This window comes from Dromaius novaehollandiae, chromosome 31 (assembly GCF_036370855.1).
Source record: "Dromaius novaehollandiae isolate bDroNov1 chromosome 31, bDroNov1.hap1, whole genome shotgun sequence".
Taxonomy (NCBI): domain Eukaryota; kingdom Metazoa; phylum Chordata; class Aves; order Casuariiformes; family Dromaiidae; genus Dromaius; species Dromaius novaehollandiae.
In genome coordinates this window covers 751399-816465 of record NC_088129.1, presented here as the reverse complement: position 1 = coordinate 816465, position 65067 = coordinate 751399, and the positions used below count along the sequence as shown (strand labels likewise).

Sequence of the window (65067 nt, the reverse complement as noted above, 5' to 3'; positions counted from 1 at the left end):
CTAATGCCTTTCTCAGCCAAGAAATACCTGCATTTCCCTGTCTACCTGTGGTGCCTGGGCACTGTGCAACACATTTGCGTGCGGAGCAGCTGCTGTCAGAAACACCAGCACATCCTTTCAGCAGTCGTGTCCATCAGCCAGGGATCCTGGAACTGCTTTGCTTGCTGCAGGCTTTGTCCTGTTGCCTTCTCCCAAACTAGCTGCACAAAGAAAACGCTGAGCAGCAGCGATATCTACCACCACACAGGTTGCCCCATGCCTTTGCACAGTGTTTTAAAGGTTCCTGTTGCATGAGTCGTTTTTGGCACAGCAAATACAGCAACTGTATTTTGGCTGGCAGCCAGACTTGAGACGCAAGAAAGTCAAGGGCAGGAATGAGAGGCAGTAGCAGAGAGTGAACATGAAGCTTTTGGGGCGCTGAATTCAACTCTTGTGATTATTTGTCCTGTTGTAATCGGGGTCAAGGCATAAACTGGGAGAGCCAGGGCTCAGCCATTCTTTCCCCAAGTGCTGCAGTATCACCCCCATGGTGCCCATGGCTAAGGCGTGCTGTCAGGAGATCATTCCACAGCCCTCATCCCTGTGTCTGCAGCACACTAAGCACAACTCTCAGCGATAGCGCTGCCTTCTGAAATGATTCCCCAAACTAACCACTTACATGCCTGGAGCATCTAACAGGGAGCACTAAACATGGAGCATATCTGTAACAACGGATCAGGATGGTGTTCTCCCGCCTGCCTCATCTCGTTTTGGTGAGAAACAGGATTGCTGGGCTGATGAAGAGAAGTCCTTTGCAGTCCTGAAGCTACAGGAGTTGAGGAATTTCTGAAAACCTTGGCACCCCTGAGGCCACAGGGCGCTGTGCCCAGCCAGTTTGCATGAGCTCCTGGCGTGAGCATGACCTGGGACATTTCCCAGGGGGAAACCTCTGGAAGAGATACAGCTCAGGGTTAAACTGGACACCAGCCCAGAGTGAGGTGTCGCAGACTGGCTTCTATTTTCTCCATCCCTACGTAGGCTCTTCCTCCACTGCAGTTCAGGATGGTTGCCCAGCTCTTCAGCACCTTCATGCTCGACATGCTGGGGCAGAAAGAGCAATCTTGCAGCAGACCATGCTATGACAACATGGCTCGTGCTGGCTATAATTGCTGCCATCCCAGCACAGGCCGCACAGACAAGCCTGGGCCCAATTTAGCAGAAGAAAATGGCTTTGTGGCATAGCGTGTGAGCTCTTGGGTTGACTGTGTGCGCTGCAGCCATGGTGGGATGTGGTGGCAGGGCAGGGCTCCAGCAGCGTAAATGCAAGCCCGTGCCTTGGCTGAGGGGAGCTGGCTTCTCTGCTTCTGGCAAGAGTAAGGTGAAGGTAAGAGCCAGTGCATGAAAATCCCAGCACAGTCCAGCTCGGCCTCGATATGGTCAGAAAGCAGCAAACGTAACAGCTGAGGTTCAGAAAGCAAAAAAACAGCGTGGATAGAGCTGCTGCAGAAAGGAGTCTCCCTCTTCCAGGTTTGCACTTCTACAGTATGTCCTGCCAGGACCAGACAGTGAATTTACACTGTGTTCAGGTTTCGTTCTGGAAGAGGGTTTTTTTTCCTTTTTCCTAGAGCAGGCATTTAGGCGCCACCCCTTCTGCACCCCACAAAACCCAAGACAATATCAGTGATAAGAATATTGCACACTGGAGTGTTCTGCATGGCAAGGAAAAGGTAGAAGAGAGGTGTCTCTCTCATCCATTCAGTGCTCTGGGGGCCTGGTCTAGCAGCAGGCAGAAGGCACATCTTGCATTTGGCTCAGCTGAGGGCAGACATCTGTGATGAAGACAGCTCCATGTGTGATCCCTACATACCTCTGCAGTTCCCTGTCAGCTACTTAATCCCATTCCTCAAGTGATGTGTAAGGAAATTAGACAGAGATGCAAGCCGCCATAAAACTTCCGACATGTTTATTCTTCATTTAAGCAAACAAAATGTCATTATTGTGCAAATATACACACAAACACACACAGACTCACCCCTATGTCTATATACCTGTGTAAACCTACATGCATCTGTGTGGGTAGAGAGAAGACCACATGGACAGATCTATCATGCACTTCATGTCTACATATTATACGCACAGGAAGATGCAGATATCATCACTTGAGGTACTCTAAAATATATATTTCCAAAACCATATGAATACTCACATATTTCCTTTTGGTAAAAGTCGTTCAGAATACATGTCGTGTATGTGTGGAAAGGGCTGGGCATGGGGGAGATGCTGTGCGTGGCTGCATGTGGATATGTTTGCATGGACAGGGTCTGCGGTCAGGCAATGTCCCCCACAGCTGAGCGTGAGCGATTCCCTGGCAAGAAGCAGAAAGCATGCCCGAGGAGTGGCCCACGGTAGGTTTTTGCAATGGGAAGAAACATGCTGGAGTCTGTGCGGATGTCTGTAAAGCCCAGTATGGCTGGGGAGTGGAAATGAGCTTGGAAAGGGAAAGGTGGAGAACATTGTCAGATGGGGAGCTGGGAGCATCAATAAGGAACTGCCGCCTGGCTACTGACAGACAGCCCTTCCCTGAAACAGCAAACCCCAGATAAGCCTGGACTGGACATGCCAGCCCCCTTTCACCACCACGGGGACTCTCGCAGTGAGGGAGAAAATGCAAGCAGCAGCCACCCTCGCCGCGCATTTTCCATGCTGGAACGCTACACAGCCTGCATGCGGGAGTAATTCACGATGGCATACGTTGAGGTGTTGTCCCTCTGTAGCGGGTGAGGCTTTAAAGGGGAAAAGAAAATTGTCTTATTGCATCTGCTGGCTCTGAGTGTAATATGTGATTTCTGGCACGGCGTTGTTTCTTGATGAGCCCTTGCTTCTTCCTTGTTGTTCTTTTCCCAAGAACCTTTTTCTTTTGTCTCCTTCCCCCCACCATGATAACCTTGTTTTCCAGGTCCCCAACATCTCACAACAGACAGCCCTGGAGTTTTAGAGGGAATGCCCCACAATGTGCACAGCAGCAACAAAGAATTGCCATTGTTCCTGACAAGAAGAAGCATGTGCAGAAGATGCGGAGGAAGGAAAATAATGTCTTTGTGAGAAAAACATCTTTTGGCTAGAGAAGCATCACCTGTTTGCTACACAGGGGAACATGAGGCAAGGTCAGATGTGGGTAGGTGGCTACCCAAAAGGTCTTTTGGTCCAAGTACCTCCATTGGGTATGTGGTAGGAAGAGCCATTTGGGACTCCCCAACCGGAACGTGTCACAGGGCGCTGCTCCCAGGCATTACTGTGTCAATTCAGACCTGCTCACCCCTTGAAAGCGGGACCAACCCTGGCCAGCACATGCCCTCCCTCGGGCCCTCATACCTTGGTGTAGGCCCAAAGGCATGCCAAGACTCACCCTGCCACCTCCAAAGTGGGCGATGGTGGAATCTGGGTGGGGGGGGAAAGAAAGCCACAATAAGTCCTTGCTTCCCCCTGCAAAAACCACACTCCCTTGATGAACACCAAACCCCGTGGGGTGCCGGAGGACTGGAAGGAAACCGCTCTCCCTCCAGTCTGCCAAAAGGGCAGGAAAGAGCACCCAGGGAACTCCAGGCCAGTCAGCCTCACCTCGACCCTGAGGAAGATGATGGAGCAGCTGATCCTGGATACCATATCAGCACACATGGAGGACAGGTAGGTGATGGAGAGTAGTCAGCATGCATTCACAAAGGGGAGGAGGGTTGACAGCAGGTGGAGGGAGGTGATCCTTCCCCTCTGCTAAAAACTAGTGAGGCCACACCTGCAGTGCTGGGTCCACTCCTGCGCTCCCCAGTACATGAGAGAGATGGAGCCAATGGAGCAAGTCCAGCAAAGGGCTACTAAGGTGATGAAGGGACTGGAGCATCTCTCATAGGAGGAAAGGCTGAGAGAGCTGGGACGGTTCAGCCCGGAGGAGAGAAGGCTCCAGGGGGATCTTATCAATGTGTAGAAATATCTGCAGGGAGGATGTAGAGAAGACAGAGCCAGGCTCTTCTCAGTGGTGCCCACAGGGCAAGCGGCAACAGGCACAAACTGAAACACTATAGGAATCTAAGGAAATTGGATCTGAAGCTAAGCAAAAGCTTTTTTCCTGGGAGGGAGGCCTCTACTCCCTGTCCCCTTCTACCGCTGTCAGGGGCAGGCAAGGCCAGCTTTGCAGAGCCAGCACATATCTACCTACTGCTCTGCCTCTGCATGCATGTGTGTGTGCAGAAACCAAGTCAGCCTGCAAAGAGACCTGAGCTCACACACTGCACAGATACAATTTCCTTCCCTCTCCACAACACGCCCTGCTTGCTGCTGCCTGTGGTTTCAGTCTCTGCTCTCAAACTTAACAGTAAGACATTTCCCAGCCAGACCTGACTGCACCCTGAAGTGGACTCACCCCCTCAGTTCCTGCATCTGGCTTTGGCTCAAGCTCAAAACAGAAACTATGGTGAGGTGAAAACAAAGAGCAACCACACACAGAGCTGGGGGCTGTGTGAGAGCCAGGGGCTGGAACAGGTGGGGAAAGAGCCCACTGGCCCAGTGGGGTTTGTCACATCTAACATTAATGAACTGCTGGCCAGGGAGGACATGTGGGGTGGCAGAAGGTGCCACATGGCTGGACAGGCCCGAAACGAGGGATGGGGTGGAGAGCACAGGAGGAGGGTTTTGGTCCCTGCTCCTCTGTGCCACTGCTGAGATCCCAGCATGGCAGGTCCCTGGGCTCAGGGTCACTGGCGGTGCTGGGGCTAACCCAGGCCAGGAGAAGGGGGTTTCCCCATGGACAGAGGGGTCTCTGCCTTCCTCGGAGAGAGGAGCCGACACTTACAGTGCATCTGGCCATAGTCGGTCGTGTCCTCCGCGTGGCTGGGCACATCTTGTTGCCTGGAGAGAGCAAGCAGAAGAGGCATTCAGGATCTGCAGTCCTGCTGCCCTCCTGCAGTGACGGGGCAGGCGGGTCCCTCCTGAGGAGGGCTCTTCCTTGCCCCAGCTCAGGGCCTTGGCCAACCCCAGGGCAAACCCAGGTCATCGCTTCCTCTGCCATAAGGTCAAGCCATTCCAAAGACATGGACAATACTGCTCCTGGCAAAGGGACCACCCCAGGGCACCGGGCACATGGGATCACCCCTTTCTGCCTCATCGCCTCAGCCAGCAAGGATTTCTGCTCACCTTTGGTTTCTCTCTTTACAGGCAACTGCAAGAAAAAGAGAGGGAGAGAGAAAGAGAGAGGCAGTGAAAAACCGCCTTGGGAGGCTGGGGGGGTTTTAGATGAGCCTACACAATCTACACAATCTCCCACATTCCCTTCTCCCAAAGTCCTCAGCAGCCGTGAACACCCCAAGTGGCAAGCAGCCACGCTGGCTCCACTGAGATCAGCTCAGGGCTTCCCCTTTGGTGCCCTGCAGGCAGCCCAGAGAGCTGAGGGCCAACTTCTGCATCGGGCACGGATGCCTTCAGTCTTTCCTTCCTGCCTTTGGCATCCCAGGGGAAACACAGCACGTGCACTGTCTTTCCCATCATGGCACCTTGGCTCACTGCAGGTGCCAAAGCAAAGACCTGAGAGGCTCTGCTTCTCATGAAAGAGGAGGCAAGAGCAGGCCATCCCAAACCAATGCAGTTCACTCTGAGCTGCCTCCAGGTTCTGCACACTTCAGGTCTGGCTCGTCCCAGGGCATTTCTCCAGCAGGCTGCCTGGGAAGCTGCATCTAAGCTGGCAGCCTGATGCCTCAGCAAAGCTTTGAGCTCACTTTCTGCGCCTTTCACTAAAACATCAGGCCCACATCACGACGCAACTGGTACTTCTGGGTTTATCACGGACTTCCCCGGATCACTTACATTTCTTCACGGTGAAATACGTTGCTGGAGGCAGGAGCAGGAGGAGGGAGGCAGCCACCACGCCCAGTGCGATGCCTGTTGTGGGTGCTGGGGGGAGAGAGGGGCACCGGAAGGGCCGGGTTGGCCGAGAGCACTTGACGCTGTGCCCCCTTGCAGCCCCTGGTCACTGTGGGATCACTGGGGTGCCTCTGTGCCTCCCCCATCAGGAAGGGGGCAAGGACCAGATGGGGACGGGACAAGCATGGGGTCAGCATGGCAGGAGCTGGAGGGTGTTTTCAAGGCAGCAGAAACTGGGAGGGAGTCAAGTGAAGGAAGAGACCCCACGAGAGACCAAAGCCAAAGGTTCAGGGTCAGGGGAGCATGAGGAGGAGCAAAATGGGGGAGTGGAGAGTATTAGGGCAGAGGAAATGTCATGGCACCGTTGGGGACAAGCGGAGAGCAGCACATCCCCACAGAGCCCAGAGACCTCAGGCAGCATAGCCTGGGTGCTGACCTCCATTTTACAGTACCAGGAGGCCAGCACCCCACGCTCCAAAGCCCCGGAGAACTGTGGGTGCAGGGAGGGAATGGTTCACCTCCGGGCGATGGCTTTTCCTGGGGGCTGGTGCTGGGAGTGGTGGCAGTGCCTGGGCAAGAAACACAAAGACGCTGTCTCTGCCAGTCCCCTTTCCCTCACCCTCCAAAAGCTGGGTGAGGCTGGCCAGCACAGGGCAGAGCCCTGCAGGCCCATTCCTGCCTGGGACAGGGAGGGCATTCCTTCAGGCCTGTGAGGGAAGTAACCCCAGGCGGCAAAGCCAAGGCTGAAAGCCGAGCAGAGCAGCAGCCTGACCCTGAGTATCCCAAACTCCTGGGGACTGCTACGATTCCACAGGGAAACCTTGGGACTGGCTGCCAGGAGCCAGAGGGTCCCCTCCCTCCTTCAGTGTCCACTCAGGCTCTGGACCACCTGCCCTTGCCTGTGTGCCATATCTCACCTGCGACTGCCAGGTCCCGGGGAGCACTGAGGGAAGAGCTTCTCACCCGGTTGCTCCCATCCTTGTGCTGGTACCCACACGTGTACCTCCCCGTGCTCTCCTGGGAGGCCTTCAGGGCAATGGAGTAACTCAGTTGTCCCCGTACGGCTTTCAGGCTGTACACCTCCATCCCATCCTTGCAGAAAATGATTTGGGTAGCGGGAAACTCCCCACCCATGGAGCAGTGAGCCAAAACCAGTTCTCCCTCCTGAGCGCTGATCACATTCAGGAACAGCTCAGGAGCTGGGAGGTCACCTGGAGAGATGACACAGGGAAGCCTCAGGCCAGTGTCAGTACCCAAGGGGCTGGAAAACACTTTGCCTCCTCAATGGAAGAGTCTCTTCTCCAAGGGTTTGCACCAGGGGAACACAACTCCTTTCCCTTCCCATGCCCACCTCCCTACACACCTCCCTTATCCAGGCCCATCCCTGTGCTCACACTCACCTGGCGAGCTGCAGAAGTCCTGGACAGTCATGCCAGCACCTGCATTGTGAGCACAGGGGTGAGTGGTTTTGGACGCAATGGCCAGGCTCACCTGCAAGCACCCACCCGGGTCAGCACATGGTACCACCGGCATGTCCTTGCTAGGCAGGCACCTTCCCTCCCGCCTTTCTCCATCCTGCACCTCCTCAGACTGGTCTCACCACTTGGAACTTCCCAGGCCAGTTTTGGTGGGCTCATTGGTCAGGGTGTTTGTCCCTGGCTCCATTAAGCATTCAAGAATCTGACAAGTCTCACACCAATCCCTCAGGTCCTTTCTGGAGTTTTGTGCCCCATACACTGACTCCCCATCTTCCTCCCTGCACAGGATGTGCCCTATCCTGCACCCAGGATGTTAGAGCAGAGGAAATATCATGGCACAGCTGGCGAAAGGCAGAGCGCACATCCCCACAGAGCCCAGAGCATCAGACCCGGTTGCTGAACCCCATGTCCTTATGCCAAGAGCCCAGAATCCCTTGGCCCAACGCTCTGGGGAACTGTGTGTGCAGGGAGGGAATCACTCACCTCTGGCTGAAGGCTTCTCCTGGGACCTGGACCCACTTCCTGGGAAGAAAAGTAGGCAATGTTAGCGTCTCCAGCCCTGCCCAGCTACTTGCACAGACCAGGCCCTCCCTCGAGAACATGTCCTGCAAACCATGCTGAGCAAATATTTGTGGGAAAGGGAGCACAAATCGATGGCCAGATCCCCATGAGGGAAAACCAAGAAAATCCATGCAACTGTGTTGCAGTCATGGGGCTCTGCTTACTGTCACTCTAACAAATGTCATTATAAATAAAAAAATGCATCATACAGATTAAAGTCCTACTTAGCTCCGGCCCCACAACCCTCCTGCTTCCATCATGCTGGGCACAGGAGAGGGGCAGGATGCTCTTCCTGGGAAGGGAAGAATATCTGTGGGGCTCACAGAGGCTCAAGAGACTCCTTGGCATGGCTCTGTCCCTTCCAGCACCCCTTCCCCTCACCCTCTGAGAGCCACAACACAGATGGTTTCACACAGGCCGGAGCCCCGGATCCCCATCCCCAGCAGGGTCAGTGAGGGCATCACTGGGATGGTGCTGGGGGAACTTTCCCCGGGTGGCAAAGCCAGGGCTGAAATATGAGCAGAGCAGCAGCCTGACCCCAAGCGTCCCCACCTCCTGGGGACATAGCAGGGTCCCACAGGGAAAATTGGACACAGGCCACCGGGCACATGGAATCCTCTCCTTCCTCCATGGACTCTTGGGGCCCTGGAGTGCCTGCCCACACCTCAGCACCATGTCTCACCCACGATTTCCAGATCCTGGGGAGTCTGAGGCAGAGTTGCCTCAGGACCAGAGTCCTCAGCCAGTTGCTCCCACCTCTATGCTAGTACCCACACACGTACCTCCCTGTGCTCCCCTGGCAGAGCTTCAGGAGAACAGAGTAACTCACCTGTCCCAGTTCAACATTCAGGCTGTGAACCTCCATCCTGTCCTTACAGAGAAAAGTTTTGGTTTATACGTGACTCTGGAAAGGCAAAAGAGTGGATGAGAACTGTGTCGCCAGCCTGAGCAGAAGGTATGTGGAGGTTCAGCTGAGGAGCCAAGAGGTCACCTGGAGAAGAGGCAGTGATGGAGGATGTCAGGGGCTAGCATCAGTGACTGCAGGGCTGCAAAACAGCTTGCCTCCAGGATGATCACTCCTCCAAGGGGTCAATCCTGGGGAACAAAACCCTTTTCCCTTCCTTTCTCCACTCCCCTCATGCTTCCCTTGTCTGGGAACATCCCCGTGTTCAGACTCACCTGGGGAGCTGCCAAAGTCCTGTGTGGTCACACCGGCACCTGCATCGCAGAGCAGATGGGTGAGTATTCAGAGAAGCAGCAACTAGCCTCACCTGCTAGCACCTGCCCAGGACCCTATATGGAGTGACCAGTGTGTCACTAGGCTCATTGTTCAAGGCTGGTGTCCCTGGAAGTGTTAAAATTCTCAGTAAATCTCAGAAATTGATCCAAAGACGATTACAAGGTCATGGCTGAAGAAGAAAAAAGCATGCTAAAGCTTGCAAATCAGTCAGTTCTCTATCCTTTACAATATATCACCTCCTGAGATCGCTTTCTTTTCTCTTCTTCACAGCTCCCCCAAAAGGCTGTGGGATCCTGCGTCATGTCTGAGGATGGGGCTGCACTCTGTCAGACTGAGACCGACTGAGTGTCACAGGAGAACAAAGGCTCTGAGGCTAGTGATGAAAAAAAACAAGAGCGCTGTGATGTGGGGCTAGGAGGTGGTGAGGAGAGCTGTGAGTGGAGCCACAGCTCAGGAACTGGTTTGTGTCAGCATCCCTGCCCACCAATGTTGCACCTCCAGCAGTGCAGGAGCATTGCATGAGCCCGCTTGCAAGCCCCAGCCCGTCTTTGCACTATTTACAGGAGGCAGGCAAGCTCTGGTCTTTCTTGGTCTGTTTTCTGGTTTTCTAATTTCCGTTGCAGGAGGAAACAAGTCATCACTTAGCAATTCAGAATTTGACCTGAGAGGGCTGCTCTGGCCTGTGTGAAACACTCTCTCAAACTGCTTTAGGTGCATTTCAGTTGGGCATGATATGACCCAGAACACCTGGGAAAACTAGCTCCAAAAGCTTCTGGGTGATTCTTGTTCGTATTTTTCTTTAAAACAGCAATGATTTCCAAACACTCCCAAAATTTCCAAAGTCTTCTGTGCTCTGGGAAGAAGGACTGTGACTGTTTTCTATTGAAAAAGCCTGGAAAGGTGTGACAGGCCTTGCAAAAGCTGTGGGAAAGTCCCGGGTCCTCACTCCATCTTCAGCCCCATCTCCCCACACACACACATACCTCCCTGGGAAATTTTGAAATCTCCCCCTCAGAACTTCTGTTTCCCATCTAAGTGTCATGTTTATCTTTCTTCCCTTTCAGCAATCAGCAGGGTCTTCTCTTCTCTTTTTTATACCCTGCTCTCAGGAAACACAATTGAATACACTCAGATTTAGATATCCAGGTTTTTTTACCTCCCCTCTGCTGCAAAGTGGCACTTTCATTCACATGCACAAAATCACTCAGCAGGGACACACAAGAAAGCATCCTCTCCTTCTCAACAGCCAAACTCCTTTCTACATTTTGGAAGTCCACGCAGGCAGCTGGGGGACTCGGAGGAGAGTAATGCTGCCCATGAAAAAAGCCAAGATGGCGATGTCTGGCCAAACACCTTTCATTGAGGAACTGGCAGTTCGCTATGTCTAGGGGAGAGAAGCACAAGGGGAGACCTCTTCCACATATCTAAATCCCCAGGGAACATGAGTCTTAGCAGAGCTATTGTGTGCAAAACTTTGGCAAGAGTCCCAAGGAGTACTGGCAAAGGGCAGAGAGGTTTTCAGGCACAAGAAATCCTGCCGAGGCCTCTCTCACTGGCCCAAAGGCACCAGGGAATGGTATGGGTCAGAGATGCAGCTACCTTCAGCTGGGATGTTCACAGGTGCTGGGTGGTTGAGCTACACTAGTTTGGGAATTGACACTCCAAATCCCTCCAAGCTGTGCTGAAAATCCCTCCCTACCTAAGGAGGGTGAGAAGCTTCAGCATGCCTTCCTCATCATTCAGTCCAGAGCACAGAAAGCTGGGGTCATGATCATGTGAGGAGCTGGTAGCAGTTCCAGCTGTCCAACCCTCTGCTCTCACCTTTTTTAGCCTCAGGCCTCTGTATTCACAGCTGCTACTTTTAAACTCTGTTTCAAGCCCAGCTCAAACTGAGCAAAGCGCTGTGAGGAAATGTGTCCTTTTTGAAGCATCAGTATGGCTGAGGTCAGAAAAAGCATCTCATGGCCAAATAGAAGAGCCATTGCTCTTATTTTGGGGAGTGTCCAGAACAGATACCCTGCCTGGCACAGCATGGATGTGGAATGGTATCCTGGGCAGGTGCTCACAGGTGAGCCTGGTTGCTGACTCACTAAATGTTTATCCTCTCTGCCCCACAGTGCAGGTGCTGGTGTGACTGCCCAAGACTTCTGCAGCTCACCAGGTAAGTGTGAGCATGAGGATGGGCCCAGACAAGGCAGGTGCGTGGCAAATGGAGATCAGATGAGAAAGGGGTTTTGGTTCCAGGTGTGAACTCTTGGCGAAGAGAACGTCCATCCTGAACACAGGGCATTTCTCAGCCTCAAAGACACTAATGATGGCCCTTCTCATCGCTCCATCACTGCCTCTTCTCCAGGTGATCTTCCCACTCGTCAGCTGAACCTCGACATACCTTCTGCTCAGCCTGGTGACCTAGTTATTATCCACTGTTCTCTCTCATCTTAGATGCAGCTTCCCAGGCAGCCTGCTGGAGAAATGCCCTGGGACGAGCCAGACCTGAAGTGTGCAGAACCTGGAGGCAGCTCAGAGTGAACTGCATTGGTTTGGGATGGCCTGCTCTTGCCTCCTCTTTCATGAGAAGCAGAGCCTCTCAGGTCTTTGCTTTGGCACCTGCAGTGAGCCAAGGTGCCATGATGGGAAAGACAGTGCACGTGCTGTGTTTCCCCTGGGATGCCAAAGGCAGGAAGGAAAGACTGAAGGCATCCCTGCCTGATGCAGAAGTTGGCCCTCAGCTCTCTGGGCTGCCTGCAGGGCACCAAAGGGGAAGCCCTGAGCTGATCTCAGTGGAGCCAGCGTGGCTGCTTGCCACTTGGGGTGTTCACGGCTGCTGAGGACTTTGGGAGAAGGGAATGTGGGCAATGGGACTGCAGATTGTGTAGGCTCTTCTGAAACCACCCCCCACCTCCCAAGGCTGTTTTTTACTGCCTCTCTCTCTCTCCCTCTCTTTTTCTTGCAGTTGCCTATAAAGAGAGAAACCTGCCATGCCGGGATCTCAGCAGCGGCACAGAGGAGCAGGGAGCAAAACCCTCCTCCTGTGCTCTCCACCCCATCCCTCGTTTCTGGCCTTTTCAGCCATGTGGCACCTTCTGCCACCCCACACATCCTCCCTGGCCAGCAGTTCATTTCACAGGCATGGGATGAGCAAGAAATCTGCCCCTCGGAGAAGGGCCGAGCTCTCCTATGTCTGCTGGCCCGTGCTCTCCCCTGTGTGCACAGCCCAGCTGAGGCCCCCAGAAGAAAGGCATCCTAATGTTAGATGTGATAAACCCCATTGGGCCAGTGGGCTCTTTCCCCACCTGTTCCAGCCCCTGGCTCTCACACAGCCCCCAGCTCTGTGTGTGGTTGCTCTTTGTTTTCACCTCACCGCACTTTCTGTTTTGAGCTTGAGCCAAAGCCAGATGCAGGAACTGAGGGGGTGAGTCCACTTCAGGGTGCAGTCAGGTCTGGCTGGGAAATGTCTTACTGTTAAGTTTGAGAGCAGAGACTGAAACCACAGGCAGCAGCAAGCAGGGCGTGTTGTGGAGAGGGAAGGAAATTGTATCTGTGCAGTGTGTGAGCTCAGGTCTCTTTGCAGGCTGACTTGGTTTCTGCACACACACATGCATGCAGAGGCAGAGCAGTAGGTAGATATGTGCTGGCTCTGCAAAGCTGGCCTTGCCTGCCCCTGACAGCGGTAGAAGGGGACAGGGAGTAGAGGCCTCCCTCCCAGGAAAAAAGCTTTTGCTTAGCTTCAGATCCAATTTCCTTAGATTCCTATAGTGTTTCAGTTTGTGCCTGTTGCCGCTTGCCCTGTGGACACCACTGAGAAGAGCCTGGCTCTGTCTTCTCTACATCCTCCCTGCAGATATTTCTACACATTGATAAGATCCCCCTGGAGCCTTCTCTCCTCCGGGCTGAACCGTCCCAGCTCTCTCAGCCTTTCCTCCTATGAGAGATGCTCCAGTCCCTTCATCACCTTAGTAGCCCTTTGCTGGACTTGCTCCAGCGGCTCCATCTCTCTCATGTACTGGGGAGCGCAGGAGTGGACCCAGCACTGCAGGTGTGGCCTCACTAGTTTTTAGCAGAGGGGAAGGATCACCTCCCTCCACCTGCTGTCAACCCTCCTCCCCTTTGTGAATGCATGCTGACTACTCTCCATCACCTACCTGTCCTCCATGTGTGCTGATATGGTATCCAGGATCAGCTGCTCCATCATCTTCCTCAGGGTCAAGGTGAGGCTGACTGGCCTGGAGTTCCCTGGGTGCTCTTTCCTGCCCTTTTGGCAGACTGGAGGGAGAGCGGTTTCCTTCCAGTCCTCCGGCACCCCACGGGGTTTGGTGTTCATCAAGGGAGTGTGGTTTTTGCAGGGGGAAGCAAGGACTTATTGTGGCTTTCTTTCCCCCCCACCCAGATTCCACCATCGCCCACTTTGGAGGTGGCAGGGTGAGTCTTGGCATGCCTTTGGGCCTACACCAAGGTATGAGGGCCCGAGGGAGGGGATGTGCTGGCCAGGGTTGGTCCCGCTTTCAAGGGGTGAGCAGGTCTGAACTGACACAGTAATGCCTGGGAGCAGCGCCCTGTGACACGTTCCGGTTGGGGAGTCCCAAACGACTCTTCCTACCACATACCCAATGGAGGTACTTGGACCAAAAGACCTTTTGGGTAGCCACCTACCCACATCTGACCTTGCCTCATGTTCCCCTGTGTAGCAAACAGGTGATGCTTCTCTAGCCAAAAAGATGCTTTTTTCACAAAGACATTATTTTCCTTCCTCCGCATCTTCTGCACATGCTTCTTCTTGTCAGGAACAATGGCAATTCTTTGTTGCTGCTGTGCACATTGTGGGGTATTCCCTCTAAAATTCCAGGGCTGTCTGTTGTGAGATGTTGGGGACCTGGAAAACAAGGTTATCATGGTGGGGGGAAGGAGACAAAAGAAAAAGGTTCTTGGGAAAAGAACAACAAGGAAGAAGCAAGGGCTCATCAAGAAACAATGCCATGCCAGAAATCACGTATCACACTCAGAGCCAGCAGATGCAATAAGACAATTTTCTTTTCCCCTTTAAAGCCTCGCCCGCTACAGAGGGACAACACCTCAACGTATGCCATCGTGAATTACTCCCGCATGCAGGCTGCGTAGCGTTCCAGCATGGAAAAATGAGCGGCGAGGGTGGCTGCTGCTTGCTTTTTCTCCCTCACTGCGAGAGTCCCTGTGGTGGTGAAAGGGGGCTGGCATGTCCAGTCCAGGCTTATCTGGGGTTTGCTGTTTCAGGGAAGGGCTGTCTGTCGGTAGCCAGGCGGCAGTTCCTTATTGATGCTCCCAGCTCCCCATCTGACAATGTTCTCCACCTTTCCCTTTCCAAGCTCATTTCCACTCCCCAGCCATACTGGGCTTTACAGACATCTGCATAGACTCCAGCATGTTTCCTCCCATTGCAAAAACCTACCGTGGGCCACTCCTCGGGCATGCTTTCTGCTTCTTGCCAGGGAATGGCTCATGCTCAGCTGTGGGGGACATTGCCTGACCGCAGACCCTGTCCATGCAAACATATCCACATGCAGCCACGCACAGCATCTCCCCCATGCCCAGCCCTTTCCACACATATACGACATGTATTCTGAATGACTTATATGAAAAAGAAATATGTGACTATTCATATGTTTTTGTAATTTCCATTCCCAGATGAGCTGTGTGGATGCCACCCCTGCCTGCACAACTTGCTCTTCACAAAGCTGGGAGCAGGCTCATTTTGTGGAGAGAGGTCTCTGGATCTTCTGGCGGCTCCCTAAGTGCACATCCCCCAGGAGAGCCAAAGCCCAGAGTCACTGGAGGACAGGAGAATCGCCAGCTGGGAATGAGGCATCCTGAGCCCCTCTGGAAATGTCCAGCCCCTTGTCCCAGGATCCTGCCCCCCAAATACAAATCCTCGCAGGGGAGAGGCAGCTCAAGCAATCCATGCGAATGCCATCTCATGTGCTGCATAACTCAGAATCTGGCTGAGTCATCTCTCACTTTCCCTCTATTGGCGTACAATGACTCTTCCTCACAGCTTGATCTGTCCACCTTTCAAAGAGAAAGCACAGTAGCCTGAGCCTTTTGGTGCGGGTCGTGGAAACAGACCCTGAGGCTGGGCCGGGAGCACTCAAGGAGGGGACCGAGAGCCACAGCAATGCCAAGGGAGAGTCCCAGCCTCATGGGAAATGTTGGCTTTGAGGTGGTTTGAGTTGGTATTTCCTTCCTCAGACGTGTGCTGTGTTTGAGCAAAGAAGGGATTGCACAGCCTGAAAGCCTCTGTAAGGGTTGAACTCACCTTAACTCTGCCCAGTTCATCAATATTGACATCTGGCAGGGAGAGAATCAGAGTTAGGGCTTAACTGTCAGCAGGAGGTAGAGCCCCCTCTCTCCGCCCCTCCCAGCAAAATTACCCCCACGCACCCAGGCTTGTAATGCCAAAGCTCCTCACCCACTGAGCACACGCAGCGTGGGTATTTGCAGTGCCCTGCTCCTGCCTGCTCCAGGCAGGCAGACCCCAGCAGCCACCGCTCACAGCCCGGAGTATCCTTGACCTGAGAAAACCACACATCCCGCTTCCATTGCTGGGGACAAATGCTCAGTGGGGCCTCTCAGCTCACATCCAGACAGGAGGCCTTTCCCTCCTGCCCCCTGTTCCATCACCTTTTCTGCCTCCCTAACAGGAGTCCTGAGACCTTGTTGCAGCTGCAGCTGATTCTTTGTGTTCATAACGACTCCCTTGCCTTCCTTTTCCCACTACAGGAGACTGACCTTGTGGTTGGGGCATCCATTCTGCTGGTGAGAAACTTCCCGCCCCCCCGCCTGAAAAGTGCTTTGCACAGCCACATGGCTCCCAGGGAGTACATCTGCTCGGAGCTGAGCTTTGAATGGAAAGCATAGCATCAAGGGAAGAAAAAAAAAAAAAAAAAGCAGCTGTGTGGGAGGGAGGAGCCACAGGTTTATACAGTAGGAATCAGGATGGGATTGGGACTAGCTATGAGGAAAGAACACTGCATATGGCACAACCTTTGCCTTGCAAGCAAAGACCCCACCCCTAGGAGAGCAGAGCAGGACACATGGGGACTCACACAAATCCTCAGGCAAGTCTTTAGCACTGCCGGTAAGAGCGAGTGGTCTGGAGAAAAGGAAGAAGGAGGAAAAGCCATTGAGGATCTGGGGTCGCACGGACTTCCTTCAGGGACAGGTTGCTCCCTCCTGCAGATGGCCCTTTGTTTTCTTCGATCAGGCCCTGAGCCAACCCAAGGGCAACTGGAGCTTTCCCCATCTCCACCAAAGATGAAGACCATCCCACATTATGAACAACACAGTCCCTGGGTAGGAAAAACGTGGGGAGGGGGGCCACAATGGGGGCTTGGGATCACCCTTTCCCCCTCTACCACACAGCCCTTCAGTTAGGAGGGATTTCTGCTCACCTCTGGTTTCTCCCTTCACAGGCAACTGCAAGAAAGAGAGAGGGAGAGGCAGGAAAACAGCATTATTGCAAAGAGCCCCAGACAGCCATGCTCTGGGCTGGATGATGCAGGTGGGCTGAACATTGGCACCTCATTTCAGGAGGGGTTTTTCACACCAGCCTACACAATCTGCAGTCCCATTGCCCACATTCCCTTCTCCCAAAGTCCTCAGCAGCCGTGAACACCCCAAGTGGCAAGCAGCCACGCTGGCTCCACTGAGATCAGCTCAGGGCTTCCCCTTTGGTGCCCTGCAGGCAGCCCAGAGAGCTGAGGGCAAACTTCTGCATCGGGCACGGATGCCTTCAGTCTTTCCTTCCTGCCTTTGGCATCCCAGGGGAAACACAGCACGTGCACTGTCTTTCCCATCATGGCACCTTGGCTCACTGCAGGTGACAAGGAAAAGACCTGAGAGGCTCTGCTTCTCATGAAAGAGGAGGCAAGAGCAGGCCATCCCAAACCAATGCAGTTCACTCTGAGCTGCCTCCAGGTTCTGCACACTTCAGGTCTGGCTCGTCCCAGGGCATTTCTCCAGCAGGCTGCCTGGGAAGCTGCATCTAAGCTGGCAGCCTGATGCCTCAGCAAAGCTTTGAGCTCACTTTCTGCACCTTTCACTAAAACATCAGGCCCACATCACGACGCAACCGGTACCTCTGGGTTTATCACGGACTTCCCCGGATCACTTACATTTCTTCACGGTGAAATACGTTGCTGGAGGCAGGAGCAGGAGGAGGGAGGCAGCCACCACGCCCAGTGCGATGCCTGTTGTGGGTGCTGGGGGGAGAGAGGGGCACCGGAAGGGCCGGGTTGGCCGAGAGCACTTGACGCTGTGCCCCCTTGCAGCCCCTGGTCACTGTGGGATCACCGGGGTGCCTCTGTGCCTCCCCCATCAGGAAGGGGGCAAGGACCAGATGGGGACGGGACAAGCGTGGGGTCAGCATGGCAGGAGCTGGAGGGTGTTTTCAAGGCAGCAGAAACTGGGAGGGAGTCAAGTGAAGGAAGAGACCCCACGAGAGACCAAAGCCAAAGGTTCAGGGTCAGGGGAGCATGAGGAGGAGCAAAATGGGGGAGTGGAGAGTATTAGGGCAGAGGAAAAGTCATGGCACCGTTGGGGACAAGCGGAGAGCAGCACATCCCCACAGAGCCCAGAGACCCCAGGCAGCAGAGCCTGGGTGCTGACCTCCGTTTTACAGTACCAGGAGGCCAGCACCCCATGATCCAAAGCCCCAGGGAACTGTGGGTGCGGGGAGGGAATGTCTTACCTCCGGGCGATGGCTTTTCCTGGGGGCTGGTGCTGGGAGTGGTGGCAGTGCCTGGGCAAGAAACACAAAGGCGCTGTCTCTGCCAGTCCCCTTTCCCTCACCCTCCAAAAGCTGGGTGAGGCTGGCCAGCACAGAGCAGAGCCCTGCAGGCCTGTTCCTGGCTTGGACAGTGAAGGCGGTGATCGAGAGCCACTGCAATGCCAAGGGAGAATCCCAGCCTCATGGGAAATGTTGGCTTTGAGGTGGTTTGGGCTGGTATTTCCTTCCTCAGACGTGTGCTGTGTTTGAGCAAAGAAGTGATTGCACAGCCTGACAGCCTCTGCAAGGGATCCTGCATTGTTTCTGAGAAAGGGTCCTGTGTGACCCCTATGCAGGGCGGAGCAGGGCTTGCTCTGCCATGCCACAACACCGAGCTTCATAGTGCAAACCCTCGGGAAGGGGTAGGGGATGGAGCTAGGAAATGCCCCTGTGCCAAGGCCATAGCTCCACGCAGCTGTTGTGATACTGCAAGAACGTTTGTGATTAGCGTGGCCAGAAAGTCCATCAGGTCACCCAAGCCCCATCCCAGAGTCCCTCTCCTGAGGGCAGTGCCTGCTGCTTGGGGGCAGAGATTGGCTTATTCTCCTCTTTCGAGTTGAATCATTTTTCCTGAGGGAAAAATCATACCTCCCACTGGAAATGCAGCTTGCTGGGAGTTAATCAGTGAGTTAACCTAAGGCTGTGTACGTGGCGGGGCGGGGGGGGGGGGGGGGTGTGAGTCTCAAAATAAGCACGTTCAGAGCTTGCAGAGAGACGAGGAGGGGAGGAGGTTCACTTTCCACTCAGAAGCGAGGGCCACGCTGCCCACAGACATGCATCAGCCTTGTCCTCAGACATGATGCAGGATCCCGCAGCCCTCGGCACTGAGCAGAAAGCAGGGCCTCGGGGCAGATGATCGCAGGAGACATCTTCCCACAGAGGCTGAAGCTGATTTGGGAAAATATGTGGTGTCGTAGCCCCCGTCCTGACCTCCCCACCATCCTGTTGTGGATGCTTGGTGAGTCTGCGGTGGGGGCTGCTTGCTTCAGGCTTTGAGATGGGGCTAATGGGCTTTGGGGACTGTGGAGAAGAGAGGAGCCACAGCCACTGATACCCAGGTCCAGATGTGCAGTAGGGAGATGGGGTGTGTGGGGGCAAACTGTCACCATTCCGGCAGCAGAGATGTGCAGACACAAAGAGTGCAGGGGGAAAAGATGGTCGGGGACTCCACGTGGAGAGAGGAGGAGTGATCCTCCTGTTCAAGGAGCCTAAGCTGCACGTGGAAAATTAAAAATAATTTAAAAAAAGAGTAAAGGATGGAATAATGATTGCTTTTCAGACTTCAGCATGGTTTTTTTTCATCCTGAACCATGCTCTCATAATTGGCTTTGGATCAATTTCTGAGATTGACCAAGAAAGTCAGCAGTTCCAGGGACAGGGACTTCACCTTGAACACTGAACCCAGCCAAAATGGGGTTGGGATAACACCAAGCAGTGAGATGAGTCTGAGGAGGTGCAGGCTGGAAACACGGGGGCGAGGAGGTGCCTGCCCAAAAGGACATGCTGGTGGCAATGAGTGGGGACCAGGGCAGTGCTCGCAGGTGAGCCTGCTCACTGCCTTTCTAACCACTCTCCCCTGTGCCCGCAACGCAGGTGCCAGTGCAGCCACCCAAGACTTCTGCAGCTCTCCAGGTGAGTGTGAGCACAGAAATGGACGTGGACAAGGGAGGGGTGTGTGTGTGTGTGTGCGCGCGCGTGCGCATGTGTGTGTTTGGGGGAGGGGGCATGGGAAGGGAAAAGTCTTTTGTCCTTCTCTTCCTTTACTCTCTCCTGGATCCAGGGTGTTTTCCAGCCCCTCGGGTACTAACACTGGCCTGAGGCTCCCCTGTGTTGTCTCTCCAGGTGACCTCCCAGCTCCTGAGCTGTTCCTGAATGTGATCAGCGCTCAGGAGGGAAAACTGGTTTTGGCTCACTGCTCCCTGGGTGGGGAGTTTCCCGCTACCCAAATCATTTTCTGCAAGGATGGGATGGAGGTGTACAGCCTGAAAGCCGTACGGGGACAACTGAGTTACTCCATTGCCCTGAAGGCCTCCCAGGAGAGCACGGGGAGGTACACGTGTGGGTACCAGCACAAGGATGGGAGCAACCGGGTGAGAAGCTCTTCCCTCAGTGCTCCCCGGGACCTGGCAGTCGCAGGTGAGATATGGCACACAGGCAAGGGCAGGTGGTCCAGAGCCTGAGTGGACACTGAAGGAGGGAGGGGACCCTCTGGCTCCTGGCAGCCAGTCCCAAGGTTTCCCTGTGGAATCGTAGCAGTCCCCAGGAGTTTGGGATACTCAGGGTCAGGCTGCTGCTCTGCTCGGCTTTCAGCCTTGGCTTTGCCGCCTGGGGTTACTTCCCTCACAGGCCTGAAGGAATGCCCTCCCTGTCCCAGGCAGGAATGGGCCTGCAGGGCTCTGCCCTGTGCTGGCCAGCCTCACCCAGCTTTTGGAGGGTGAGGGAAAGGGGACTGGCAGAGACAGTGTCTTTGTGTTTCTTGCCCAGGCACTGCCACCACTCCCAGCACCAGCCCCCAGGAAAAGCCATCGCCCGGAGGTAAGACATTCCCTCCCTGCACCCACAGTTCTCCGGGGCTTTGGAGCGTGGGGTGCTGGCCTCCTGGTACTGTAAAATGGAGGTCAGCACCCAGGCTCTGCTGCCTGGGGTCTCTGGGCTCTGTGGGGATGTGCTGCTCTCCGCTTGTCCCCAACGGTGCCATGACATTTCCTCTGCCCTAATACTCTCCACTCCCCCATTTTGCTCCTCCTCATGCTCCCCTGACCCTGAACCTTTGGCTTTGGTCTCTCGTGGGGTCTCTTCCTTCACTTGACTCCCTCCCAGTTTCTGCTGCCTTGAAAACACCCTCCAGCTCCTGCCACGCTGACCCCATGCTTGTCCCGTCCCCATCTGGTCCTTGCCCCCTTCCTGATGGGGGAGGCACAGAGGCACCCCGGTGATCCCACAGTGACCAGGGGCTGCAAGGGGGCACAGCGTCAAGTGCTCTCAGCCAACCCGGCTCTTCCGGTGCCCCTCTCTCCCCCCAGCACCCACAACAGGCATCGCACTGGGCGTGGTGGCTGCCTCCCTCCTCCTGCTCCTGCCTCCAGCAACGTATTTCACCGTGAAGAAATGTAAGTGATCCGGGGAAGTCCGTGATAAACCCAGAGGTGCCGGTTGCGTCGTGATGTGGGCCCGATGTTTTAGTGAAAGGTGCAGAAAGTGAGCTCAAAGCTTTACTGAGGCATCAGGCTGCCAGCTTAGATGCAGCTTCCCAGGCAGCCTGCTGGAGAAATGCCCTGGGACGAGCCAGACCTGAAGTGTGCAGAACCTGGAGGCAGCTCAGAGTGAACTGCATTGGTTTGGGATGGCCTGCTCTTGCCTCCTCTTTCATGAGAAGCAGAGCCTCTCAGGTCTTTTCTTTGGCACCTGCAGTGAGCCAAGGTGCCATGATGGGAAAGACAGTGCACATGCTGTGTTTCCCCTGGGATGCCAAAGGCAGGAAGGAAAGACTGAAGGCATCCCTGCCTGATGCAGAAGTTGGCCCTCAGCTCTCTGGGCTGCCTGCAGGGCACCAAAGGGGAAGCCCTGAGCTGATCTCAGTGGAGCCAGCATGCTTGCCACTTGGGGTGTTCACGGCTGCTGAGGACTTTGGGAGAAGGGAATGTGGGCAATGGGACTGCAGATTGTGTAGGCTGGTGTGAAAAACCCCTCCTGAAATGAGGTGCCAATGTTCAGCCCACCTGCATCATCCAGCCCAGAGCATGGCTGTCTGGGGCTCTTTGCAATAATGCTGTTTTCCTGCCTCTCCCTCTCTCTTTCTTGCAGTTGCCTGTGAAGGGAGAAACCAGAGGTGAGCAGAAATCCCTCCTAACTGAAGGGCTGTGTGGTAGAGGGGGAAAGGGTGATCCCAAGCCCCCATTGTGGCCCCCCTCCCCACGTTTTTCCTACCCAGGGACTGTGTTGTTCATAATGTGGGATGGTCTTCATCTTTGGTGGAGATGGGGAAAGCTCCAGTTGCCCTTGGGTTGGCTCAGGGCCTGATCGAAGAAAACAAAGGGCCATCTGCAGGAGGGAGCAACCTGTCCCTGAAGGAAGTCCGTGCGACCCCAGATCCTCAATGGCTTTTCCTCCTTCTTCCTTTTCTCCAGACCACTCGCTCTTACCGGCAGTGCTAAAGACTTGCCTGAGGATTTGTGTGAGTCCCCATGTGTCCTGCTCTGCTCTCCTAGGGGTGGGGTCTTTGCTTGCAAGGCAAAGGTTGTGCCATATGCAGTGTTCTTTCCTCATAGCTAGTCCCAATCCCATCCTGATTCCTACTGTATAAACCTGTGGCTCCTCCCTCCCACACAGCTGCTTTTTTTTTTTTTTTTTTCTTCCCTTGATGCTATGCTTTCCATTCAAAGCTCAGCTCCGAGCAGATGTACTCCCTGGGAGCCATGTGGTTGTGCAAAGCACTTTTCAGGCGGGGGGGGCGGGAAGTTTCTCACCAGCAGAATGGATGCCCCAACCACAAGGTCGGTCTCCTGTAGTGGGAAAAGGAAGGCAAGGGAGTCGTTATGAACACAAAGAATCAGCTGCAGCTGCAACAAGGTCTCAGGACTCCTGTTAGGGAGGCAGAAAAGGTGATGGAACAGGGGGCAGGAGGGAAAGGCCTCCTGTCTGGATGTGAGCTGAGAGGCCCCACTGAGCATTTGTCCCCAGCAATGGAAGCGGGATGTGTGGTTTTCTCAGGTCAAGGATACTCCGGGCTGTGAGCGGTGGCTGCTGGGGTCTGCCTGCCTGGAGCAGGCAGGAGCAGGGCACTGCAAATACCCACGCTGCGTGTGCTCAGTGGGTGAGGAGCTTTGGCATTACAAGCCTGGGTGCGTGGGGGTAATTTTGCTGGGAGGGGCGGAGAGAGGGGGCTCTACCTCCTGCTGACAGTTAAGCCCTAACTCTGATTCTCTCCCTGCCAGATGTCAATATTGATGAACTGGGCAGAGTTAAGGTGAGTTCAACCCTTACAGAGGCTTTCAGGCTGTGCAATCCCTTCTTTGCTCAAACACAGCACACGTCTGAGGAAGGAAATACCAACTCAAACCACCTCAAAGCCAACATTTCCCATGAGGCTGGGACTCTCCCTTGGCATTGCTGTGGCTCTCGGTCCCCTCCTTGAGTGCTCCCGGCCCAGCCTCAGGGTCTGTTTCCACGACCCGCACCAAAAGGCTCAGGCTACTGTGCTTTCTCTTTGAAAGGTCAACAGATCAAGCTGTGAGGAAGAGTCATTGAACGCCAATAGAGGGAAAGCGAGAGATGACTCAGCCAGATTCTGAGTTATGCAGCACATGAGATGGCATTTGCATGGATTGCTTGAGCTGCCTCTCCCCTGCGAGGATTTGTATTTGGGGGCAGGATCCTGGGACAAGGGGCTGGACATTTCCAGAGGGGCTCAGGATGCCTCATTCCCAGCTGGCGATTCTCCTGTCCTCCAGTGACTCTGGGCTTTGGCTCTCCTGGGGGATGTGCACTTAGGGAGCCGCCAGAAGATCCAGAGACCTCTCTCCACAAAATGAGCCTGCTCCCAGCTTTGTGAAGAGCGAGTTGTGCAGGCAGGGGTGGCATCCACACAGCTTATCTGGGAATGGCTGGGAAACACGGGGAAAGCATGAAAGCTCTGCAAGCTTTAAATAAAAGTAGGAATTTCCACTGCAAACAGAAATGTGCTGTTTCCTTAGGCTACACTAGAGGTCTGAAGTACAGCAAGCGGATTGCACCCTGAGAGTGAGTGTGTCTCGGCCAGGATCCTAGCAGAAACCTGGCGAGTTTGGCTCACATGTGGGCATCAAAACCCAGATGGCTCAGAAATCTGTACAGCTTTTTGTAGTGTGGAAGCCTCAGTATTAATTTACACTGCTAATCAATAACCTGATTAGAATGATGGTGCAAGACCATTAGGAGCTTGCTAATGCCTTTCTCAGCCAAGAAATACCTGCATTTCCCTGTCTACCTGTGGTGCCTGGGCACTGTGCAACACATTTGCGTGCGGAGCAGCTGCTGTCAGAAACACCAGCACATCCTTTCAGCAGTCGTGTCCATCAGCCAGGGATCCTGGAACTGCTTTGCTTGCTGCAGGCTTTGTCCTGTTGCCTTCTCCCAAACTAGCTGCACAAAGAAAACGCTGAGCAGCAGCGATATCTACCACCACACAGGTTGCCCCATGCCTTTGCACAGTGTTTTAAAGGTTCCTGTTGCATGAGTCGTTTTTGGCACAGCAAATACAGCAACTGTATTTTGGCTGGCAGCCAGACTTGAGACGCAAGAAAGTCAAGGGCAGGAATGAGAGGCAGTAGCAGAGAGTGAACATGAAGCTTTTGGGGCGCTGAATTCAACTCTTGTGATTATTTGTCCTGTTGTAATCGGGGTCAAGGCATAAACTGGGAGAGCCAGGGCTCAGCCATTCTTTCCCCAAGTGCTGCAGTATCACCCCCATGGTGCCCATGGCTAAGGCATGCTGTCAGGAGATCATTCCACAGCCCTCATCCGTGTGTCTGCAGCACACTAAGCACAACTCTCAGCGATAGCGCTGCCTTCTGGAACGATTCCCCAAACTAACCACTTACATGCCTGGAGCATCTAACAGGGAGCACTAAACATGGAGCACATCTGTAACAACGGATCAGGATGGTGTTCTCCCGCCTGCCTCATCTTGTTTTGGTGAGAAAAAGGATTGCTGGGCTGATGAAGAGAAGTCCTTTGCAGTCCTGAAGCTAGAGGAGTTGAGGAATTTCTGAAAACCTTGGCACCCCTGAGGCCACAGGGCGCTGTGCCCAGCCAGTTTGCATGAGCTGGATGTGGTGGCAGGGCAGGGCTCCAGCAGCGTAAATGCAAGCCCGTGCCTTGGCTGAGGGGAGCTGGCTTCTCTGCTTCTGGCAAGAGTAAGGTGATGGTAAGAGCCAGTGCATGAAAATCCCAGCACAGTCCAGCTCGGCCTCGATATGGTCAGAAAGCAGCAAACGTAACAGCTGAGGTTCAGAAAGCAAAAAAACAGCGTGGATAGAGCTGCTGCAGAAAGGAGTCTCCCTCTTCCAGGTTTGCACTTCTACAGTATGTCCTGCCAGGACCAGACAGTGAATTTACACTGTGTTCAGGTTTCGTTCTGGAAGAGGGTTTTTTTTTTCCTTTTTCCTAGAGCAGGCATTTAGGCGCCACCCCTTCTGCACCCCACAAAACCCAAGACAATATCAGTGATAAGAATATTGCGCACTGGAGTGTTCTGCATGGCAAGGAAAAGGTAGAAGAGAGGTGTCTCTCTCATCCATTCAGTGCTCTGGGGGCCTGGTCTAGCAGCAGGCAGAAGGCACATCTTGCATTTGGCTCAGCTGAGGGCAGACATCTGTGATGAAGACAGCTCCATGTGTGATCCCTACATACCTCTGCAGTTCCCTGTCAGCTACTTAATCCCATTCCTCAAGTGATGTGTAAGGAAATTAGACAGAGATGCAAGCCGCCATAAAACTTCCGACATGTTTATTCTTCATTTAAGCAAACAAAATGTCATTATTGTGCAAATATACACACAAACACACACAGACTCACCCCTATGTCTATATACCTGTGTAAACCTACATGCATCTGTGTGGGTAGAGAGAAGACCACATGGACAGATCTATCATGCACTTCATGTCTACATATTATACGCACAGGAAGATGCAGATATCATCACTTGAGGTACTCTAAAATATATATTTCCAAAACCATATGAATACTCACATATTTCCTTTTGGTAAAAGTCGTTCAGAATACATGTCGTGTATGTGTGGAAAGGGCTGGGCATGGGGGAGATGCTGTGCGTGGCTGCATGTGGATATGTTTGCATGGACAGGGTCTGCGGTCAGGCAATGTCCCCCACAGCTGAGCGTGAGCGATTCCCTGGCAAGAAGCAGAAAGCATGCCCGAGGAGTGGCCCACGGTAGGTTTTTGCAATGGGAAGAAACATGCTGGAGTCTGTGCGGATGTCTGTAAAGCCCAGTATGGCTGGGGAGTGGAAATGAGCTTGGAAAGGGAAAGGTGGAGAACATTGTCAGATGGGGAGCTGGGAGCATCAATAAGGAACTGCCACCTGGCTACTGACAGACAGCCCTTCCCTGAAACAGCAAACCCCAGATAAGCCTGGACTGGACATGCCAGCCCCCTTTCACCACCACGGGGACTCTCGCAGTGAGGGAGAAAATGCAAGCAGCAGCCACCCTCGCCGCGCATTTTCCATGCTGGAACGCTACGCAGCCTGCATGCGGGAGTAATTCACGATGGCATACGTTGAGGTGTTGTCCCTCTGTAGCGGGTGAGGCTTTAAAGGGGAAAAGAAAATTGTCTTATTGCATCTGCTGGCTCTGAGTGTGATACGTGATTTCTGGCATGGCGTTGTTTCTTGATGAGCCCTTGCTTCTTCCTTGTTGTTCTTTTCCCAAGAACCTTTTTCTTTTGTCTCCTTCCCCCCACCATGATAACCTTGTTTTCCAGGTCCCCAACATCTCACAAGAGACAGCCCTGGAGTTTTAGAGGGAATACCCCACAATGTGCACAGCAGCAACAAAGAATTGCCATTGTTCCTGACAAGAAGAAGCATGTGCAGAAGATGCGGAGGAAGGAAAATAATGTCTTTGTGAGAAAAACATCTTTTGGCTAGAGAAGCATCACCTGTTTGCTACACAGGGGAACATGAGGCAAGGTCAGATGTGGGTAGGTGGCTACCCAAAAGGTCTTTTGGTCCAAGTACCTCCATTGGGTATGTGGTAGGAAGAGCCATTTGGGACTCCCCAACCGGAACGTGTCACAGGGCGCTGCTCCCAGGCATTACTGTGTCAATTCAGACCTGCTCACCCCTTGAAAGCGGGACCAACCCTGGCCAGCACATGCCCTCCCTCGGGCCCTCATACCTTGGTGTAGGCCCAAAGGCATGCCAAGACTCACCCTGCCACCTCCAAAGTGGGTGATGGTGGAATCTGGGTGGGGGGGGAAAGAAAGCCACAATAAGTCCTTGCTTCCCCCTGCAAAAACCACACTCCCTTGATGAACACCAAACCCCGTGGGGTGCCGGAGGACTGGAAGGAAACCGCTCTCCCTCCAGTCTGCCAAAAGGGCAGGAAAGAGCACCCAGGGAACTCCAGGCCAGTCAGCCTCACCTCGACCCTGAGGAAGATGATGGAGCAGCTGATCCTGGATACCATATCAGCACACATGGAGGACAGGTAGGTGATGGAGAGTAGTCAGCATGCATTCACAAAGGGGAGGAGGGTTGACAGCAGGTGGAGGGAGGTGATCCTTCCCCTCTGCTAAAAATCAGTGAGGCCACACCTGCAGTGCTGGGTCCACTCCTGCGCTCCCCAGTACATGAGAGAGATGAAGCCGCTGGAGCAAGTCCAGCAAAGGGCTACTAAGATGATGAAGGGACTAGAGCATCTCTCATAGGAGGAAAGGCTGAGAGAGCTGGGACGGTTCAGCCCGGAGGAGAGAAGGCTCCAGGGGGATCTTATCAATGTGTAGAAATATCTGCAGGGAGGATGTAGAGAAGACAGAGCCAGGCTCTTCTCAGTGGTGTCCACAGGGCAAGCGGCAACAGGCACAAACTGAAACACTATAGGAATCTAAGGAAATTGGATCTGAAGCTAAGCAAAAGCTTTTTTCCTGGGAGGGAGGCCTCTACTCCCTGTCCCCTTCTACCGCTGTCAGGGGCAGGCAAGGCCAGCTTTGCAGAGCCAGCACATATCTACCTACTGCTCTGCCTCTGCATGCATGTGTGTGTGCAGAAACCAAGTCAGCCTGCAAAGAGACCTGAGCTCACACACTGCACAGATACAATTTCCTTCCCTCTCCACAACACGCCCTGCTTGCTGCTGCCTGTGGTTTCAGTCTCTGCTCTCAAACTTAACAGTAAGACATTTCCCAGCCAGACCTGACTGCACCCTGAAGTGGACTCGCCCCCTCGGTTCCTGCAGCTGGCTTTGGCTCAAGCTCAAAACAGAAAGTGCGGTGAGGTGAAAACAAAGAGCAACCACACACAGAGCTGGGGGCTGTGTGAGAGCCAGGGGCTGGAACAGGTGGGGAAAGAGCCCACTGGCCCAGTGGGGTTTGTCACATCTAACATTAATGAACTGCTGGCCAGGGAGGACATGTGGGGTGGCAGAAGGTGCCACATGGCTGGACAGGCCCGAAACGAGGGATGGGGTGGAGAGCACAGGAGGAGGGTTTTGGTCCCTGCTCCTCTGTGCCACTGCTGAGATCCCAGCATGGCAGGTCCCTGGGCTCAGGGTCACTGGCGGTGCTGGGGCTAACCCAGGCCAGGAGAAGGGGGTTTCCCCATGGACAGAGGGGTCTCTGCCTTCCTCGGAGAGAGGAGCCAACACTTACAGTGCATCTGGCCGTAGTCGGTCGTGTCCTCCGCGTGGCTGGGCACTTCTTGTTGCCTGGAGAGAGCAAGCAGAAGAGGCATTCAGGATCTGCAGTCCTGCTGCCCTCCTGCAGTGATGGGGCAGGTGGGTCCCTCCAGAGGAGGGCTCTTCCTTGCCCCAGCTCAGGGCCTTGGCCAACCCCAGGGCAAACCCAGGTCATCGCTTCCTCTGCCATAAGGTCAAGCCATTCCAAAGACATGGACAATACTGCTCCTGGCAAGGGACCACCCCAGGGCACCGGGCACATGGGATCACCCCTTTCTGCCTCATCGCCTCAGCCAGCAAGGATTTCTGCTCACCTTTGGTTTATCTCTTTACAGGCAACTGCAAGAAAAAGAGAGGGAGAGAGAAAGAGAGAGGCAGTGAAAAACAGCCTTGGGAGGCTGGGGGGGTTTTAGATGAGCCTACACAATCTACACAATCTCCCACATTCCCTTCTCCCAAAGTCCTCAGCAGCCGTGAACACCCCAGGTGGCAAGCAGCCACGCTGGCTCCACTGAGATCAGCTCAGGGCTTCCCCTTTGGTGCCCTGCAGGCAGCCCAGAGAGCTGAGGGCAAACTTCTGCATCGGGCACGGATGCCTTCAGTCTTTCCTTCCTGCCTTTGGCATCCCAGGGGAAACACAGCACGTGCACTGTCTTTCCCATCATGGCACCTTGGCTCACTGCAGGTGCCAAAGCAAAGACCTGAGAGGCTCTGCTTCTCATGAAAGAGGAGGCAAGAGCAGGCCATCCCAAACCAATGCAGTTCACTCTGAGCTGCCTCCAGGTTCTGCACACTTCAGGTCTGGCTCGTCCCAGGGCATTTCTCCAGCAGGCTGCCTGGGAGGCTGCATCTAAGCTGGCAGCCTGATGCCTCAGCAAAGCTTTGAGCTCACTTTCTGCGCCTTTCACTAAAACATCAGGCCCACATCACGACGCAACCGGCACATCTGGGTTTATCACGGACTTCCCCGGATCACTTACATTTCTTCACGGTGAAATACGTTGCTGGAGGCAGGAGCAGGAGGAGGGAGGCAGCCACCACGCCCAGTGCGATGCCTGTTGTGGGTGCTGGGGGGAGAGAGGGGCACCGGAAGGGCCGGGTTGGCCGAGAGCACTTGACGCTGTGCCCCCTTGCAGCCCCTGGTCACTGTGGGATCACCGGGGTGCCTCTGTGCCTCCCCCATCAGGAAGGGGGCAAGGACCAGATGGGGACGGGACAAGCATGGGGTCAGCGTGGCAGGAGCTGGAGGGTGTTTTCAAGGCAGCAGAAACTGGGAGGGAGTCAAGTGAAGGAAGAGACCCCGCGAGAGACCAAAGCCAAAGGTTCAGGGTCAGGGGAGCATGAGGAGGAGCAAAATGGGGGAGTGGAGAGTATTAGGGCAGAGGAAATGTCATGGCGCCGTTGGGGACAAGCGGAGAGCAGCACATCCCCACAGAGCCCAGAGACCCCAGGCAGCAGAGCCTGGGTGCTGACCTCCGTTTTACAGTACCAGGAGGCCAGCACCCCATGCTCCAAAGCCCCAGGGAACTGTGGGTGCAGGGAGGGAATGGCTCACCTCCGGGTGATGGCTTTTCCTGGGGGCTGGTGCTGGGAGTGGTGGCAGTGCCTGGGCAAGAAACACAAAGATGCTGTCTCTGCCAGCCCACTGTCCCTCACCCTCCAAAAGCTGGGTGAGGCTGGCCAGCACAGAGCAGAGCCCTGCAGGCCCATTCCTGCCTGGGACAGGGAGGGCATTCCTTCAGGCCTGTGAGGGAAGTAACCCCAGGCGGCAAAGCCAAGGCTGAAAGCCGAGCAGAGCAGCAGCCTGACCCTGAGTATCCCAAACTCCTGGGGACTGCTACGATTCCACAGGGAAACCTTGGGACTGGCTGCCAGGAGCCAGAGGGTCCCCTCCCTCCTTCAGTGTCCACTCAGGCTCTGGACCTCCTGCCCTTGCCTGTGTGCCATATCTCACCTGCGATTGCCAGGTCCCGGGGAGCACTGAGGGAAGAGCTTCTCACCCGGTTGCTCCCATCCTTGTGCTGGTACCCACACGTGTACCTCCCCGTGCTCTCGTGGGAGGCCTTCAGGGGAACGGAGTAACTCAGTTGTGTCCGTACGGCTTTCAGGCTGTACACCTCCATCCCATCCTTGCAGAAGATGATTCGGGTAGCGGGAAACTCCCCACCCAGGGAGCAGCGAGCCAAAACCAGTTCTCCCTCCTGGGCGCTGATCACATTCAGGAACAGCGCAGGAGCTGGGAGGTCACCTGGAGGGATGACACAGGGAAGCCTCAGGCCAGTGTTAGTACCCAAGGGGCTGGAAAACACTTTGCCTCCTCAGTGGAAGAGTCTCTTCTCCAAGGGTTTGCACCAGGGGAACACAACTCCTTTCCCTTCCCATGCCCACCTCCCTACACACCTCCCTTACCCAGGCCCACCCCTGTGCTCACACTCACCTGGTGAGCTGCAGAAGTCCTGGACAGTCATGCCAGCACCTGCATTGTGAGCACAGGGGTGAGTGGTTTTGGACGCAATGGCCAGGCTCACCTGCAAGCACCCACCCGGGTCAGCACATGGTACCACCGGCATGTCCTTGCTAGGCAGGCACCTTCCCTCCTGCCTTTCTCCGTCCTGCACCTCCTCAGACTGGTCTCACCACTTGGAACTTCCCAGGCCAGTTTTGGTGGGCTCATTGGTCAGGGTGTTTCTCCCTGGCTCCATTAAGCATTCAAGAATCTGACAAGTCTCACACCAATCCCTCAGGTCCTTTCTGGAGTTTTGTGCCCCATACACTGACTCCCCATCTTCCTCCCTGCACAGGATGTGCCCTATGCTGCACCCATTGCCAGCTGTCAGTTGTCAGCCCAAAGACAGAGAAAACTCCCAACTCACGGAGCATCACCAGGAGCAAGGCAAAGCGAAGAACCAGGGCTGCACATCCCACGTGCCGCAACATTTTTCTGGAGCATCACAAGACACCCTGTCCTTGAAGTCTCTGCTTTCCTCTGAGCTCTGGACAGTGGCTCAAGACCTGCCTGGCTGCTGGCTTGCAGCGCGTCTGGAAACTGTCCTGTTGCATATCTGTGGCTGGTGGTGTCTTTTCCGCAGTGAGGGACTGTGGCGAGCTCAGTGTCTCCGCATTTCAGGCCCTGCCTCAGCCCCTGCCTCACTCGCTACGTCTTCAAAGCACAAGCAGGCTGCTTTCCACTTTCATTTCCTTACACTCGGACACCAAGTCACAGGATCGGCTTTGCCTGTCCCTCAAGCAGCATCCTCTCCGCACAGCCCTTCTGTCCCTTGACCCCAAATGTGCCTTGCTCCCGTCAATTCAGGAACTACCACTGTTGCTCCCAACCCAGACTATCACCAGTAGCTGGATGTGCCAAAGTTCGTGATCGGAAAACAAAAGTAGCCACTCCCAGAGCCTTCTGAGTCCTTGTCCTAGCCCATATTCCCTGCCGTGTGAGCAGCTGTGACCCTTTCAGCGATCAAATGTGTCCCTGGCAGTTTCACTGCAGCAGCTGCCCCCTGCAAGCTGGCTTTGCAGCCTGAACCCATCCACCTGCCAGGTGGTCTGCAGGGTTCAGCATCCTCCTGCTGCTTCTTGGAATCAAGGGCGTGGGGCCTCCTTGGTGACACAGCTGCAGCACCGTGCTCCTTGCCGTGCACAGGAGGAACCACTAGAGATACCTGCCCAAGAAGCTAAAATCAGGGGTGGGGGGGATATTCAGAGCTGCAAAGGAGGCACTGGAGAATTTTGCTGCCACATCTCTCTGTTCTGCGCTTTGGATGACGTAGGAAAGGCTGTGCGCTGGTTTTACCACCAGAGCCAGGACGCTGCCTGGTCTGGCAAATGGTGGTTGGAAAAAGTGTCTGCCATAGCCTTCACTTTCAGTACTGCATTGCTAAATTTGGAGGTTGTCTATGACCAGCAAAACAGTCCCCAAGTGGTGAGCCCACAGGGAGACTCTCTTCTGACACCCACAGCCTTCCCTCCTGTGCAGAAAGGAGACTCCCTCATCAAGCAGGGTTGTGTGTGGTGCAGGACTCCTGCACACTTCTCTTCCCCAGCAAAGACTGCTGGAGGTCTGTGCCATCAGTTCTGCCTGCCGTGCATGCAGGGAGCTGCGGAGGGGCTGCAGGCTCTTGCTGCAAGGCAGGGCAGAGCCTTGGTGTGAGTTAGAGGTCAGAGGCACTGTCCTTGTGCGAAGGAGCCTGAAACTCACTTCCCCCCGCCCACCTCCAGCCCTGTCACCAAGCCTCTCTCCACAAGCTTGGCTCCCACCTGCCCATCCCCTTTCCTGACCACGTAGCCATGCTGCCTCGTGCTTCACAGCACAGGTGATCTCCTCCTCCTTGTATCCCAACCTTTGGCCTGTAGTGCACACCTTGGGGCCAAAGCCCAGCAAGGGCAGTTTTACACCTGGGGGTGTTTGTAGGAGAGGGACTAGGGATGCCAGGCAGGGTGAGGGCAGGCATGCTGCTGTCCCTGGCTGTCTCTGCCCTACACGGGAGTGGAACCTCCTTCATACATCTCTTCTTGCATGTCTCAGTGCACACTGCAGGAAACAGGGAGAACCTCACCGGTCAGCTCAAGCCCTGCGTATTTCTGAGTTTAATGTCTCCTTCCTCCCTCTGTGCAGCTGCTGTGATGGAGGTCTCTGCAATTTGATTGCTGGGCCAGTGCCTGGGGCATGAGTGTGGGTGGCTTTAGATTCATGGAGAGAAGCTTGGACTGGGGTGCGAGTCTGGGGGGGCTGCCGATGCTGTGCAGGGCACTACCTGGCCAGGGCACTTGCTCTTCCTGTAGGTGGTTGGCTTGGATGTGACAACCTGAGACCCCATGCATGAGAGCAGTGGGACCCCACTGAGGTTTGGGAAGAGCCAGCCCAAGTCTGTAGGGGTTGGGGCATTGTCAGGGGCAGCCAGAAGATCCAGGAAGGTCTGCCTGGGTCTGGTCCAGCTCCTGCCCTGTCTCAGCACAAAAGAGGCTGTATTGCAGGCATAGCCCCAAAGACAGCACCCAGGCAATGCTGAAAGACCACGTTCCCATCTCCCTAGCATCTGGAATGCAAGTTCGCCATTAAATCTACTTTGTTTAAGCCCTCACATGTCTTGAGGGTCTCTCTATGCCGGTGTCTGACCCTCTGACCCTCTTGCAGTTACACCCGGCTGCAGTGTCCTTGCTGGAGGATGTCTCCTGGGGGAGGTTCAGCCCAGATGCCCCGAGACAGCTGAGTATGTGGTGCCGAGGGCCCCACACAGCCACTTCATTGCCCTGTGCATGGTGAGAAGAGCTGCACTGCCACCAGCTCTGCAATTCTCTTGGCCCCATATAGCAAGGTGACGCCAGCAGACAAGAAAACCCTTCTATTGCAGAGCTTGTGGGACATAGCTCCCTCCCAACACACGTGGCCCTGAAAAGCAGGGCTTTTGTAGGCAGCTGGCCCAGGTAACTGGCACGAGTAGAGAGGAAAAGAGGAACTGACGACTTTTGAACAAATCCTTTATAGCTCCACTTCCACAGACCCCCTGCAGATGAAAGTGCCTCCACACAGGACACCGTAACCCCCCAGCAGTGCCCAGGGACTTGCCCTTGGCTGCCAGCACCAGCCTTGGGTGATGGGAAGCACTGCAGTGATGCAGGACCTGGAGAGCATCACTGTGTGTGGAGCATGTGAAACCAGGCCCTGTGTCCTCCAGAGCTGCAGGGGTGGACCATGCAGCAAGGAGGCTGCTTTCTGCGAGCAGGAGGGTCAGCCACCTGACTGTGGGGTTTTATGCACCTAGTGGGATGAGAGAGTCAATTACCCTTCATCAGGGAAGTGAGGACAGAGCAGGGGTGAGTGAAGTAAAGCCCAGCAATGGCAGCGTGGCCCTGGGGCATCCCTCCAGGCTGCTGGCTTGAACCCAGCCACAGCAGGAGCCTGAGGTTGATATGGGTCATGCTTGGAAATGGGGAAAGGGCCTGCGGACAGCTGGGAGCCGGGACAGTGAGAACATCAGAGGGCAATGGGGGCAGCGAGGTCTCTAGGCTGCCCCAGTGGGGCTGGCTCTGGTGGCCCAGTGGGTGCGTCTCTCCAGGACGAGGGTGATGAGGGGGGCAGACATCAGGAGGAGCAGAGCCAGGGCAGAGCGCAGGATCCAGACCCAAAGGGGTATAGCTGGCCCTGGAAGAGAGGAGGGTCACAGAGTGAACAAGGCAAGTCCGGAAGAAAGGACATGCTGGCAAGGACTCCGAGCAATCTCTCACCTCTGGATGAGTGCACTGCCTCATGCATGGGGCTGCTGCCTGGAAGGAGTGGAGACCTCATGAGTCTCTCACTCTCCTGCATTGGGACCACCCCAGACACCAGACAGCTCCCAGAGCTCATGTCTCACTTCCCTGGAGACATGAGGACAGACCCAGCTGGTGCAAATCTCTCACAGGCAGGGGAGAGACCTGGGAGCATCCCTGGCACAGCCAGGGTTCATCAGCATCCTCACCCCTTGCTTGCTGTGGGTTTGGCACCACAGAGGCCACGGGGTCCCGGCCCCATGTCTGCAGCAGAGGTGGGTGCCGGACAGAGAGGCGATCCCTTCTCTAGGGCATCCCTCCTTAGGGGAGATGGGACACTCACCCTGGGGGAACAACACTGCAGCCATGTCCTGCCTACACTGACACACATCTCCATCCTCACCACAGCCATAGGGCAGGAGCCCTGTGATGGCGGATGCCCCCATCCCTCTTGCATTCATGTTTTTCCAGTGCTCAGGAGAGAGCTGGGCACAGGGAGAGCAGGGCCAAGCCCCTTTACAGTCCCCTGGTCGCTGTGGGACCAGCTTTTCCCAGGGCCTCCCAGGATTGTCTGGGTGTCTCTGTGCCTCCCCCACGAAGAAGGGGGCAAGGACCAGATGGGGACGAGACAAGCGTGGGGTCAACATGGCAGGAGCAGGAGGGTGCAGCAAAAAATGGGGAGGGAGTTGAGTGAAGGAACAGGCCCCATGAAAGACCAAAGTCAAGGGTTTAGGGTCAAGGGAGGATGTGGAGGAGCAAACTAGGACGTTGGGGAGGAGGATGTTAGGGCAGAGGAAATGTCATGGCACAGCTGGGGAAAGGCAGAGCGCACATCCCCACAGAGCCCAGAGCATCAGACCTGGTTGCTGAACCCCATGTCCTTATGCCAAGAGCCCAGAATCCCTTGGCCCAACGCTCTGGGGAACTGTGTGTGCAGGGAGGGAATCACTCACCTCTGACTGAAGGCTTCTCCTGGGACCTGGACCCACTTCCTGGGAAGAAAAGTAGGCAATGTTAGCGTCTCCAGCCCTGCCCAGCTACTTGCACACACCAGGCCCTCCCTCGAGAACATGTCCTGCAAACCATGCTGAGCAAATATTTGTGGGAAAGGGAGCACAAATCGATGGCCAGATCCCCATGAGGGAAAACCAAGAAAATCCATGCAACTGTGTTGCAGTCATGGGGCTCTGCTTACTGTCACTCTAACAAATGTCATGATAAATAAAAAAATGCATCATACAGATTAAAGTCCTACTTAGCTCCAGCCCCACAACCCTCCTGCTTCCATCATGCTGGGCACAGGAGAGGGGCAGGATGCTCTTCCTGGGAAGGGAAGAATATCTGTGGGGCTCACAGAGGCTCAAGAGACTCCTTGGCATGGCTCTGTCCCTTCCAGCACCCCTTCCCCTCACCCTCTGAGAGCCACAACACAGATGGTTTCACACAGGCCGGAGCCCCGGATCCCCATCCCCAGCAGGGTCAGTGAGGGCATCACTGGGATGGTGCTGGGGGAACTTTCCCCGGGTGGCAAAGCCAGGGCTGAAATATGAGCAGAGCAGCAGCCTGACCCCAAGTGTCCCCAACTCCTGGGGACATAGCAGGGTCCCACAGGGAAAATTGGACACAGGCCACCGGGCACATGGAATCCTCTCCTTCCTCCATGGACTCTTGGGGCCCTGGAGTGCCTGCCCACACCTCAGCACCATGTCTCACCCACGATTTCCAGATCCTGGGGAGTCTGAGGCAGAGCTCCTCAGCCAGTTGCTCCCATCTCTGTGCTAGTACCCACACACGTACCTCCCTGTGCTCCCCTGGCAGAACTTCAGGAGAACAGAGTAACTCACCTGTCCCAGTTCAACATTCAGGCTGTGAACCTCCATCCTGTCCTTACAGAGAAAAGTTTTGGTTTATACGTGACTCTGGAAAGGCAAAACAGTGGATGAGAACTGTGTCGCCAGCCTGAGCAGAAGGTATGTGGAGGTTCAGCTGAGGAGCCAAGAGGTCACCTGGAGAAGAGGCAGTGATGGAGGATGTCAGGGGCTAGCATCAGTGACTGCAGGGCTGCAAAACAGCTTGCCTCCAGGATGATCACTCCTCCAAGGGGTCAGTCCTGGGGAACAAAACCCTTTTCCCTTCCTTTCTCCACTCCCCTCATGCTTCCCTTGTCTGGGAACATCCCCGTGTTCAGACTCACCTGGGGAGCTGCCAAAGTCCTGTGTGGTCACACCGGCACCTGCATCGCAGAGCAGATGGGTGAGTATTCAGAGAAGCAGCAACTAGCCTCACCTGCTAGCACCTGCCCAGGGCCCTATATGGAGTGACCAGTGTGTCACTAGGCTCATTGTTCAAGGCTGGTGTCCCTGGAAGTGTTAAAATTCTCAGTAAATCTCAGAAATTGATCCAAAGACGATTACAAGGTCATGGCTGAAGAAGAAAAAAGCATGCTAAAGCTTGCAAATCAGTCAGTTCTCTATCCTTTACAATATATCACCTCCTGAGATCGCTTTCTTTTCTCTTCTTCACAGCTCCCCCAAAAGCCCCCAAAAGGCTGTGGGATCCTGCGTCATGTCTGAGGATGGGGCTGCACTCTGTCAGACTGAGACCGACTGAGTGTCACAGGAGAACAAAGGCTCTGAGGCTAGTGATGAAAAAAAACAAGAGCGCTGTGATGTGGGGCTAGGAGGTGGTGAGGAGAGCTGTGAGTGGAGCCACAGCTCAGGAACTGGTTTGTGTCAGCATCCCTGCCCACCAGTGTTGCACCTCCAGCAGTGCAGGAGCATTGCATGAGCCCGCTTGCAAGCCCCAGCCCGTCTTTGCACTATTTACAGGAGGCAGGCAAGCTCTGGTCTTTCTTGGTCTGTTTTCTGGTTTTCTAATTTCCGTTGCAGGAGGAAACAAGTCATCACTTAGCAATTCAGAATTTGACCTGAGAGGGCTGCTCTGGCCCGTGTGAAACACTCTCTCAAACTGCTTTAGGTGCATTTCAGTTGGGCATGATATGACCCAGAACACCTGGGAAAACTAGCTCCAAAAGCTTCTGGGTGATTCTTGTTCGTATTTTTCTTTAAAACAGCAATGATTTCCAAACACTCCCAAAATTTCCAAAGTCTTCTGTGCTCTGGGAAGAAGGACTGTGACTGTTTTCTATTGAAAAAGCCTGGAAAGGTGTGACAGGCCTTGCAAAAGCTGTGGGAAAGTCCCGGGACCTCACTCCATCTTCAGCCCCATCTCCCCACACACACACATATCTCCCTGGGAAATTTTGAAATCTCCCCCTCAGAACTTCTGTTTCCCATCTTAGTGTCATGTTTATCTTTCTTCCTTTTCAGCAATCAGCAGGGTCTTCTCTTCTCTTTTTTATACCCTGCTCTCAGGAAACACAATTGAATACACTCAGATTTAGATATCCAGGTTTTTTTACCTCCCCAACAACAGGCCTAAGCCCTCCCCACATTGTGTTTCACTCTTTGGGCTACAAAGCCGGCAAAATACTACAGAGCAGGAAACATAAGCATATATTCAAGAAGGAAACCGAAAGTGAGAAGAATACAAAAGTGTGTGGGAGGGGAGGAGAGAAAGGAAAGGGAATGGAAATGAGATAAGACCTGTCCGCCTTTTTCTTAGGTGCAATCTGTGAGAAAAGACAGGAGGGGAAAAACATGCCCCGCTGTCAATTTGCCAGCTGGCGCGGTGCCCTCTGCGTCTGGCCCCCAGTTCAGAGCCGTACATGCAAACTGCCCTTGGCCAGAAGCTGCTTCTTGTTGGACGTAATCTCCATATCTGCCTGCAGATGGCTGGACAGACCCACTGCGGAAAGACGGATCACACCAGGGTGAATCCATTCCCTCAGGGGAGGCAGAGCTCCCCAGTGCAGGGACTAAAACCAAGGGGACAGGGACTCTGCAGAAAATGGGAAGAGTATGTGCGGTCGGGAGTGTCTAGACTGCGTACAGGGCCACGTAGACCCCTTTCCACTCAAACAAGCAAAGAGGAGACTGGATTATGGAGCCTTCTCCCACAGCACAGTTTAAAAGCCTAACCTCCTCATTAGCCAAGAGTCTGAGCTCCCGACAGTGTGGAGATCCAGGGCCCTCTTCCCACGAAAAGAGGTCTAACAACTCTGGAGATGTTCTAGATTCCCCTTGGGCTCGCCAAATGGTGCCAGAACTGGGTTGCACACCAGCTCATTGGAGCCCACAGGGCTATTCAGTTGACCTGGGTATAACTATCCTTTGACAGATGAGCAAGAGGATGACTAGGGCATTAACGATGAAAAGAGGGTTGCAGGGAGGTCAGGCTGCAACCCTGGGGCTCAAGCATGCATTCACAGAAACGTGCATGTGAGGGGTTTCTTGCTGTGGTGCCCAGGCTGCAGCCGAACCTACAAGCCAAACAGCACGATGTTGTTGGGGCGGAAAGCCTGTGGGAAGAAGATTATAAATAACAGTGTCCTAGTGATCCAGATAACGGGCTGCTGCACCTACCAAAGGCTGGGTCCCACTCTAATAATCCTTGCAGGGGATACAAATGGCTGCTTGGGATCAGGTTGGACTTGATCAACTGAGGATTTTTTTAGGGGAGAAAAAAAAAAGGGAAGTTCTTTTTGTCCAAGAGATGTGAAACGGATATTGCACATTTCTAGTGCAATGCATGAAAGTACAGGAACGTTGGGGCTGAGGCTGTGCAGGCTGAGAAATTTGGGGGAAGTTTCACCCTCAGGATGTTGGGAACCTGCCATGTGTTGGTTTGTGCCACTGCGCTGGGTCCAGAGGAAATTGTGACATATCCCAAGTCTCCCATGGAGGCTGGCACTCGCAGACATAGTGCAACACGCTATGACAAAGCAAAGTCACACCCATACCTCTTTGGGGGCTTTTTGAGGGGACCGTGGGGAGCAAGGCACCAGGTGTTGCCCCACAGTTTGCAAGCCTGGGTTTGTGCTTTGTGCCTGGGGCATGGCAGGTACGCATGCTGCCTGTCCCGTCCTCTTGCATTCTCCTCCCCGAGACCTGGGTCATGCCTCAGTGCAGCATCACAGGCAGGAAACCAGTCTTTACTTCCCCTTTTTTTCCCCGCAGCCTCATCCTGGGGAGCACTGCGCTGTGTGCAGACGTGCCTCGGGCATGGCGAGAAGGAGCTGGGATGCCAGGGGTGCTGGTACCCTGCTCCTGCTGAGCTGGCTTGCAGGTAAGTGGGCAGGTCACCCAGCAGGGTGTTGTGGGGGTGGACCTGGAAAGCAGGACTCCTGGGTCCTCTCCACAGCTTTGGGGGAAGAGTGGGCTTGAAGGATGATCAGACAGGCACTAACGCACGCGTGGCAGGTAGAGACCAGGGAGCACCATCCACCAGCGGCACACAGGCCACTGGCATGCAGGGAGGTACTTTCAAGAGTCACGTGGAGAACGGCATCAAGGGATGAGAGCACAAGCCCCATGCAGTGGATTCAAACCGCTGCCCCTGGGAAATCCTTCATGGTGTCATTCCTGGGGGAAAAAAAGCCCCATCTGAGAGACAAAACTGAGAGTCTCCAGAGCAATTGGTAAGAGGTCCAGAGAGCCTGAAAACATAGAGCTTCCTGGAGAGCCTGAAGGTCTGTGTCAGCTATGGCAGGTGCTTAGAGGGATGTGTGGGCATCCCCTGGCCAGTCGCTAGGTTCGTGGAGGGCTTATCTTGCTAACAGGGATATAAGGAATGTGTCACGCTCCCACAGAGGGAATCATATCCTTGCACTGAGCCATCTGCATGAACATGGGGTTGTATCCTTCTTGGGACAGGATCAAGCAGGACCCCTTCTTGGGACAGGACCTTGTGCAGGAAGGGACAAGCCATCACTTAAAAGTCCCTTTTGATCCCCCCCTAGTGATTTCAGACCTTCGCGCAGAGCTCTGCAGCAAACTGTCCCCATCTTCTGCAAGCTTTCCCAGGGCAGTCTCTCTTGCCCCAGCATCCTAAGAGTGATGTATCCTTTTCTACACCAGCCAGCACACCCTCTTCTAAATACCAGCTGCAAAGGAGCCTGCCAGGCCATCTTAGACTAACCCCTTCTGCTACCCTACGCAGGTGCCAGCAAGATAGAGACAGAGACCTGCAGCTCCCCAGGTGAGTGCATCACAGAGGGAATAGTCAGAAAAATACCCTCCACATATTCACATATGCACAAAAACCTTGCCTGTGTCCTGGGCCATGGCAGTGAGAGGAGAAAGCTTGGGGCTCAATTCCTGCCACCTTGCCAAGCCTGCACTGCAATGCTCATGTGTTGCAGCACGCTGCACTGCACGTGTGTTCTGGGTGGGTGGCCTGATACCAGCTCATGGGAGATGCCCAGAAAACCAGACCTGATCCTGGATATCCCATGGGAGCAGACGTGTGGCTTCTGGCAAGGCAGCGGGATGAGGCCTTTCTCTCACCCTTGCGCTTGCAGCAAAACACTCCTCCGCTGTCTCTTCATTTCTCCAGGCCCACCAGCCTCACTATGGCTCTTCCACCCAAGGAGAATTGCAACCTCACTCCCCATCCCTTGGCACAGCATGTCCTGGGTGGCCATCTGGCCATGGAGGTGGGGATTCATTGAGCGCAAGGCAGCTGCAAGGCTGGAAAACCCCCGTGTCTGCATGCTTTCCCAAAGGGGAAGGCATTGCTTAGCTCTGCGGCAAGCAGTTTCCTACGTGCAGCTGTGGGAAGAGGTTTCTTTTCAAGCTAGAGGGCAAACTAAAAGAAAAAACAAACCCACCAAAGACATGATTTTCCTGTAGGGATTGTGGATGCGCTGCGGAAGAAGTCACGGTTGCTCGGGAATATTTTGATGGAGGAAGCTGGAAGTTTTAATTATATAATTGTGCCTTAGCACAAAAGATTGGCTAGAAATTAATGGAAAGGAAAATATTTCCCTTTGGAAATACCATCATGAAGTGCTTTGGTTCCCTCACATTTTACATATCTTTGCCTGAGAATGTTCTGCCTACTCAGCCAGGATGAAAAAATTGTTTTGGTTACTAAAAAGCACATTTTTCAATATATTTATCTTCCCGCTCTTTTCTTCCCAGGTCTGTTTCTGTCTTTACCTGCCTCAGTGCTAATTCCTGACATGAGCAGAGCTTTTGCTTTCCATGACTCAAAGTATTTCTTACTTTTTTCAAATTTATTCCATGAGTCACCAGCTGGCTGAAAAATGGACAGGCTCTCCCAACTCTGGTTCCTTTCCCTCCCCCCCCCCCCCCCCTTCAATTTTCTATTTCCATCAAAAAGCACCAAGGCAGCTGCAAAGCCTGTGCTGCCATCAGAGATTAAAAGCCATTGCTCACCAGCACCTCTCCCTCTGTGCTAGCATGCCATAACTGCATCTCTGCCATTTCAGGTGACTTTTCCCCACCAGCACTCTTCTCAAACAGCTCTTCAGCTCAGGAAGGCGACTTGGTTCTTGCACGCTGCTTCGTATTTTCCCACTTCCCCGTCGCCCGCATCTTCTTCTGCAAGAATGGGGTGGAGCTGGCAAACCACCCAGTCAGGAAAGGGCAGTTCACCTCCACGCTCACCTTCCAGCTCTCCCCAGAGAGCAGTGGCACCTACTCCTGCGGGTACCTGCGCCTGAGCAGCCTCGGACAGGTCAAGCTTTCGAGGCTGAGTGTCCCGTGGTTCCTGAGTGCCGGAGGTAAGTGGATTAGGGCAAAGGGAGGTTTTCCCTGCCCCATATCGGGAACACCCCTTGAACAACCCCAGAAGTGGCAGCCCCTATTGCATAGGCTCAGGGGCCCTGCAGTGCCAACCCCGCTAGGACCTTACCAGCAAGACCAGCCTGGTGCAGCGATGCTCCTCGCTAACCATGGTAGAGCATCCTGGGTCCACCCCAAAATCCCTCTGTTTGTCTGCACTCTGGCAATGCCCACAACATGGCAAGGACAGGGTGGTTTGGGGGCAACCCCTTCTCTGCATGTTTGTCCCCCAGGCAGGAAGGATGTTCCAAGGAATGACAGCCTTGCCCCGAGCCCGGAGCTGGCAGCTGAAGGTAAGAAGTTGCGTTCCCCATTCTTGCTATGGCACCCCACAGGATAAAATTTTGGCCAAGCATCCCAGTTTCCAAGCTCTAGTGTCACTACCTGCTCCAGGCTGGATAGTCCCTGTGGCACAGAGAGGGGAACGGGAGGGTGCCATCCTGCTAGCCAGCAGCACGAGGACTGCCAGCTCTTATCATGGCCTTGGTCACCTCCATCGTCATGGGAAGACTCTCAGTGTTAGCCCCTTGGATGCCTTCCAGTACAACACAGCTCCCAGAAAGCAGCTTTTAGCTACCCAAGGCAGCTGCTTCCTTGCAAATGGAAATTCCTCATTTTTCCTTCCCTGGGCATGAGGGCATACAGACCTTTCCCCTGAAGTGGCCTGAAATAGATGTTGCAGCACTGACGGTGTTGAGATTCTCACTTCAGCTTGCTGTCGCTCACCGATGTGGACTTGGGAAAAATGAGCTGAGGAAGGGACAATATTCCTTATATTCAGGACCTGGGGATTCCTGGGTTGAACACACTCTGCCATGAGCTCTTCCTACAGGGAAAGCAAAGTGACTACAAGGCTGTGTCAGGAGCAGCACAGCCAGCAGGCTGAGGGGAGCTGCCCTCTTAGTACGCACGTCTGGCTCCATTTTAAAAAAATGACAGCTCCAAACTCCTCTCGGCCCTTGCAGACAATATAATGAGAGCAAACAACTTGTAGCTTGAGAGGTTTGGACAGGAGATCAGGAAAAGCTTGTTTCTTGTTTCCCTTGAGAGTGGGGCAGCCCTGGGACAGCTGTAGCCCTGGGATGGGTCCAGCAAGGCCAGACAGTCTCCAGCCTCAGCAGTTTTTCAATACTGGGTTATGCCAAGCCATGGCCTATCAGAAGCTGGCAATAGTCCCACTTTGAGGGGGGAGTTTGGAGTACAGGTCCCTTTGCACCAACATGGTGGCAGCTTTCCAAGTTTCCTAGCATCACTGGAAATGAGCCAAGCACCCTGGGACATGGTGGAGATGGTGCAGGGCTTGGCTTCACCCCCCTATCCGGGGTCCCCTGGGAACCAGCGCTCCTCCTCACTGCAGGCTGCTTTTCTTTCTCCCAGGGCTGGGAGTCTTGGGCAGCCTGGCCTTTGTGGTGTTCTCCTTCCTGGCTCTGGCTCTTGCGGTCCATCTCCTGCTGCAGATAGGTAAGAGCAGCCCCAGTCAGCGTGACCGGCCATTGCACAGCGCATGGTGCCATGCTGCGGTTACCAAGCCTGCATTCGCGTGTGTTCATGCTAAAAGTAAGCAGCTCAAGGCAGCCTCCAAGATTAGGGGGTATAAAGTGGGCTGCCAGTCCTTCAGTTTGTTCTGAAAGCCTTTGCACAGGCATGGTGCTGTGTCTGTCTCATGTTTATGGTGTGGTAGTTCCCCTCTGCGAGCACGTTTACCCACATACTGCTACATCTGCCTTGCAGGAAAGCGAGTCCAGCTGGCCAGGTTGAAGGCTTTCATCTCCCGCTAGAAGTTCACAACACCTCACAAACACTGTGAAGGAAGAAAAGTCCAGGAGCCTTTGGAGACAGTGGTCCTGCTGCTGGACCAGAGAAATGCATTGGGGTGCTGAGGACTGCTACATGGGCCACTCTGATATCTGCAGTGCCCCAGGGCCGTGGCAGGGGGAATTGGCTCAAGATGATATCCCTTGGGTCAGGGCCACCTGCACTGTGTAGGCAATTGCTGAAAGCACCTCTCCAGCCTTTCCAGTGTCCTGAGGACCCAGCTGCTCCATCTGCAGCCCCAGAGACACAGCACTCAGACACAAAATGCAGCTCCACCGCCAGAGCCAGCAGTTTGCTCCAGCCTCCTGGTAGCAGCTGTGAACATTGCGGTGGCTCAGGAGCAAGAAGGTGCATTCATTAAAAAGGTGCTTCACCCTCTGACTCTTGGTCCTTTTTAGTGGTCTCTGAAAGGCTAGGAGCTGAGATCCTCCACTAGATGCAGCTAGGAGCCACAGTCCTAGGGGAGTCCAAGCTGTAGACCTTGCCTCAGACAGGCACGGTTGGAGCCCATAAAGATGTAAGGGCTGGACTGCATTTCCCAAAAGCACAGCCAGCACAAAGAACCGCTTGCCAGCAGCACCCAAGGGAGGAAGAAGCTAAACCTGGCAGGACTCTCCATCAGGGACATTTTGCGCACTGTTCACCAAACACCTGATGCAACAGATCCATTCAACAGGGACAAGGGGTGAAGGGAAAGGGGAGAAGCTGGGTTTGTTCCATACCACCCTGCCCCTAATACCACTCTCTGGAGGGAGGAAAGTGGAAGGGTGTCAGGCCATTGGATGCTCTGCCCCGTCCCCCTTTCAGCTGCATTGAACCCTTCAGATAATAACTGCTGGGGGACCCAGGGACAAAAAAAAGGCTTAGATTTGCATTTCAGAGCTATCTTGTGCCATTCTTCCCCACAAAACCCTTCAGACCTCATCCTGCCCTCACCTCTGCCCACAGGGCCTCAGCTAAACCACAGCCCCTGAGACTCTGTCCACCTCCGCTCCCCCAGGTCACCGCGATGCTCTTTTGTTTGCTTGGCTGCCATTGCCACTTCCAGCCACAAAGCCAAACAAAAAGAAAAAAGCCCTGAGCAAAATCTGTTCATCAGAAGGAAACGGTAACCCTGGAAAGCAGTATCTCACAGCTGAACGTTTGTGGTAACCATTAACCTCCCATCAGATAAGCAGCAGCACATGAGGAAGCCCAGAGCTGTTCTCTCCTCCTCTGATGCACAAGGAGGAAAGGGGAACAACAGAACTAGAAAGAGATTTGGTTCAAAAGATACTTGCCCATGGCTCCTGGTATCTGGCCAGAGCTAGTCCAGTTACACCAGCTTTTCACCTCAAGAATGTATCCTTCTACAAGAGATGATGGAGGGACGGTGGAGGGGCAGGTAGATGGACTGACAGGCAGAGAGGTGAGTTATGTTATGAGGGAGATGACTGATAAGCCTGGCACGATGGCCATGGAAACAACAAACACAGGGGTGATCTGTTAGGCGTAGGGCTACGTTAGCTTTTTGAACCCAGCGTGGAGAAATGTCGTAATGAAATCTAAGCTGTAATCCCAACCAAAGAGAACACCTTGAGGGGAGGAGCTTTCCTCTAGGCAGAGCGTGCAAGCAAGCTCCCAAGCCCCAGGCGCAGCACAGCCCACCCAACTGTGTGTGCAGGACCTTCAAACACTGCTTCCAGTCCTCACTGCTCAGCAGGGAGTCCTCCAAGCCAGTTAAAAAGGCAGCTAGGAGATGACAGAAGCATCCTCCCTCCTTTACAGCCTTCTGAGTCCCCTACCTTCCAGCAACGCAGCCTCAGTTTGGATGCTCAATCACTTGGCTCTAGCCTTTATTGAGGGAAGCACATGCTGCCTGGCATCTAAAGCAAGAAGCAAAACAGAGAGCACATACCACCTGCCTGTCTTGCCTTTTAGCAGGTTCTTCCACTTCTTTGGCCAAGATACTGCCTATGGCTACCAGGTGGTGCTTCCTCTGAATATGCGGGAGGACCATCTTTATCTTCCACAATTACTTTGATGACTGACTTAGCAGCATTGGACATGGTGGCCGTGACCTGCACATGGTTGGCATAGACCGTGAGGGTCTCCTGGCATTGACGGACCTTGGCTTGCTGGAAGGTGGTGTTATTAACATTGCCGGTAGACAGGCTGTTGTACATCCTCTTGTAGACCTCCTCCAAGCTGCCGTGGTGGGCGTTTTCCATGGAGATCTCCAGGGCAACCTCCACATAGAAAACGTTGTAGGCAAAGGGGTTGGAGAAGAGGATGGCCAGAGTGAAGGTGTCTGCCTCGTATACCGGGACCCCCACGCTACCCCAGAAGCTGAGCATTACATTGGCAAATTGGCACCTCTCCGTGACACCAGGGGGGATCCTGGGACTGGGTGGTATACAGCTGTAGCCACTGTAGCAGTAGCTCCTGCAAGGAGAGCACAGTTGAGGAGCAAAGGGAAGGGGAGAGCACTTGGGTGTATTTTTCACACCCCAAGGAAAACAGTCCAACTTTGGCGCTCTGCATAAATCCCGGGTGTCCCCTCCGGCAACATTTTCTCCACCCCTCACGCTCGCCACCCCCCTGCACCCTCTCACCTGCCGGGGAGCTGTTTATTGCAGCATTATCTGGGGGTATGCAGGGTCACATTCCGGGTTTTGTTGCCTATCTCGATTTCCACGCTCCGCACAAAGAGAGAGCTCATCTCCGGCAGCGTCCAGACATCTGGCGGGGAACAGAGGGTCACTGCTCCAACAAGCTCTCTGGAGGAAGGCAGGCTTTGGCGATGGAAACCACAGTACTGACTAAAAGCAACCTTCTCCTCACACCCGGGCAAAGTCCTCACCTGAGCAGGGTGTGCTTGCATCAACATTGTGATGTGACAGTGCGAAATTCAAGGCCGAGGCGCTTTCGGACAGACAGTGCTATTCTTGCGATTGCTTTCATGGCAGAGCCGTGAATCTGCTGCAATTTGGTGTCATGATGGCAGGGATCACACTAATTCAGAGAGCTTTTTCTGACTACCAGATGGAACCGTGACGTTATGGGGGATGGAGGTTCACCCTCTGCCCGATAAATAGCTGGAAGGAACAATTAACTGCTGTGTGGCTAATTATAAACTGGGAAGGAAGCCCTCGCCCATGACACAGATAAGCAGGTAGGAGGGTTTTCCTGGAGTCTCACTGGAAATCCAGAGGCTGGAGGACCGATGGGTTGAGGCCATGCATGTTCATAACCCGTTGCTTCAGCAGCTGCCGGCTGCAGAAGTTGCAGGGCGATCGCAGGAGGAAAACTGCAAGGGAGGAAGATATTCGCATGTGGACATACACATAAATGAAGGATACTTTGGCAGCAAGTGAATCCTAATGCTCCAAATGAGCAAATATTTATTTCACTTTAATACCTGCCAGCTGGGCACCTTAACTCTGCTGCGTTTACTAGTGCAGGCAATAAAAGTCTCAAGGTGCACTGCATCCCCAAGATAAATCCTCTTGCTTACGGCACGAGGGCAATGAGTGGCAGAAGGAGGGCAGGACTCTCTCCATCGTGTGTTTTCTTACATCTGGTCTGGGAGGGCCCTTCACACACCCCAGAGGACACGAACAAAATGTGCAGGCAGGTGATAAAGTTGCCCCACCCCAAAAGCTTCTCCGAGATCTCCAGGTGTCTCAATGGCACCACAAGAGCCTTTTCCAACCCTCGGATAGAGCTGGGGCAGGGGATGGAGCCCCTGAGCTCTGCTTTTCAGGGCTTGCATCCAAGCTTAGCACCCTGGGGGAAGCTGCAAGTGCAAGGCAAGAGACTCACCCTCCCTGTCTCCAACCAAAGAAACAAGTCCTTTGAGTCATGGGCGACTTCCACCCTGGAAGCTCTCTCACTCCCAGCTACCCCTCTTCACCCCACAGATGATCAGAGCATATATCAGATATACGGGCCCACGCTGACCCCACTAATGGCCTCTCCAAGGGCTTCCTTCAGTCCACAGCTGGCATCTCCAAGAGCCCGTCTTAGCTCAGGCGGCTCGTTCAAACCACTCCTCTCGAACCGGGCTCCGGGGAGAGCCGCCGCACTGCAAAAAGCAAAGCTGCTGTTGCACGAGCAGGAAAAATAATGTGTTCATGCACGCCAGAAGTATTTATTTGCACAAGGCATCCACAAGAGCAAAATCACCTCTCTTGCGAATTGCGTACAACCCTTAAAAACACTGACAACTATTCCTTCCCGGTTGCCTGACCGATTAAAAAAAAAAATAGAGATAGGGTCTATCACTGCAGAAGAATCTCTGTATGCCACAAGCTTCCTCTTAGCCCGGCCAAGGGGATGCCTTCCCCAGAAATGACAGATCCACGCCTGGTCCTGCAGGCTTCACGTAAGGAAAAGCCCCCTTGGGAAGTCGGCCCCACAAGAGGGGATGGCGAAGAAAACCTGAGCCATCTTCAGGAGCTCCGAGTGGCCAGCCAGGCTGCGGGAGCTGCTGAAGAAGCATACCCATTTCTGGTGGGTTTGCAGGACACCGAAATCGCTGCTGCTTTTGCAGTCCCTCAGGAAGGTGATGAGGTGGCAGAACTGGTCAAAGCATTTACTGTCATCCACCACAACCCCATGGTCCGCCAAGTACTTGATGCAGGCCTCCACGTCCTCCCACGACGGAGGTCCCCGCAGCTGCATCCACTGGAAACAAGAGAGCGCGTCAAACTGCCCCGTTTGGGCGTCCAGGTACTCGATGAAAGCCACGTAGAGGCTCTGCACGCAGCGGCAGAAACCGTCGCACTGCTCGTCCCTCCCAGCGGCACGCCTCTCCGCCAGCAGCTCCTTCACCCGCAGCGACATGAAATTGTGGGCTTGGCGCTCCAGGAGGGCGCGACGGACCGAGGCCAGGACACTGAGCACCTCCGAGAGGGAGTTGTCCTCCCTCGCCAGGGTTTTGAGGTGCATGTCGAAGACGGACACCTGCGAGGCCAGGTGCTGCAGGTAGATCTCGCTGAAGTCGTCCTCGAAGAAGCTCTTGATGGCAGAGGGGGGCTTGTTAAGGGAGAGGAAGAAAGATTTCAAGGCTGGGAACGCTTGAAGCAGCCGGGTGACCGCCGGGAGCAGCAGCAGCCAGGGCGTCCTGCCGTAATACAGCAACCGCCGGTACTCCCTTTTGGCGAACTCCAAGAAGTCTTTCAGCGGCTCCGTCCACACGGCGTAGACGGAGACGTAGGTGTAGATCTTCCAGACGATGGACTGGATGTCGACCTCCAGGCTATCTGCCCCGTGTTGGATGCAATTGCTGAGGATGTGCGCAGGGCAGTCGGTGGCGATGAAAGCACCTTTCAGCAGCTCCCGCAGCCCGGGGACGTCGGCCGGGCCATCGGCCGGCCCGAGCCCCCCGAACATGGCGTTACGGCTGTCGCCCACTATCGCGACGCATTTCTGACGCAGGCCGTGCCTTTCCAAGATCTCCCAAGCGAGCATGGCAGCGGCGGAAGGCACCGCCTCGCCCGGCTCCGGCTCCACGGCCATCACCCTTGTTTGCAGACCACCCCTCTTCCAGTCAAAATACCGGATTTGGATGGGAAACGGCGTCCCTCCGTCACCGGCGCTGACACCCAGGGCCACCCCGCAGAACGGGACCCCGTCCAGCGGGTCCCCCGCACCATGGTCCAACCCGAAGGGAGCCAGTGCTTCCTCCAACCTCGCCTCCGTCTTGATCTGCAAGCCCAACACGTCTACACCAGGCTCAGGCATCTTGGCCAAGCCGGGCGAGCCGGCCAGGGAGTCGCAGCAGTCCTGGAGCACGGTGGTGGAGAAGCCCAGGGCGTTTTCGGATGCCACGTCGAAGGGCTGGCAGTCAGCAGGGAGGAAGCAGCCGGCCAGCTTGGCCGCCGAGCTGCCCCCCAGCACGTTCCTCTTGTGCTTCATGGACTGCACGTGGGCTTCCAGGTCGAGGGAGCCCTTGTTGGCCACGGAGACGTAGGTGCCCTCCTGGCACACCAAGCACTCGGCCTCCCATCTCTCCCGGCCCACGCGGAAGCAGGGGTATTTGGCCTGGAGCTCCTCGGTAAATTTGCATTTCCGCTTCGGCATGATCCGGGCAAGACTCAGCTCAGCCTGGAAGCGAGAAGGAGGAGAGTGAAAACCTGCAGAACGGTGGTCCCGTGGGTGCTCTCCCATCTCATCCCCGTCACCCACATGGGATGCTCAGATGCATCCCAAACATCCCACAGACCTATGAAATAAGCCCAAACATTCCCGCATCTGCGGCGGGAGCTATCCCAAAACAGCCGCGATCACGATTTGCAAGAGGGGACCCGCACCTAGAGAGCACCGGTGCCGCGAGCCGTGTCCCGCATGCGGCGCCGAAGGGGCTCGGGAGCGGTCCACTCCCCCGGCGGGCCGGCGGTGGGGTGGGATGCCAAGACGCTTGGCGGCAGAGGGAGCATCGCCGAGAGGCTCCGCTGGGGAACAGAGGGCACGGAGGAAACCTGTTGGGGAGGAGAGTAGGGGATGAGGACGAAAAAGCGGAAGAGAGGGAGAAGAGGAGAGGGAGAAGAGGAGAAGAGGAGGAGGAAAAAAGAAGAGGAGGAGGAAAAAAGAAGAGGAGGAGGAAAAAAGAAGAGGAGGAGGAAAAAAGAAGAGGAGGAGGAAAAAAGAAGAGAAGAGAAGACAGAGATAAGGAAGGAAAAGCGAGAGAGAAAGAGAGGGAGCAAAGAAAGCAAAAAGCAAAGAAAGCAAAGAAAGCAGAATGAAGAAAGAGGAAAAAGGGCAGAAAACGAGAGAATAGGAAAAAGGGAGAAAATGAGAGAATAGGAAAAGAAAGAAAAGAGGAAAAAGAAAAGAGGAAAAGAAAGAAAAAAACCAAAAGAAAACAAAGAAAAGGGAGAAAGGAAAAATGGGGGGAAAGACAGAATGAGGAAAGGAGAGAGGGAGTGATGGAGGGAGGGAGGGAAAAAAACAGAAGCAAAGTCAGAAAGAACAAGAGAAAGAGAGAGAAGGAAGGAAGAGAAAGAGAGAGGACAAAAGAGGAGTTTTTCAGGCAAAACTCACTTCCCGAACCTCCCTGCAAAGCAGCGCCGTTTCCGCGCAGCCCGGCAGGCGCCGATGCGTGGCCCGCGGAGACGGTTCCTGCTCCACCGCCGCTGACCCAGGAAGCTCAACCCGCCCTGGGCACCGGGCCACCGAGCCGGGAGGAAGCGAAAGCCCCCGACCCTCCCCATACAGCGGCGTGCGCCGACAACCAAGCCTGTCCTGTACAGCGCCGTGCACCGTCCAGCCCAACCTGTCCTGTACAGCGCCGTGCACCGATGACCAAATCCATCTCGTACAGCACCGTGCACCGACGATCAAACTACCCTGTACAGCACCGTGCACTGACAACCAGGCCCATCCTGTACAGCACCGTGCACCAATGATCAAACTACCCCGTACAGCACCGTGCACCAACCAAACCCCTCCCATATAGCGCCGTGCACCAACTGGCAAAACCTGTCCCGTACAGCGCCGTGCACCGATGACCAAACTATCCCCCCCCTACAGCGCCCAGCACCCGCATCTCAAACGCTCCCATACAGCACCGAGCACCTGCCTCCCCGTGCAGCGCCGAGCACCCGCACCCCGAACCCTCCCGTACAGCACCCAGCACCCGCCCCCCCCGTACAGCGCCGACCACCCGCACCCCGCACCCCCCCGTACAGCGCCGACCACCCGCATCCCGCACCCCCCCGTGCAGCGCCGAGCACCCGCACCCCGAACCCTCCCGTACAGCGCCCAGCACCTGCCCCCCCCGCACAGCGCCCAGCACCCGCACCCCGCACCCCCCCGTACAGCGCCCAGCACCCGCATCCCGCACCCCCCGTGCAGCGCCGAGCACCCGCACCCCGAACCCTCCCGTACAGCGCCGAGCACCCGCATCCCCCACCCGTACAGCGCCGAGCACCCCACTTACCGCACTCGGCCCCCACCGCCGCGGTCCCACGTGGGGGGGGGGGCGTGTTCGCCCGCCCCTCCCCCTTCCCGCGAGGCCATTGGTCCGCCGCGCTGTCACTCTCGCCTCCGGCAGGGAGGGCGGGGCGGGGCCGTAGCACGGGGCGGGCTCGCTCCGCCCCCGCCCTCCTGCTACCGCCTCTCTCGCTGCGATTGGTTCATGCCGCTGTCACTCTCGCTTTGTGACGCGGCGCGGAGGAGGGCCCTGCCCCCACGGGGCGCGGCCCTCTGCCCATATCCCCGCCCCCGCGCTCCTTCCCTCCTCGCTATTGGTCGACCTCGCCGTCACTCCCGCCTCCTGCCCGGGGGGCGGGTAAAGACGCCCTTTAACGTGTTCGGCGCCACGGCGGGCAGGGAGGGCGGGTCCGGCAGTGACTGCCCGTGATTGACAGCGCGGGCGCCCAATGGGTCGCGCTGCCGGGGGTTCCCCTCTCTGCGGGAAGGAAGCGCCCTGTGCCCCGCTGCCTGCCGCCGGTACGGCGGCCGAGAGGGGCCAAGGGGGTGTTTGCGAGCTGGGTGGGGAGGGCAAGGGGAAATGGGGGGGGGGGCGAGATGCAGGGGGTGCAAGGGGAAGAAGGGTGCAAAGGGGAGGAGGGGGGGCACGGGGGTGCAAGGGGAAGGGGATGCATGGGGGTGCAAGGGGAGGGTGCTGCAAAGGGGGATACAAGGGGGTAGGATGCTGGGGGGGTGCAAGGGGAGGGTGCTGCAAAGGGGGGGTGCAAGGGGGAGGGGAGGCATGGGGGTGCAAGGGGAGGGTGCTGCAAAGGGGGGTGCAAGGGGGAGGGGAGGCATGGGGGTGCAAGGGGAGGGTGCTGCAAAGGGGGGGTGCAAGGGGGAGGGGAGGCATGGGGGTGCAAGGGGGTAGGGTGCTGGAGAGGGGTGCAAGGGGGAGGGGATGCATGGGGGTGCAAGGGGGTAGGGGGCTGAGAGGGGGTGCAAGGGGGAGGATGCATGGGGGTGCAAGAGGGTAGGGTGCTGAAGGGGGGTGCAAGGGGGTAGGGTGCTGAAGGGGGGTGCAAGGGGGAGGGGATGCATGGGGGTGCAAGGGGGTAGGGTGCTGGAGAGGGGTGCGAGGGGAGGGTGCTGCAAAGGCGGGGTGTCTGGGGGTAGGGTGCTGAGGGGGGGTGCAAGGGGGTAGGGTGCTGAAGGGGGGTGCAAGGGGGAGGGGATGCATGGGGGTGCAAGGGGGTAGGGTGCTGGAGAGGGGTGCAAGGGGGAGGGGGCACATGGGGGTGCAAGGGGAGGGTGCTGGAGAGGGGTGCAAGGGGGAGGGGATGCATGGGGGTGCAAGGGGGTAGGGTGCTGAAGGGGGGTGCAAGGGGGAGGAGGTGCATGGGGGTGCAAGGGGAGGGGGGTGCAAAGGGCATGCAAGGGGGGGTGCAAGGGGAAAGGGAGGTGCATGGCGGTGCAAAAGGTAGGGGGTACATGGGGGTGTGAAGGGAATGGGTGCCTGGGGGTGCAAGGGGGGGGCCCTGGGGTGGTGACACAGGGCGTCCGTGCAGGATGCGGCCCCTTTCCGACGGGCCCCGAGCGGATGCCGCGACATGAGGATCCAAGAACAGGCATCGATTAGCCTGCAAGGATGCCCAGACCTGGGTGCTGGGTGCTCAGCCCCGGGGCATGCTTAGGACTGGGTGCTCATCCTGCAGGGATGCCCAGACCTGGGTGCTGGGTGCTCAGCCCCACGGCGTGCTCAGGGCTGGGCGCTCACCGTGCAGGGATGCTCTGGGCTGGGTGCTGGGTGCTCACCCTGCCAGGAGGCTCAGAGATAGGTGTTCATCCTGCAGGGATGCTCAGGGCTGGGTGCTCAGTCCCGGGGCATGCTCAGGGGTGGGTGCTCTTGCTGCAGGGATGCCCAGACCTGGGTGCTGGGTGCTCAGGGCTGGGTGCTCACCCTGCAGGGATGCCCAGCCTTGGGTGCTGGGTGCTCAGGGCTGGGTGCTCAGCCCCAGGGCGTGCTCAGGGCTGGGTGCTTACCCTGCCAGGAGGCTCAGAGCTAGGTGTTCATCCTGCAGGGATGGTCAGGGCTGGGTGCTGGGTGTTTACCCTGTAGGGATGCTCAGGACTGGGTGCTCACCCTGCAGGGATGCCCAGACCTGGGTGCTCAGCCCCAGGGCGTGCCCAGCCTTGGGTGTTCACTCTTTAGGGATGCCCAGCCTTGGGTGCTGCATGCTTGGCCCCACTGGGTGCATCCCAAACCCGCCCCCCCCCCCCATGCACAGGGGGGGCCGCAGGACCCTTCCCACCCCCGCGGGCTGCACTGGCAGCACCCCCGGGTGCCTTGCAGCACCCCCTCACCCGGGCACGGCTTAACCCTTTGCAGCGAAGGGCTGCGAAGGGTTAAAGCACCCTCCTGCCTCTGAGTGACAGCGGCGGCGGCCAGTCCCGGCTGCTGGAGCCCGGGTCCCCCGCGGGGGGGGCGCCGGGCCCGGCCGCTCCGGCCCTTTGTGTCGGGCAGCCCCTGCGAGCCGGGCGCTGCGGGGTGTGCAGCGCCGAGCACCGCGCCAGGTGCGGCGGGGCGCGTTGCGTGCTTTTGCTCGGGGGTGGGTGGGGGGGTTGCAAGGCCGGGGTGGGGGGGAGGCTTCGCAAGCTTGCCGGAGCTTTTGCAAGGCTGGGGTTGGTGGGGGCGGCTTTGCAAGGCCGGGCGCTGCGGGGGCACTTTGCAAGGGGGAGGGGGCGGCTTTGCAAGTTCCCGGCGCTTTTGCAAAGCTGGGGGTGGGGGTATTGCATGGGCTTGGGGCTTTTGCAAGGCCGGGGGCCTGGAGGGGGGGGGTGGGCACGGTGCAAGGCGGCGGGGAGCGGCTTTGCAAGCCCCCAGGAGCTTTTGCAAGCCGCAAGGGCCTGGGGGCTTTGCAAGGCCGGCGGGGGCGGGGGGGCACATTGCATAGCCCTGGGGCCTTTGCAAGGCCTGGGGGAGGGAGGGGGGCATGCTGCAAGGCTGGAGACGGCTTTGCCAGCTTCCTGGAGCTGCTGCAAGCTTGCAGGTCGGGGGAAAGCACGTTGCAAGGGCCTGGGGGCTTTGCAAGGCTGGGGCTCGGGGAGGGGGGGCACATTGCATGGTCCTGGGGCCTTTGTAAGATTTTTGGGGGGGGGGGCAGCATATTGCAAAGCTTCAGGATGGCTTTGCAAGCTTCCCAGAGCTTTTCAAAGGCTGGGGGTCTGGGGGAGCACGTCGCATGGTCCTGGGGCCTTTGCAGGGCTGGGGGGGGGGCACATTGCAAGGCTTGGGGGCTTTGCAAGGCTCGGAGCTGGGGTGGGGGAGCCTGGGGGCTTTGCAAGGCTGGGGGCTGCCTTTGCAAGCTACCTGGAGCTTTTCAACAGTGGGGGGTTGGACCCTTTACACATAGCAAAGGCCTGGGGGTGTTGCAAGGGTCTGGAGGGGGGGGTTACAAGTCTGGGAGCTGGGTGGGGGGAGCTTTTCAAGCCTCCAGGTGCTTTTGCAAGACTGGGAGGCAGCAGGAAGCCTATTGCATGGTCCTGGGGGCCTTTGCAAGGCTGGGGGTCCGGTCGGGGTTGGGGGGAAGCACATTCCATGGCCCTGCGGCCTTTGCAAGGCTGGGAGCTGGGCCGGGGGGGCGGCTTTGCAAGCTTCCCAGAGCTTTTGCAAATCTGAGAAGTGCAGGAGGTGGCTTTGCAAGCTTCCCAAAACTTTCGGAGCCTGGAAATCAGGGGAGAGTGTATCGCGTGGTCCCAGGGACTTTGCAACGGTGTTTGTGGCGGGGGTGGATTTGCAAGTTTTTTGGAGCTTTAGCTAGCCTGGGAATTGAGGGACAGCGAGCATTGCATGGTTCAGGGGGGGCTTTGCAAGGCCAGGAGCTGGGGGTGGAACTTTGCAAGCTCCTTGGGGGCTTGGCAAGGCCGGGGCTGGGTTAGGGGCAGCTTTGCAAAGCCGAGATCCACCGGCTGTCCTCACCGTGCCCCGCTCTCTTGCCCGCAGTGCCGTCCTCGCTCGGCGCTTTGCAGAGCCCCCCGCGGCGTCTCGTTTCCCGGGAAGGCCGGCGAGCCCGAGCCGCTCGCCCAAAGCATGGAGATGCAAGAAGGAGCCATGGAGCCGGAGCCCAAGCCCTGCCGGCAGCCTGCAAAGGAGCCGCCAGCGTCCTCCGGACTGCGCTGGCCGCGCTCGCGGCTGCAGCAAGAGGGGGTCTCGCGACGCCCCGCGGCCCAGCACCCAAAGGGGCCGCAGGCTTTGAGGACCTCGCCGGGGGTCGTGGGGGCCCCGGGCCCCGCCGGGAGCAACCCTCACCTCCCCGAGCTGTCGCCGGACGACGACGCGGAGGCCTACCTGGCCTCCTTCGAGCGGGTGGCCGAGACGTGCCGCTGGCCCCGCGGGGAGTGGGTGACGCGGCTGGTGCCGGCGCTGAGCGGCAAAGCGCAGCAAGCCGTGAGCAGCCTGGCAGCAGGCGACGCGGGGGACTACGGCAAGGTGAAGGCGGCCATCCTGCGTGGCTGCAGCGTGGGCACGGAGATGCGGCGCCTGCGCTTCCGGCAGTTTCGGTATCAGGAGGCGGCGGGACCGCGCGACGTGTACCGGCGCCTGCGGGAGCTGTCGCACCGCTGGCTGCAGCCCGAGGTGCGCACCAAAGAGCAGATCATGGAGCTCCTCGTCCTCGAGCAGTTCCTCAGCATCCTCCCCGAGGAGATCCAGAGCTGGGTCTGGGTGCGGCACCCCGAGTCGTGCGCCCAAGCCGTGGCCCTGGCCGAGAGTTTCCAGCTGGGGCAGCGAGAGGCCGGGATCTGGGAGCAGCAGGTGAGGACGGCGCAAGCCACCGCTCTGCAGATCTTGCCCCACTTGCACGCTCCCATCCTCAGCCAGCGGATGTGGCAGCCCTCCTGCATCTCCTCACCTCTAAAATTGGTCACAAATCCAGCCCCCGGTGTCGCTTGTCACCTTTGGAGCTCATTTTGACAAGCATCCCATAAATTCCCACAGGAGCTTTGAGCTCAGGAGATGGTTATCCCCAAAAGGCTCCCAAAACCCAGGAGCGGGGCGCGAGGTGCAGGAGGGCTCTGCAGTCCTCCCAAGGGGTGCTCAGGGCACCCATTTGCAACGCCCCACACCACGGGGGTGCCTCTTGAGACGCGACTCCTCACCGTGGCTCTTAGGTGCCCCTTGTGCCTTCGTCCTCCAGGTCACAGTGCGCGTGAAGGTGGAGGAGGTGGCCCCGGAAGACATGGAGAGCCCCGAAAACCTGTGGGAGTCTCAGAGCCCCCCGTCAGAGCCACCTCAGCTCATCTCTGACGACGATTCCCAGGGGGAAGTGGCATGGAGCAAGTTCAAGTTTCCCCATGCCCCTGAGGATGAGGTGCAGAACCTGCAAGGAACAGGTAAGAAGCACAAGGAAGAGGCACTTTTTCCCCCAAAGAAGGGGGGAGATGGCTGGTATAGGAGCTGGGGAGCTCCTGGAAGGTGGGTACCCTCAGCACAAAGCTTATTTGGAGGATGCGTCCCCTGGGATTGCTCCTGGGTGGAGGCAGTGCCTCACGAGATGAGCTCTGCTGTCTGGCACAGTCCTCCCTACCTTCTCCCAGATGCTTCCTCCAGGCTCCCATGACGTCTCCACTCTCCTCTTGGGAGTTTTCTTTGCCCTTGGTAGCCAACGCATGAGAATGAAGAAAATGGCCAAAAAGAACGTCCTGGTGCTGTGAAAGCTCATGGGACGTTGAAGAAAGGGAGAGGAATGTGACCCCCCAAGAGGAGCTAGGTAGAAATTCCCTCAGACCCACTACTCATGCTGGGGCAGCCACGCATGACCTTGAGCTCTTTTCTGGTATAGCAAAGACGGTCTTGGCTGCTGCTTGTGTTCAAAAGCCAAACTGAAGCAAGAAGAGGCACTGGGAAAGGTTTCTGAGATGGCCAGGTGGGCATTTCTTGCCATGGGAGAGATCTTACCAAGATCTCATTAGATCTTGATCTCTTCAGTTGCAAAGAAAGGGAAAGAAGGAAGTCTTGGAGCAAAGATCACAAGCGTCCTTGAGAGAGCTCTTGTTCTCACCGTTTGTTTTTCTGGGAAACCTTTAGCACCAAAGCCTTCCTCCCTTCTTCCAGTCCCTGCAGGGATCCTCAAGACAATGCTTAGAGCCATTTTCACCTTTTGGGGACGATGCTCAGAGTACACAGGGCTCCTCTCTGACCACCTCAGTGGCCTTCCTTGCCTGCAGGACCAGCCATGGCCTCCCTACCAAGCTCCTCTCTCGAGGTGGCCTCATCTTCCTTGTTCCCTGATGTGGTTTGACTGCCTCCCATGACGCCAAGGATTCGGGATGTTTGCTCAGTGGTGGGAGTGGGACCGTCTCTGGGGTAGGGACATTGCTTGCTCTCTGCCATCCAGGGCAGAGAAGACAGCGATGCTGGAGAGTTGAGGAAATGGTACCTTCAAGGCCACGTTGCACCTAAGGGTGGGTTCATTCGGGGTGGGAATGGAGGGGAAAGAGGGGAATTAGGTTCAGTCAAGTCCTGGTGTGGCAGGGGCGGCTTCCCCAGCAAAAAGCAACTTGTGGAGTAGCTTCTCTTTTCTTTTTCCCCACCTGGCAGGTCCTGGGATGGGGAGCAGAGGGGAAGACCAGACCATTTTGCAAAGACAAGAGACCCTGCATCTACCCAGGGCCCTCCAGGGTGGCTCTGAGGGGATTGTGGTCCGGAGCCCCATGCAAAGAGAGATCTACAGGAGGCAGAAAGGGATCCCACGGGATTCCGCGGTCTTCCCGCAACCCCCTGGCCAAGGGCTGCTGGGGACTGTGAGGGACGTCAAAGGCCAGGAGAGCGGTGCCCACCGGCCGGAGAAACCCCACCGCTGCCGCGACTGCGGGGAGCGTTTCTGGGTGAAGCACGAGCTGGCGGCGCACGGGAAGGTGCACGAGAAGGAGCGTCCCTACCCTTGCGCCGAGTGCGGGAAGAGCTTCAACCGGCTGACCCACCTCAAGACCCACCAGCGGACCCACACGGGGGTGAAGCCCTACTCGTGCGGCGAGTGCGGCAAGAGCTTCGGGCACCTCTCGACGCTGACCACCCACCAGCGTCTGCACACGGGCGAGCGGCCCTACTCCTGCGGCGCCTGCGCCAAGACCTTCACCAACCCCTCGGACCTCAACAAGCACCAGCGGTCGCACACGGGCGAGCGGCCCTACCCCTGCGCCGAGTGCGGCAAGCGCTTCAGCCAGCAGTCCAACCTCACCATGCACCAGCGGAGCCACACCGAGGAGCGGCCCTACCCCTGCGGCGAGTGCGGCAAGAGCTTCAAGTACCTGGCGGACCTCACGGTGCACGAGCGGTCGCACACGGGCGAGCGGCCCTTCCCCTGCCCGCAGTGCGGCAAGAGCTTCAGCAACAAGTCCTCCCTCGCCCGGCACACGCGGATCCACGCCAGGGCTGCGGCCAGGAACAAGTGACCGGCGGCCAGCTCTGGGTGCCTGCACCTACCGGCGATGGAGAGGAAGAGGAGGGCAAAGCTGCTTCATCCCCGCTCTCTCCGCTCGTGCCGCTTCCTCGGGCCTCGCAGGCTCTCCAACGGAGAAGCAGAGGATGACGATGGGCTCTTCACCCCAACGCGAGGATTCGGTGGTCCTGCGCCCGCTCGGCCAGCAGCGGAGCGACCCATCCCTCCGTCCGTCTGCTCCCGGTTTTCTCGCCGGCCATGCGTGAGCAGGCCCTGCCGTATTTTTTTTTTCCGGATGTTCTCTCCAGGGGATTTCTCTGAGCCAGGGCATTACTGGAGCTGGGAGCCCAAAGGAGGTCTTGTGCGGGTTGGGGTGAAGATGAGTTGATGAGCGACATCTCCCGGCTCACCACCACCGAGGTCCTGCAAGCCCAGCAGGTCCAATGCCTCCGAGGACGTTCTCGGCCGTTTTCTCGGCCGTTCTCTCTGGGCACACGGTTCTCTTCTACGCTCCAGCTGAAAGATTTTTCCCACCACCCCCAGCTTCTGCACCATCGCCGTGCCCAAAGCCTGTTGCCCGGACGCCCCATCATCCCCCTGCTTGGGCAGCTCGTCCCACCAAACTATGCATTTCCATTCGCAACTTACTTTTTATTCCTTTTGGTATTTATTCATCGCTCCCTCAGCTTTCCTCGCCTGCCACCCCCTTTCCTCCAGGCCAGACCCTCTTTGGTTCAAGGAGGCTGCTCCGTCCTCCCTGTCCCGCCGCAGCAAGTGACTCCTGTCCCGTCATGCCGGTAGCAACCTCCCTGCACGCAGGGCCTTAAATTTTGAAGACTGACCTACCTCATCTGCTGCTTCTCTGAACTTCTAGGACTTTATTTGAATGCCTGGTCACTTGAATAGCGCTTTTTAGCAGTTACTGCTTTGTATTCTTACTTGTGTGCTCCCTGTTTGTGCGGAAATGTCCTCCCCGCTGCCCTCCCCGGGTCTCTGTTGCCGTCTGCCCTGCGTTGGGTTTGCTCCCTGCTTTCTGCCGTCCCGCTGCCCCCATCGCTGTAACGACGTTTTTAGCAATCTCTGTGCGCGTCCTTTGTTTTCTGTGTTGCAGGGGAGCACGGAGAGTAGGGTGAGAGCAAGTCCGGGGAGAAACTCCTCACGGTAGGAGCGGGAACAACCAGAAATAGGGTTTTGGACGCAGATGAAGACAAGAGGCTGTGCTGCGAGCATGTTGAATGGGTGACATAAGCCCCAATCATGGAAAATCCCTTCCTCTCCCGTTGAAGCACAGCTGGTTATTTAGACGGCATGCAGAATAATCTATGGAGCATGCATTGTCCCAAAGGTTGGGAGACTGCAGCTGCTCTGGGGCAATGCCGAGGTAAGTATTGCAACCTCAGCGAGGAGGGATTGGGGATCCCAGGATTTAGAACGACTCTGGAGCTCAATTCGGCTCTTTGCAAGGGGAAGAAAATAGCGGCGTTGGTGGCGGTGGGAAGTCCCGGAGCAGCTGGATCAGCATCAGCACGATGCTGAGGGGTTCAAAGGGGATGGCCACCATGTGCAGTGCACGCTGTTCCATGCATGGGTCTTCCTCAGCCCGGATTCCCGAGGTCTCCCTGAGCAGGAACCATAAAAACCCCAACCCACAGCTCTGCAAAGCAGCATTGCGCTTGCAGAGTGGGATCACATTTGCAATGCCGTTGCTGTGCTTGCAATGCAGCGTTGTGGTTGCAGTATGATGTGGTTGTAATGCAGGGTGGTGCTTGCTGTGCAGCGCAGCGACTCTGCAAGGCATCACTTTGATGCTGTAGCCTGGTTTTGGCGATGCGGCATGGCGCCTGCAATGCGCCATGGACCCGAAATTACAGCGTGGCACTTGCAGCACAGCACGGTGCTTGCAGTGCTGCTCTCGCAAAGTGACACTGCAGCAGACATGCATCGTGGTGCCTGCAGAGCAGCCTGCCATTTGCAGCGCAGCCCTTCCCATGCAGCATTGCAGCTGCAGTGCGGCATTTGGGATGCATTATGGAGCTTGCAATGCAGAATTGCAGCAGCGATGCAGCGTGGGGCTTGCGCCACAGCCTGCAGCTTGCCACGCATCGTGCCTGCAATCTGGCCGTGCAGCCGCAATGCTGCTCGCAATGCGATTTTAGGAATGCAGTGTGGGGCTTGCAACGCAGCTTATTATTTGCACTGTGGTGCTTTCACGGCGCTGCATCATTGCACTTGCACTGCAGCGCGGTGCCTGCGCTGCTGCAGCGCGTTTGCACTGCAGCATGATGCTTGCAGTGCAGTGCGGCCCCGACGCTGCAGCGCAGCGGGGTGCTCTAATGGATTTCCCCCCCCCACCAGTGCTGTGGGTCCCCCCCACATGTCTAGTCCCCCCCTTTCCCTCTGGGCCCCTTCCCAGCCCTCTGGGAGCCCCTGTGGGCGCAGGCAGCCGGCAGCGCTCGCCCCCCGCCCCTCCGGCTCCCGGAGGGCAGCCCCCCCCTCCCTCCCGGCCGGGTGGGCGGGGCGGCCCCCGAGCCACCCGCCCATTGGTCCGCCGCCCTGTCGCTCCTGCCTTTGCGGGAAGGGGAGGGGGAGGGAGGAGGGGGTTTAACCCCTTCGGCGCCGCTGGCCAGCCTTGCTCGGGGTGGGGGGTGTGCAGCGGGTGCGGGAAGGGGGGGTTGCTTCCAGCAAGGGGTTTTTGGGGGTGTTATTCGAGGCACCCGGTGGGGTGAAAGGGGGCGGGGGGGGTTGCATGGGGCGGGCAACGGCTTGCATAGGATGGAGGGTTGCAGGGGTGCCGTGTGGGGTGGCCTGGAGTGCACGGGGCGTAGGGGTGCAAGGGGCATAGGGGTGCATGGAGGGTGGCTGGGGATTTCGGGGGGGTGCAAAGGGCAAGGGGGCTGCACGGAGGAACGTTGCGTGCGGTTTGGGAGTTGCATGGGCTGTAAGTGGGCTGCACAGGGAGAGGGCCGCAGCGGGGTGTGCAAGGGCAGGGGTTTGGGGTGGAGTCGCATGGGGCTGGGGGTTGCATGGGGGGGGCAGATTGCATAGGGGCGAAGCAGCAATGCAAAGGGGAAAATTGCATGGGAAAACCTGTCTCTGCAGGAATGTCATGCTAGGGCACAGCAAGCAACATGCAGTCATGTTGCAGCCCTGGGGGGATGCACACGGCTCTTCTGACCCCCCCCCCCCCCCCCATGGCACTGTAGTAGCCTCCGCTGAGACCTAGTGCCATGCAAAACTGCCCCAATCACATCCTGGGCAAGAAATTTCCAGCTGGGCCAGCAAAAAAGGTGTTTGCAGGATGCAAAACTCTTCTGGGGAATGCCAGCTCTGAAGAGCAGTGAGAAACCCCGCTGCTTTTGTCCACAAAGGGGTCGTGAAGGTGTTAAATAATGTACAGCACGGACTGTCAGGCATGTGAGATATCCAAACGCCAAGCCCATATCCTCCTCTCTGCCCCCACCTAGTCTCCCCATTGGAAAACACCCACTAATTAATGTTATAACCCCAGTTTTTTGTCTGTGGGCACCTTGCAAAGGGCTCAGCAGCTGGCACAGGTATGAGCTTGAGCTCGTCGAAGAGCCTTGGCTCTTAGACGGGCCACGGCTAAATGCACCTCTGCAAACCTGACCCCGTCACCGTGTTAAGCTCACCTTAAGTACCAAGAGCATTACGAACGGACAAGATTAGAAAAAGCTGCTTTCATACTATATTTAAAGCCAAGCTGCATTCAACCCTTAGCAGGGTTTTTTTTTTCCTTCTTTTTTTTTTTTTTTTTTTTTTTTTTAACCCAGCCAGGTGCTGGGAAGGAGATTTGGAGCCTTTACTGAGTGTCCCGGGCATGGAGTTATGGACATTTCCCCCTGGGATTGTGGACATTTCACGCTGGAGTTAACCCATTTCCGTATCCTGCGCGGCGCTGTGCCCTCAGCACGTTTTATTCCTCAAATACAGGCTGGGCCCAGGGAGGTGATTAGAGAGGACACCTTGATTAGAGAAGACACCAGAAGGCTTCCTGGTATCCAAAAATCCCCTGTGTGTGTCATTCTACCTGTACCAGGGAAAAAATCCCAGGCACTGCCAATGCACCTCATTACATTGAGCATCCAGCGCAGCAGGGCTTGATGCACCCAGGAAGCACCCAAACCCTGCCCACATCCAGCTTGGTGCATCCTCCGGAGATGCAGGGCTGCATGCAATAACATCCATCTCCTCAAAAACCCTGCCTAGCTGCCAGGGACCTGAGGGGAACCAGGGGGCCCCAAGAAGAAACTAAGGCATTGCTCTAGGGTTCTGGGTTTTGGGGGGGGGGGGGGGGGGGTTGTAGTGCTGGAGACCGGGAACGGAGCCCAGTTGGAAATCCCCAGCCAGCAGGTCTTGCACGGAGCAAGCCACTGCCACGGTTCATCTTGCAGCTCATCATCTCTGACTCTGGGGTTTGCAGCTCCAAGCTGCCCATCCTGGGTGAGATTCAGGATAGGTGCAATTTTTGTTTGATTTTTTTTTTTTTTTTTTTAAGAGAGAAATTCTGAAAATGAATTCAGGGAAAAGCGAGAGGAATGAGAGATGGTCAGGACTGAACTGGAGGGGAAATTCATGTTAAAGCTCCACCTTGGGGTAACATGCTGAAGGGCCAGCAAGACTTGTGCTGCTGCAGACAGCAGCAAACCCAACCTCTGCAGACAGCACTGTGGCAGGGCGCCTGGTCCGGGAGGAATTTTGCACTTTCCAGTTTGAAAAAAAGCTCTTTTTCACAGCTGGAGAAGAAACTTTAGGAATGGGAGCAGAAAGCAAAGAGGAAGCGTGGCTCATCGCTGCAGAAAGCAGGATTTCCAGGCTCGTCTCCCCACGTGGAGCCTGTCTGTGTGTATGAACAGCAATTCTTGCATCTTTTACTCTTTTTACAAGAAAACCAGAGCTGCACTAGTCAGCGGAGTCCAAGTGACCCTGCTTATTTTCACTGTGTCAGACAGATCTACATCGTTTTTACATGGCTTTGGCTGACGTCTAAGTTAAAAGCACATGAACCCTGCTCGGTATTTTGCCAAAGCCATGGTTTTCAATCCTGTTTGGTTTGCAGACCCCCAAAGATTTTGCCATTGCGATTCCCTAAGCAGCAGGGGAAGTTTCTCAAGGGCCTGCTGGGGTCGGGTTAAATCTCTTGCCCATCTCCACCAAGGGTTTTAGGGGCAGATTTTGGGAAGGATTTGTTCCCGAACAAAACACAGCCTCTGCATTCACCGTGAATCAGTGCTGCTGGGAGCCCCTCTGCAAGAAAACTGGTGCCTGGGGTGGAAATACCCCCCCCCAACCTCCGACTGTGAAAATAGCAGTGACTCGGGCAGGGTGGGATGAGGATGGAGAGGAAATGCATGCTCTCCTGGGGTCGCTTTGACCTGCTGGAGTTGGCTCCTTCCAGCCCCTGCAGCAGTGTGGGTGCCTTCAGGCTCGTCACCTGAGCAATTAATACAGGGCTGATGGGATTAGGGATGGGGGCTGCCCGCCCCAGGACCAGAAAAGGTGTCCCCAGCTGGAGCTGGCCGTGGACACGCTCTTGTAGTGGTTGTAGGTGCTCTTTTCTTTCCAGCCCTCACGGCGCT

The 65067-nt window shown here is 56.1% G+C and overlaps 5 protein-coding genes and 3 long non-coding RNA genes across 24 annotated transcripts; 2 read left to right on the top strand and 6 right to left on the bottom strand.

Moving 5' to 3' along the window:
• Positions 1 to 1936: 1936 nt before the first annotated feature.
• Positions 1937 to 9664, bottom strand: LOC135324104 (uncharacterized). Of its 11 annotated transcripts, none has more exons than XM_064499619.1 (12): positions 9105 to 9660; positions 8917 to 9020; positions 8755 to 8829; positions 7848 to 7886; positions 7287 to 7377; positions 6804 to 7097; positions 6405 to 6455; positions 5830 to 5916; positions 5164 to 5188; positions 4823 to 4878; positions 3386 to 3417; positions 1937 to 2762 (listed from the first exon to the last, which is right to left on the bottom strand). In XM_064499619.1, exons 3-12 carry the CDS (start codon positions 8788 to 8790, stop codon positions 2691 to 2693), a joined length of 783 nt encoding a protein of 260 aa, XP_064355689.1. In that variant the 5' UTR covers positions 8791 to 8829; positions 8917 to 9020; positions 9105 to 9660; the 3' UTR covers positions 1937 to 2690. The 11 variants fall into 11 exon arrangements, with proteins under 11 accessions (XP_064355689.1, XP_064355686.1, XP_064355685.1 ...); XM_064499616.1 differs by lacking the exon at positions 1937 to 2762 and having other exon boundaries at positions 2784 to 3417; positions 9105 to 9143; positions 9402 to 9663; XM_064499615.1 differs by lacking the exon at positions 1937 to 2762 and having other exon boundaries at positions 2784 to 3417; positions 9105 to 9270; positions 9402 to 9662.
• A 5207-nt stretch (positions 9665 to 14871) lies between these two features.
• Positions 14872 to 17938, bottom strand: LOC135324112 (uncharacterized). Its single transcript, XR_010385468.1, has 4 exons — positions 17885 to 17938; positions 17310 to 17396; positions 16587 to 16611; positions 14872 to 15483 (listed from the first exon to the last, which is right to left on the bottom strand). It is a non-coding gene; the product is annotated as an uncharacterized LOC135324112 (long non-coding RNA).
• A 702-nt stretch (positions 17939 to 18640) lies between these two features.
• On the top strand, positions 18641 to 23625 carry LOC135324106 (uncharacterized). Of its 3 annotated transcripts, XM_064499634.1 has the most exons (8): positions 18641 to 18920; positions 19556 to 19594; positions 19805 to 20098; positions 20447 to 20497; positions 20986 to 21072; positions 21767 to 21791; positions 22897 to 22928; positions 23176 to 23625. In XM_064499634.1, exons 1-7 carry the CDS (start codon positions 18815 to 18817, stop codon positions 22907 to 22909), a joined length of 615 nt encoding a protein of 204 aa, XP_064355704.1. In that variant the 5' UTR covers positions 18641 to 18814; the 3' UTR covers positions 22910 to 22928; positions 23176 to 23625. The 3 variants fall into 3 exon arrangements, with proteins under 3 accessions (XP_064355704.1, XP_064355702.1, XP_064355703.1); XM_064499632.1 differs by lacking the exon at positions 21767 to 21791; XM_064499633.1 differs by lacking the exons at positions 20447 to 20497; positions 21767 to 21791.
• Positions 23626 to 26195: 2570 nt separating this feature from the next.
• Positions 26196 to 30923, bottom strand: LOC135324088 (uncharacterized). Its single transcript, XM_064499542.1, has 8 exons — positions 30791 to 30923; positions 30308 to 30601; positions 29909 to 29959; positions 29334 to 29420; positions 28668 to 28692; positions 28328 to 28383; positions 26891 to 26922; positions 26196 to 26267 (listed from the first exon to the last, which is right to left on the bottom strand). The coding sequence occupies exons 1-8, from the start codon at positions 30921 to 30923 to the stop codon at positions 26196 to 26198; spliced, it is 750 nt and encodes a 249-aa protein (XP_064355612.1).
• Positions 30924 to 33841: 2918 nt separating this feature from the next.
• LOC135324110 (uncharacterized) lies at positions 33842 to 39696 on the bottom strand. Of its 4 annotated transcripts, XR_010385466.1 has the most exons (6): positions 37103 to 39696; positions 36806 to 36971; positions 36618 to 36721; positions 36456 to 36530; positions 35565 to 35603; positions 33842 to 34504 (listed from the first exon to the last, which is right to left on the bottom strand). It is a non-coding gene; the product is annotated as an uncharacterized LOC135324110 (long non-coding RNA). The 4 variants fall into 4 exon arrangements; XR_010385463.1 differs by having other exon boundaries at positions 36806 to 39696; XR_010385464.1 differs by lacking the exon at positions 36618 to 36721 and having other exon boundaries at positions 36456 to 36617; positions 36806 to 39696.
• Positions 39697 to 45940: 6244 nt separating this feature from the next.
• On the bottom strand, positions 45941 to 46971 carry LOC112995593 (uncharacterized). The gene is made up of 2 exons (XR_010385460.1): positions 46730 to 46971; positions 45941 to 46559 (listed from the first exon to the last, which is right to left on the bottom strand). It is a non-coding gene; the product is annotated as an uncharacterized LOC112995593 (long non-coding RNA).
• A 1274-nt stretch (positions 46972 to 48245) lies between these two features.
• LOC112995595 (uncharacterized) lies at positions 48246 to 52138 on the bottom strand. The gene is made up of 2 exons (XM_064499585.1): positions 52060 to 52138; positions 48246 to 50225 (listed from the first exon to the last, which is right to left on the bottom strand). Exon 2 carries the CDS (start codon positions 50199 to 50201, stop codon positions 48498 to 48500), a length of 1704 nt encoding a protein of 567 aa, XP_064355655.1. The 5' UTR covers positions 50202 to 50225; positions 52060 to 52138; the 3' UTR covers positions 48246 to 48497.
• A 376-nt stretch (positions 52139 to 52514) lies between these two features.
• LOC112995789 (zinc finger and SCAN domain-containing protein 31-like) lies at positions 52515 to 60551 on the top strand. Of its 2 annotated transcripts, none has more exons than XM_064499574.1 (4): positions 52515 to 52571; positions 56035 to 56844; positions 57227 to 57422; positions 58630 to 60551. In XM_064499574.1, the coding sequence occupies exons 2-4, from the start codon at positions 56122 to 56124 to the stop codon at positions 59481 to 59483; spliced, it is 1773 nt and encodes a 590-aa protein (XP_064355644.1). In that variant the 5' UTR covers positions 52515 to 52571; positions 56035 to 56121; the 3' UTR covers positions 59484 to 60551. The 2 variants fall into 2 exon arrangements, with proteins under 2 accessions (XP_064355644.1, XP_064355643.1); XM_064499573.1 differs by lacking the exon at positions 52515 to 52571 and adding an exon at positions 53571 to 54605.
• Positions 60552 to 65067: the final 4516 nt, after the last annotated feature.

What these genes read in the sequence shown, in the direction of transcription:
- LOC135324104 (XM_064499618.1), bottom strand. Translation starts at nt 8,790, where the DNA reads ATGGAGGTTCACAGCCTGAATGTTGAACTGGGACAG. An exon ending in GGAAAAGCCATCGCCCGGAG is followed by an intron (nt 5,917 to 6,404) that starts GTGAACCATTCC and finishes CTCTCCCCCCAG; the next exon opens with CACCCACAACAGGCATCGCA. An exon ending in GTATTTCACCGTGAAGAAAT is followed by an intron (nt 5,189 to 5,829) that starts GTAAGTGATCCG and finishes TTTTTCTTGCAG; the next exon opens with TTGCCTGTAAAGAGAGAAAC.
- LOC135324106 (XM_064499632.1), top strand. Translation starts at nt 18,815, where the DNA reads ATGATCGCAGGAGACATCTTCCCACAGAGGCTGAAGCTGATTTGGGAA. An exon ending in CATCCTGTTGTGGATGCTTG is followed by an intron (nt 18,921 to 19,555) that starts GTGAGTCTGCGG and finishes CCCGCAACGCAG; the next exon opens with GTGCCAGTGCAGCCACCCAA. An exon ending in CCGGGACCTGGCAGTCGCAG is followed by an intron (nt 20,099 to 20,446) that starts GTGAGATATGGC and finishes TTTCTTGCCCAG; the next exon opens with GCACTGCCACCACTCCCAGC.
- LOC135324088 (XM_064499542.1), bottom strand. Translation starts at nt 30,923, where the DNA reads ATGCCGGTGGTACCATGTGCTGACCCGGGTGGGTGCTTGCAGGTGAGC. An exon ending in GGAAAAGCCATCACCCGGAG is followed by an intron (nt 29,421 to 29,908) that starts GTGAGCCATTCC and finishes CTCTCCCCCCAG; the next exon opens with CACCCACAACAGGCATCGCA. An exon ending in CCCACTTTGGAGGTGGCAGG is followed by an intron (nt 26,268 to 26,890) that starts GTGAGTCTTGGC and finishes TCCCCTTTAAAG; the next exon opens with CCTCACCCGCTACAGAGGGA.
- LOC112995595 (XM_064499585.1), bottom strand. Translation starts at nt 50,201, where the DNA reads ATGCCGAAGCGGAAATGCAAATTTACCGAGGAGCTCCAGGCCAAATAC.
- LOC112995789 (XM_064499574.1), top strand. Translation starts at nt 56,122, where the DNA reads ATGGAGATGCAAGAAGGAGCCATGGAGCCGGAGCCCAAGCCCTGCCGG. An exon ending in CCGGGATCTGGGAGCAGCAG is followed by an intron (nt 56,845 to 57,226) that starts GTGAGGACGGCG and finishes TTCGTCCTCCAG; the next exon opens with GTCACAGTGCGCGTGAAGGT. An exon ending in GCAGAACCTGCAAGGAACAG is followed by an intron (nt 57,423 to 58,629) that starts GTAAGAAGCACA and finishes CCCACCTGGCAG; the next exon opens with GTCCTGGGATGGGGAGCAGA.